We start from the raw sequence: 70970 nt of genomic DNA, 5'->3' as shown, positions 1-70970 counted from the left end.
CCCTGTCTGTTATCTGTGCGATTACGTATACCAAAAAGCGTGTCTTCTCCAGATGAATCGCCATGGTCGCAAGACTTAGCGGAGCTGCCTAGTTGTTCCAAATCGCCGATTAGAAGTGGTCGAGTTTCAATGTCGTTTATTTTTCTATGTAGACGTCCAGCATCCGGCATTGCACTTTGATGTTGTCACTCGTCACCTCCATTTTCACCCTGAATGTGCCATTCTGGAACAAAAAGAAAAAAGCGCGAAATTCAGTAAAATTGCTCCGTGCACGAGAGAAGGAAAAAACGGCCTTAAAGCTGCACTGAAGAGGAATCTGAACTCGACTCGGGAACTCAATCTACAGGTTCCGAGCATTCTTAGAAACATCGATTTATTTCCCTGTGTGGCCGATTTCCCTAATTAAATCGATTTAACGTCCGGCTCCCGCCTTTTTTATTTGAATTCTCCCCCGTACGGTGGGCGGAGTCGACCAACGCGCGGAGTGCCTTTCGCCCAGTCCCGTGGCGACTTGCCGTTCTGCCATCGGCGGAGTAATACGTAGTAATCCGTAGAAGCAAATAGTCCGCGCGTATTTTTATTTCTGCGGGCTTATTTTGCGGCTACATTATCTGCGAATGAAACTATTTCTTCACGGAAACAAAAACAAAACAAAATAAAGCGAAAGTAAAGCCTCCACGGAGCTGGCAAAGGGATATAGCAATCTATAAGTGTTTTGTAACGAAATAAAAGTGGAATAATTGCCTCACTCTCAGTGAACACCTGGACCAGACGCTGTAAGGGAAAGTATAAAGGAAGAGGTGGAAAGAGGGGAGAGATGAGCTTCGAACATGTCAGTATTTAAGTACGGGAGAGGGGGGGGGGAGCTCTCAAAAAGTGGGGACCCCCTATGGCTTTCATTGCCCATGAACACGGGAAAACGCCTCCAACTTTTTTAAGCCAGGAGCTTGCAATGGAATAACAAACTTGTATTTCACGTCCCGCTGGCTGTGTATGCGGCCAGGCGCTTGTCACCGATCCTAGTGCTATGAATGGACCGTTTGCGTTTGGAGACACCATGCGGAGCTTCTTTCCGACATTCGCATGCTCTTCTCGCTTGCGAAAATGTACACTCAGTAACAACTTAGCATAAAATGATCACTTGTGGAGTCAGTTCAACAAAAACTCTATTTATTGAGCTCATTTGTTAAAATGTCTCTACAGATATGAGCCAATAGGAAGGCAATTAACTGCCTGCAAACCAATTGAATCTCAGTTAATTTTGCCCGCCAGTAGATTCCCTAAAGCCTAAAACTCATGGAACGCTAAATAAAAAGCTGATCTTAGCGTTGAGGGTAGACCGTTTAGGCAATATTTATGGAACACTGACTTGAAGAGTTGGCGAGTGATTTGCGCACCGTGCCTTAAAGGTGCACTGAAGAGGAATCTGAACTCATCTTTTTGCCGTGGGAACTCAATCTACACGTTCTGAGCATTCTTAGAAACGTCGATTTATTGACCTGTGTGGCCGATTTCAGTAATTAAATCGAATTAATATCCGGCTCCCGCCTCTCTTTTTTCATTCTCCCTCGTACGGGGGGGCGGAGTCGGCCAACGCGTGGAGTGCCTTTCACCCAGTCCCGTGGCGGCTTGCCGCTCTGCCATCGGTGGAGTAATACGTAGTAATCTGCAGAAGCAAATAGTCCGCGCGTATATTTATTTCTGCGGGCTTATTTTGCGGCTATATTATCTGCGAATAAAACTATTTATTCACGGAAACCCAAAAAACAACATAAAGCGAAAGCAAAGCCTCCACGGAGCAGGCTGAAAGGCACTCCACGCGTTGGTCGACTCCGCCCACCGTACGAGGGAGAATTCAAAAATAAAGGCGGGAGCCGAACGTTAATTCGATTTAATTAGGGAAATCGGCCACACAGGGCAATAAGTCGAAGTTCATAAGAATGCTCGGAACGTGTAGATCGAGTTCTCGCGGCAAAAAGGCGAGTTCAGATTCCTCTTCAGTACACCTTTAAGTTACAGACGTCATGCAAAAAGGATTAAAGGTACGTGCGCAATTTACCTGCCCATAACCTACACATATTCAGTATGCATCCTAAAAAAGTCGTTATAAATGAATTGACTTCTCGAGCAAGCCTAAGGACCAGAGACGGCAAGAAGCAGATTCGCGCAGTATTCCGCTTCCTTTTTAATGCGATATTGCATTACAAGTACCATAAGGGCGAAAACTGCCCGCCGGTGTCGGTAGCGTCGGCGGCCTTAGTGTCTGTGTAAAGCCTCTACGTGTCACCATTGCACAAGCTGTTTATGGGTAGTTCTTTCTCTCTCCACCTTCAACCTGCCTCTCCCCCTCTTCAGTTGTTGTAGAGAGGGGGGAGACACCGGACGAAGAATGACTCAGCAAAAATTAAACAGACTCGGAGAGTTGCAGGCCTAAGTGCAAAATAAACAGCCTCCCAAAAAACTCATCATCATCATCAGCCTGACTACGCCCCCTGCAGGGCAAAGACCTCTCCCATGTCTCCTTAATTAACCCTGTCCTTTGCCAGTTGCGGCCACTGTATCCCCTCAAACTTCTCAATCTCCTCTGCCCACCGAACTTTCTTCCGCCCCCTGCTACTCTCGCCTTCTCTTGGAATCCACTCCGTTACCCTTAAGGACCAGCGGTTATCTTGCCTTCGCATTGCATGCCCCGCCCAAGCAGCCTACTTCTTCCCCTTGATTTCGACTAGGATGTCATCAACCCGTGTTTGTTCCCTCACCCACTCCACCCGCTTCGGATCTCTTAACGTTACACCTATCATTTTTCTTTCCATAGCTCGCTACATTGTCCCTAACTTAAGCTGCACCCTCTTTGTTAGCCTCTACTATCTCTCTATCTCTGCAAAAAATCGGGCCTGCGGGCGCTATTTCTTCTCACATTGTTCTGGAAGAGCAATCTGGGTCTCAAAATCCCCACCGGTGGCTACTTTTAAAGCAGACACCTGCCAGTGCAGTGGTTCATCGCTTAACTGCTGCGACACAGTGCCGGTGATGGTAGGAGGACTCCCCGTGATATAACAATGTGAGACATTTTGTGTAGTTGGTTAGTCGGAATTGGAATAGAATCAGAATTAGAATATATTGGCGAGTGAAAGAAAAATGCTATCACACCTTCCCATCTGTCCAATTCATCATCCCTAAATTTTTCACTCTTTGTTCTGGTTTTTGTAGTGCTGTTCCTTCCAGTCAAATTTCTTGTGCTTTCTTTTAACAGCTCATAAAGAAACTCTTGCACAGTAAAATACACCGCACAGCGCTCTACCCGTTCGTGTGAGATTTATATTCCTTCCTGCTCCAGTAACCAGAGTAGCGAGTTAAGGAAGTTGGGTGCGAAACACCTTTTAGGCCTCCTACTGCGTTCTCCTACCTTTGGAATACATTACCTCTGTTACCCCGACAGAAAATGTTACATCGGTCCCGCTCGGAAAATATGCTCGCTGTTCAGCACACTTACGCCAAGCACAGCTCGAACCGCGGGGTGCATGAAGAAGACCATCTTGGAGACGTAGGTGCCGGCCGGAATAGGGCACGTGTTGTTCCATGGCTCGCCGATGAATCTCTCCATGGGCGATTCGCCATCGCAGCCCTTGTAAGAACTGAAAATGTGCAATGGATATCAATGTGGATATTCGTGGGAACAGTTGCAGTAGGAGTACCCCAAATGCACAGATAGAAACGAACCAAGTTGTAAGCAACAGAGCGCCGAGAAAGATAAGAATGGCCGCGCATACGCCACCTTTCCATAAAATAACGCACCCTACTAGTATGCATATGCATATTAATGCACACAGAGCAAAATCAAGTTAGCCAATGACTGCTTGCAGAATGCTGTTGTGTGTTGCTACGCATATACATCTCCGGTTGATGCTCTGATCTCTTTTTGTCAGATATTAGCATACAAGTCTCTGTAATGTAATTAACCGATATTAGACACTGCCAAATTTTAGATAAAGCCCGTTCTGCTTTCTGTCAATTACCGGTGTTGTTTCTGACAAATTGCTTAGCCAAAGGTTCACTGCAGTTTGGAGCGCAGTCAAGAAGCAACCGCGGTTTTCTTTGCCTCTCTCCTTAACAATCTGGCTGACTCATGTCCAGCTTTCTCAGGCAAAAATTTTGAAAATTGTAAAATTGCAAGACACTTTTATGGAAATATTGAAGATAATGGTCCACTATTTTGATGTGCAGCAAAATCTTTCTTTTACATTGTTTCCATCGATCGCATCGAACAGTTAAGATTGCTACAGAAAACCAAATGGGGAACGTTTTTGACGACAGCAAAACGTGAATAGAAAAAAATAAATACAAGGCTTTCGTCGCCTGATCTACGAATATATATGTTCTTATAGTGAAATCTTACATTATATGAAAACAATTGCGTTCATACACGCCTTCCTGCTCAAAAATGCTTTTGTCTAGAATTGCTGCATATGAAATGGAATAAGTACCAGCCTATATAATTCCATATGATGATAGAAAGTAAGTGAAAGGGCAACTGCATAAGTTTAAGAAATCGACGAGCTTAAAAGGGTCTAATGTGCGAAACTTTCAGGTAAAGCATGCGAAGTCCTTTTGGGCTAGCATTTGAAATGGTGACGTAATAGCCTAATAAAATCGCGACGGCCTTCAAGCTTCTCCGCCGCGCACAACGCCAAGTGGGGGCTCATGATGACGTCATCAACGGTAACAGTACATTTCTAACCTGCTTTGAAGGAACCCCCCCACGTCACACTGAACTTCCCCGCACTGCTCTGGTGCTTTGAAAAGAAGACCAAAACTCAATCGTCGATTCCGTCACTATTTGAACAGCCAGTGCAAAAAATTTGGCATGTTTTACCTAGAGCTTCTATGGGTTTGAATCTATGAGTATCGCGAAATTCGCAAAAAGTAGTGCACTTGCCCGTTAAGAATCGTAGATAATTTGCACATACTAACATATAAAGATTTCTCAATTCCTTTCCATTCATTTAATACTGATACGAGGTGCTCGCTTTTCTTTCATTGGATTCAAAGACTGCTGACGTCTTTCGCATGTAACTTTGAAGGTGTTGTGAACAAAAGCACTCACCATGAGCCCATGTCTTGCACGCAGGGCATCTTCATCCCCATGGAGTTCCACATGGTGAACTTGGTGATGGGCGGTCGTCGTAACTCTTCCAGTAGTTCGCCCGAGTAGTGGATGGTCATATTGCGACCAACCTTTGCGTCATGGATGCTCAGGTTGTGCAGAACCACTAAGCTCGGTTCAGCTGCAGAAAGGAAACGTTGTGTTCAATTAAATCCGCATTGGCACAAAAAGTGGTAAGATTTTACGAAGTCAAACCCAGTAGACATGCGAAAGCATGTGTTTAGCCTGGTTCGCTCTTGGTTTTGCTTCGCTGGGTCGTCGGCACGTCTGGCGACGATATTAGTTCGATAGTAGTATTAGTTGATGAAGACGACGATGTGCAACGTAGAGCGCCAGAGCGGGTATATTACTAATGCTCTACACTAGTATTAGTTCATGAAGACGACAATGTGTAATGTAAAGCGCCAGAGTGGGTATATTAGTTCGATAGTAGTATTGGTTCATGAAGACGACAATGTGTAATGTAAAGCGCCAGAGTGGGTATATTAGTTCGATAGTAGTATTAGTTCATGAAGACGACAATGTGTAATGTAAAGCGCCAGAGAGGGTACATTAGTTCGACAGTAGTATTAATTAATGAAGACGATAATGTGAAATTTAAAGCCCCACAGTGGGTATATTAGTTCCATAGTACTATTAGTTGATGAAGACGACAATGTGCAATGCACAGCGCGAGAGTAGGTATATTAGTTCGATAGCAGTATTAGTTGATGAAGACGACAATTTGCAACGTAGAGCGCCAGAGAGGGTATATTAGTTATACATTAGTATTACGGACGACGATATGCAATCCAAAGCGCCAGAGTGGGTATATTAGTTCGATCGTAGTATTAGTTGATGACGACGAATATGTGCAATGCATATCGCGAGCGTGTGTTACGGTTTAACACGAGGCGTGATCGGCAGAGGCTGCAACATAGTGCTCTTGTGCAGTGGCCAGCAAAGCTGATGTGTTCGCACCGCCACGGGTTTGAATCGCAGCCGCGGCAGTATTTTGTATTTATGGTTTACCCAAGGTCACCTTCAAGGTCAAGCTTCACATAAACTCGTTGAGCCGATTAGTGCTCGTGAAGTAATGCTCTCGCACCAAAATATGCCGCCTTCTTGGCGTCTAAAAGAGGTTGTCAATTGCCTCTCGTCTCTTCTTCGGCTTTTTATTTCTCGCTGGTTCATTGAATTTGCGCCATTTGCATAATTCTATAAGAATGTAGTTCTTTTAGGCGCCTCAGCACGACAAGCTTCTGCTTTGTGACGGAACAGCGTAAAATACCGGGACAAAAGACAAGCGCTTCTGTTGCTTATGTGGCGTCAATGTAAATACCTTTGCAACGGGACTTAAAAGATGTCGCGACGACTATGCTGAAGAAGAGTGTCACGGCCTTTGTAAAACTTTTCCGCTCATAGCCAATTGGTGCTGATGTGCTGTTTAATAAGTGCGAAAACTGGATAATGATAAGCAGCATCCGGGAAACATTACTTACGGCTGCAGTTCTCATGCCGTAAACCATGCAAGGTTGCTTTCAGCAGTTTTTCAGTTTGACAAATAAATTCTCTTTTATGTTTAGGGAAAACATTGCTACATTCTTCAGATGGGAAAACCTCTGGCCCACTCAAGGTAACAGATATTGATCTATATCTTTCTATAACTAAGAAGACAGTAGTAGGGAGCACTTGTTCTGTTTTCCCACATTCGTCTGCATTCTGTGCGTTGCGCTTGCTTTGCTTTGGTAGCTATATTAATCAGTACTATCAAAATCTCCTATCAGATACGTACTTTTTGCATAGTTTGACCTATTAAACCAGTATTTATGGCTAACAACGATATTTACTTTCAGTAACATTGAGATCTTTGTTGTAGCAGTGTTGTTACAGGGCAATGCATCCTTAGGAAAGAATAAAAAATAAAGATAAAAGCAATGCGAAACAACTCCTCAACTTACTCTGGCACGAAGTTACTTTGGGGTACTGCACAGTCGCCCAGCAACAGGAGCACGCAATCAGCGTCAAAGCCGCCCCGCATAACACAGTTCTTCGGGACATCCCTGGGCTGCCTGACCGACACTGCCGCCGTCGTCTTGGATCACGAAATGAATCAGTAGAGTCCTCGTTTTATTCCAACCGGACGCCCCTGTCTCTAATGCCATTGTTCCCTCTTATTCTTCCAACTACGCAGTCCAACACGAATCATGTGCCACATTTTCTTACTTTGTGCATGTGCGTGCGTGTGTGTGTGTAGCGAGGTCAAGCCGGTTCTGCTCTCCCCAACAGAGGCCGGCTGGGGCCTTTGTTTAAACACGTGGCTTAAGCCGGACGGAGTGTGTACACCGCGAAGCCTACCCCGTGTAGTTGAAGGCTCCCCTTACAGAGATAGAAAGCGAGGCACTGAAGGAAATTGGAACGCGACGTCCTGTTTCCTCGCCCTCGAAAGGACGGGGCGAGCAGTGCAAGCACTCAATTTTTCACGTCGCAGTAGCCGTTAATCACCGTTCTGAAGCATCACTTTTTTGATGGTCCATTTTTTTTGTTCTTTGTCTCTGCGTCCTTTCGATCACGTTTCTACGAGAACTGATGACCTTAAGAAGTATTCTGGCGTCTGATACATACACGCTACGAACCAGCTAGGCGTGTGTTCATTGTGCAGGGTGAGGGAAGGCGTACAATGATACATTGGACGCATTAACAAGAAATGCAAAAGGAGAATCGCTCGCTTATTCTATACCGATTACACTCACGTAAGTATTAACAGCAAATGTCTAGTTATAAAATTTTTTGGAAAGTCATCATATTAACATTTTTTTTAGTTTTCTGGCTCTTTTTTCAGTGCGTACCCCTCTTATCATACTGAGATTTCCTCTCCCAATCCCACTCCGCAGAGCCAAGTGAAACGTCAGCGGCTTCAAACACGCCGAGAAAAGTTCGTCTTTTTAAACTACGATCTCTTTCTCTCTGAAAACCTGATTTTTGCGGGGTTTTTTTGAGGATCGCACTTACTTCGCCAACAACAAGTCCCGCGAATAATTTCGCCAGAACTTCTCCTTATCATTCATCTTTTCTCACTGTATTGAGAGGACATAGTAGTAGCGCTAAAAAACAAGGACGACAGGGTAGAGAAAGACAACACAGGCGCTAGGCATCAACTGACTTTATTCTCGAGAACAACAACAAATTTATAGGCGACAATCAGGAGCATAAAAAAATCAACAATTGAATCGCATGCGTGATGGCACTTCCCGATACAAGAACCTCAAATCTTTAGTGCACAGATAAACATTTGGTTTGCTCACGCACGTTTGCCTTTCCAAGTGTATGAGAAAGGCTTCCAATACTTCCCGCTCTTTCTGATCTGCACTGACATATATCACACGTGTCTGCTCAAACAAAGGGGTACAACTTTTTTTGTCATCATGCTTAAATCGTTTGCAATGTGCCGCCAAGTGTCCAGGGCCTGATATAGCAGCTGCCCAATTGTTATGCTCCATGAGGCGAACATTGATGCAACGGCCAGTTTGGCCGATGTAGCACTTTCCGCAAGATAGCGGAATCCGATAGACCATATTGGTCCTGCAGGCCATAAACGGCTTCCCATGCTTCATGGGGCATGGCAGTTTTCTGTTGCAGTCATCATTCACCACTCTGCAAAGTTTCCCGAGTTTGTTGGGTGCAGTAAGCACTACCCTGATATTGCCTTTCGAGGCCACCTTTTTAAGGCGGTGCGAAAACTGGTGAACGGGCAGTGCCACGCGTCTTGCCCGTTCGTGAGCTTGTCGCTCAGTCGTCAGCTTATGGTCCCCAGCTTTAATCTTGTGTATCAGACTCTCGGCGACCGATGCCACCAGTTCCACAGGAAAACCTGCCTTAGTCAAGCGACCCGCCTGCTTTTCAACGCCCTCAAGCATCTTGTGCGAGCAAGACTTTTCTAGAGCTACAAGAGCTGCAAGCTAGTTTTTTTGCAAGCTAGAGCTGCAAGCCAGTTTTTTAGCGCTACTACTATGTCCTCTCAATCCAAACACCAACTAGCCCAGCTTTCTGCCTTAAATTTCTTACTGTCATCGATTGTGATTGTTTCATTCCAAATATTCTTAAATTTCTATATTTGCCCCTTTTGTTTTTTCACCTTAATGGCGATCCTAAGTGTCTGACCCCTCTATGCATGTACTTATCACCTACGAATGTTACATACCGTTCTCTTTATGTAATGTTCCGCCCTATAAGGACAAATAAAGACGCATAAACTGTGACAATGGTGATGATGATGGCAATGACAATACGAGTCAGTATACTACAAAGACTGCCGCGTCTTTTTCCGTTTCTTCTACGTTCACCACGTGCGTTCGGGACAAGGACTCTCCCAGGAACTACCTTTCCAAATGGATACTGACCTGCTCTCCGTCAAAGTCCATCTACTCAAAGTAATCATTTAAAACGACCTCGCTGCGCGACCCCGTTCTTTTTGCACGGGTGAGTGCCTGATTTATGAAGAGTGAGAGTGATTGATCGCCACGGTGCTCCATCGCGCTCAGCTTAACACCAGGTTTTACCATGGAACCGAACTCTTTTTTTCCTCCACGAGAGGGAATACAAGCTGCGTACGTAAATGGTTTCAGTGCTCAACGGCTGCATTGATTTTAAAGTACAAAATTGTTGTGCGCGAAAGAAAACGTTTCATTAAACGAGCGTTAAAGTAAACATTGATTTAAACCGACAGATTTTATAACTACTGCTTCTGATGGGATGGATTTCAGTGCACTGAGAGTCGATGCTCACAACTCTCCACCTCAGCAAAGAACACCACAAGATGCATTAAAACAATCCTCCTACCGCCCTCAGTGTCGATAGAAATGAGATCTTAAATGTCTTTGTGCTTCATAATTTAATAAAAATAATTTTCGCCAAGCTAAGGTACAGTGACAACGCGAGTTTCGTACCCTTTAAAATGAAAAATACGGATTTGCGCACAATAAACGCGGCACAAAACTCCTACTTGTTCTGCGTGCAGCAGATACGTAGTGCTGAAACTTTTTGATAGTTATCGAAATAAGATTAAATAAATTTGTGGTAGATATTTCGGAATTTAATCATTTATTTTTTCTTCAAAAACTATATCTGAAGCGCGCAGCTAAACCATAATTACTTCCTAAACTAAAAGCCACTCCACATTCAGAGTTTCGCCTACACACTAAACCAACACCGTTCCCGCTTCGTGAAGTTCATCGATCGTCTACGTGATAAGCGTCCTGGTTATAGCTTGGTCAGCATCGCGACAATCGTGGAGATACGTTGGCCCCGTGTTCCAACTCTGGACCAGAACAAATTTTTCCTCAATTGCGACGATTTTGTGAAAGCTATGTCCTCTTCAGCTCAGAAATACCATTTCTGAGCTGACGCGAATGGTAGGGGGAAATTGTCCCATTGTTGCAGGGGAATCTTCCATGGTGTACTAGAGTTTAAATAAGGAAGTAATAATTACTCATCATCATCCACCCAAGCGTAACTATACCTCAAATATATCCACAAGTATACCTAAGGGTATGTATGCCAGAGACCGCTCATCACCTCAGGCCAGTATACGAGACAATTTATTTAACGGGATTTCGTCCTCTTGGAAAGCCAGGAAATTATGCCTGTAGCTTTACCAAAGCATGTGAACCCTAATCACCTCTCGTGTTGCAGCGATCAAAGCATGAAAACTCATCTACCCCTGGTCTGGAGTGGATTTGCATATCGAAGTTTTGTACGGCACTATCGGCCGTGTCAGGAAAACAGACAGAGTGGCCTTAAAGTTCCTACCCACTTTTGGATAAAGCTAGAGCGGCCTTGAAGCAGGATCTATATTGGCTTCGCTGGAACAGTGAAGGCAGCGGTTTTTCTTTTGTATTTGTTGTGTTTTCAAACAGGAAATAATGACTTCGCTAACTAAACGCAGAATGTATGTGTCATATGAACTGCCAGACTTGTTCATGTTAGGTAATGTGACCGTCTTCTAGACTCTCGAAATGCAAGCTTTCTTCGAGCAATGCAAGCCACTTATGAAGCAATGGAAGAGGTGAACGCGCTCAAGAAACAAAAGACGATAATTACTGCGCGTAAAGTGACATCCTAGTCGAACTCAAGAGGAAGAAGTGGGCTTGGGCAGGGCATGTAATGCGAAGGCAAGATAACCGCTGGTCCTTAAGGGTAACAGAGTAGATTCCAAGAGAAGGCAAGGGTAGCAGGGGGTGGCAGAAAGTTAGGTGGGCGAATGAGATTAAGAAGCTTGAGGGGATACGGTGGCCGCAACTGGCGAAGGACAGGGTTAATTGGAGAGACATGGGAGAGGCCTTTGCCCTGCAGTGGGTGTAGACAGGCTGATGATGATGATGATGAAAGTGTCTCGCAACATTGTTCGTCGCCCTTTCCCTCGGGGCCGACTTCTGCACAGCTTACCTGAAATATGGATGTTACAGGCAACTAGACTGTTCGCAAAGCTCGCGATCACATCCAGACTACTCTGTTTCCTTCAGCCATTTAAATCTCGACGAGCAGTAAGTGTCTATGTCGCGACCGCCGCTGCCAATGTTTTTCCTTTCGTTCAAAGAAGCAAGGTCGCTTAAACAAGCAGGCAGTTTCGTTAGGATGGCAAGTTGGGAAGTTGGATGACTTTCATTTTTAAGGAAAAAAAAATTACCGACGATTACGTTACTTCCTAATGCGAAATTTGAGCGCAGCAAATAAGCTGTTTCACCTTTTCGATAGTGAGTCAACCCCAGCTGCGGAGTTGGTTTCAGGGACAACGCCACCGATGCCGACACAAACAATATGATACCCTCGCTTCCGCAGCGCTAAGAACCAGGTCTAGCCGTGGGAAGGTGGTCACGTATTCGTCGACGTGCCGGGGCCTACGTGAAATAACCGGCGCGTCGGCAACTGAAGAGCACCCTATCCGCCACACAAGAACAGGGGGGGGGGGGGGGGGGGGACCCTTTCCTCCTCTTTCTGCATGGCGGCGACGGTGTTCTATGCAGTCACGTTATCTTGACTCTCTAGCGGCGTCAGCGGCATCCAGCGGTATCGTCGGTCGCTGCTAGCGCTGGGGGGATGAAAGGGGGGCGGAGCTGGTTACGAGGCCGACGACAACGCCGACGACGACGCGAAACCCAGGAACGGACGCCAAAGAGCTGCGCTCTAAAACGCAGCGCGAACAAGTACGCAGTACGAAGAATGAGAAGTACCCAACGCAGGCGGAGGTAGTTTCATCTAGCGTCCCTAGATCAGCTTTGTGACGCATTCCTGCCTGACTATCATTCTGTCTAACCTAACCTTACTCTTGTCCCTTCTATTCTATTGCTCTATTCCTGGAAGAGCTTGGCCGCTCGCACTTCTGTAGTACGCCCAATCACCTTCATGTTGTTTAACCATGCACCCTACCGGGACAAACTCTAAGCTAGCACACGCATCTGAACACGTGACTCGGACCTGAGATGCGTATTAAAATTTTCTCTCCTGCACCTGCATGGCTCATGCTGCCAACAGAGGAAGATTGCAGTTCCTCTTTTTTTCACATTCCTGTTCTATATTTTCCAGCTTTCCTGCACAAGCTAGCATTAATTCAGGGAAAGCCCTCCAAACATGTTTCCACGAGAACCTCGATTGAGTGATCACCGCGCACTGGCGCCTACCCGACAGTACCAGGCGCCCGAGATGCAGTCGAAGTCATCTGTGCATACACCACGGCCAGAAACAGCCATTAGGCACCCTGCGACCTCGAAGTTAAAAAAAAAAATTACAGAGAATGTGAGCGTACTTAAAACATTTTATGGCTTTTTATATTCTTTGAGCCCTGTGCCCTGTGTATGCTCGGCTTCAGAGGTCAGTACGCACTGGAGGCCATATGCATCATTCCTGAGCGCCATTTCATTTTATATGATTTGGTTTTGTGTTTAATGCGACATCTCTCACAAGCCTGAGTAAGTGACATGAACGAATGGTTGTATCTATTTCGATGCAACTGTAAATTAGAAATAATCAGCATTTATCGCGGAACTGGTCCACGCTTGATCGAGTGTGCTCGAGAGATAAACAAAAAAAAAACTAATTAGAAGGTTAAAGCTATTCAGGGGCTTGTTCTTATTCAAGCGCAAGAGTGAAGTGAAAAACGAATCAAAGTAGAACAAGTCCGTTACTGCGATGCTGCCGTATTCAGAACGCATGCTCATTCTTAGACCGTATGCGAGTGTTGCCCGCTTTAGTCGGATACAACTCAAGAAGGCAGCGGCGAATTCCTCTCAAAGGAGGCCCTGCACCCAATGGCGTCGACCAATTGTCATGACGTCGCGGTAATTCCATCGCACAAATTCGCAGGTGACGGGCAAGTGCCTCGCGACGTCATGACAATCGGTCGACGCCATTGGCTGGACGCCGGCCTTTGAGGAGTAACTGCCACTGCCTGCGCGAACAGATCGGCTTCGTTGGCCACCGCGCGAGAGCGCTAGGCTACCGCAGCAGCCGATAACGCCTGGTGTTAAACTGTTGTTGTTGTAGCCTTTGACAACAACAATAAGTTTAACACCAGGCGTTAAACTGCAACACACTCTCGCGCTGTGCACTGCACATCGTCTTCATCAACTAACACTACTATCAGACTAATATTCGCGCTTTGAGCTGAGAGACGGTAGTGACAGTGCGCTGCGTGCGTTGGCGTGGACAATATTACGGCAGAAACAATGTACCAGAGCAATACGCGTTGGCGTTGGCAACACTGCTATAGAAATGCGGCACTGAAGCATAGGCTACAGGCATACGTCCGCTAGACTGGCACTGACAATGAAAAAGTTGGACGCGCATAACTGGCTCCCTGGGTCAGCGGACACCTCAATCGCGCTTTTAGGTACGTGGCGGTGGTGTCCACTAGCAAAAAAACTGCTTTCGCACAATATTTCGAGTGTGGCAACACTAAACTGACAGACAATTTTTTATTAGTGTGAGTGGCATGCATGACCTATACAGACATGCTACTATATCTACCAGTCGTTTACCAGGAATGCAAAAGATACGATTGAAACGACTTAGGAATGAATCGGGAGTGACTGAGGAAGACGAGCTTTGCCTCCCAGGTTTGACGGCTCGCGGTGGTCGCAGACACAATAAGCAGTGAAGACATGGTAAACAAACATTTATTAACAACATTGCTCATTAAGTTTCTGTGCTTTGCGGTGGCCATAGCGAGGCCACAAAAAACAATGCAATAGAAAAATATCATCACATGGTGGAAGAATTAACAACGCTCACATCGCCATCAGATACATCCCATTCTCCCGCTTTTCGAAAGCCAACTCTGTGCCGGTAAGTCACAAGCCAGAAGAATGTGCGCTCAAATTCTTAAACTATGAGGGAAACTTAACATCGCGAACAACACATTGCCAACAAAATGTAACAAAGAAAATGGGTCAAAATCAAAGATAGAACTAGTAATAAGTTAACGCTGTGTCTGAGGCACTATGGCAGTCACTTATGTGCTAGGAGACGCATTGTAGATATTCACGAGTTGCCTGATGATACAATCACAGCTTCAAATGCACAGGTGTCAGTAACACAGCAGGACTAAGGGCCAGGCCCACTACGGAAGACATCTGATTACTTCAGTTTGTTCCGCAAAGTCAACTTTCACCCATTTTTTAACACTCATTTGGCACCATTAGTTCTGAAACAAACATGAATCACAACACCTCATCACATGGCTAAAAATTGAAATGCAAGGTTCCTATTCTGGTTAACATAAATTTGCATTTCCTACGGACCTGACCCTGTATATCATGATGCCTACGACATGTTTGTGAAGGTTGCAAAGAAATTAGAAACAAATACACAAAAACTGAATAAAAAATCACAACGACCAAAGCTTGTCAATATTACACCTGAGTTAGGTAAAAATGTGTACAAGTCACAGGGGCCACCCAGACAATCAACAAAAAAAAAATGAAGGAAACAATGCTTCAATGCAGTTATGTACAAAAAAGTATTTGGGAACCCAAACTCTACACTAGCTATCAAACAAAACAGGATGGGAAGGTTACATCTATGATGTAAAAACAGCACGCTAAAACAAAGGCCCAGAAATTTAAGCTGCACTTAAGAGGCTCGGTCACTGAGCTAGGCTTGATCTACGCTGCAGCAAGTGTGACTTCATGTACAAGGCCCAGCAAATAAGGGCAAAATTCCTGTCCTGACTAGTCGCACACATAACATCACCATTTCACAACGAAGAGGTGATCAAGATTCCCATTTATATCAGTTTTTACGGACATTTGAAAAGAGATCACAGGGTCATAGCAGCTTGAGAAACAACAATCAAAAGAAAGATGACTGAATTGACGCTCTGCCTGCAGGTTGCACACATGCAGTTTCTACATTTCTGCCCATGAAGTATTTCAGTCATGCAAAATTCCATAAGTCCAACTTAGCAGCAGACACCTCTGAAGTGATGCTATTCCCTGCTCACAGGTTCTCTGCTGGTAATATGTGCCTTGTGTTATATGGCAAGTTCCATCAGCACAAGAAAGCACCACATAAACACAATCATGCTCAACACAATCAGCTCCTTTGGTGTTCTGTAATCACAAAACAAAAACAAAATATGTTTATAGATACTCAATAGTAACTATGAGCTGACAAGGCAAGACAGGGGCCAAGTCAGTTATTCGCACAGAGATGCGTTGTATACCACCAAAAAAAAGGAAACATTAGCTAGGATTTTTATAACATATGTCATGGGACTAGAATTGCTAAGCATGCTGCAAAAGATCAACACATCCCATTCCAGCTAAACGATAACGAAACAAGATCATTCAGTTGCCTTCAATGACTTGTGTATGCAAAAGAAACTAATTACAGTGAATGGCCAATGACAAATTGCTAGTTTTCAATGGCACCACTGTGATGGCTTCAAGATCGTCTTCTTCAATTTGCATACATATGCAGCCTGTAAACAAAAGATTGACCACTAAGTAGAACTCATGGAAGGCACAGCAGACTGCCACAGTAAGAATATCTTGGGTACAAACATACCAATATATACTATCATGTAGCATGCTGCTACTGCGCATGCTACAGTTAATTTGAACAAGTGGCACAGTCACCATACTTGGCTATCTTCAAGGTGCAGAGTTGTACCTAAATCTACATGAACATATGCACATGTGCAAGGCCACAACAAGAAAAGAAGTAACTTCTCCTTGCCACAAAGTCCGTAGCTATCAACCAAAGTGTTTCACAACCTTTGAGGAAGCTATTATGATGAACACATATTACAGAGGTCAATGTGGTGATGGCAGCAGGCATTAAAACAGGCATCACTGGTGAATGTGTGCACTTGAAAACTAGTGCCATATAACAAATCTGTGATCACTCTATGAAAAATAAACACTGTACAGAAGAGAAGCACCAATGTTCATTAGAATAGCTTCAGAGAAGTCCAAGCAATGCCTCCAAGATACCTGTGAAAACGACCTTAAACTAGCAAAGCAGCTTGTCTCATAAAAAAACTTAAAAGTACATGATGGTATGTACGTGTGAACCTTACTATAAACTTTACAAATAAATAACAATGCAAGCCACAACTGTACAACCTCCCCTTTGGAAACACCTTGTCATACTCAGCATGCTTTTGTAGTAGCCAGAAAAAAGTGAGCCTTATTTTTGCACACTGTATCTGCTCCTCATTCCTTTCCTGTGATTTCCCAGCCACAATGATCTGTTGCTAGTAGAACATGTGGCAATATCAATGTTTTTCAACTCAGTTACTTGAATGTTTGATCCCTCAAAGCATGATACAATGTGTCGATGCAGATTTCACTGCAAAAAGGTATTGTGCATATTACTGAACATATAAACAATATTACCAATGTCACACATTCACAATGTAGACGGCTAAAAGATATCAACTGTCTAACAAGTCATTGACTAAGTCTGGATAGCTGGGTGATGAAGGGCAATTAAGGAACCTATTTACTGTCCAGATCATTATTGACTTCCACAAAATTTGTGCGTTAATGTTCAGATGCAAACGTGTACTGTTGCCACAAATAGTATCTGAATACAATACAAAAGGCTAAAAATTAGGACAGATCTTTAACAAAAGTAGGAAGAAGAATCCTTTGTTTAGTTCTGCCAAACAGCCCAAAAAGATTCAGCATGTGCTTGTATCTGAAACCAGGCACAGCTAAAAATGTATGGTTAATGATGGGGAGGTAAGCAATCTTCTTGGAGTGCCTCCGCATACTGAAATGTGTCTTTTGAAATAATTGGTGATGTATGAGATATTTGCGTTAGATCACCATTCAAATCACTGAAACTGCTGAGACTGCCTCTTTACCCAAACATTGCAGAGACCCAGAACGTGGTTTCTCACAGTTCCAAGAGTAATGCTAGAAAACCGTGAATTGGAGTCAAATCACTTGATCTTTAAGAGCCTTCGCTTGCAACCCCAAACAAGGAAAAGATTCCATTGTATCAGCTGGATGATTGCACTTGCTCAATGAGCTTGCTGAGCATAAGCTTTCTTACATGACAGTGTTACAATGACTCCAAAATGGTATGGCACTGCACCAGAAATTATTAGCTTAAATCACATGCACTTCATCACAACAATACAATCACCTTGAAGAACATATTCAAATTCTGAACATGATGCAACACATCTACTGTGGCAAGGAAAGCGAGCCATGTGCAGCGTCCCTAGTGACCTCATCAACTGGGCCACCAGAACCAGGCAACGTCTTGGGTGGCAGGAAGCCCTTCCAGAGCTTGTGCACCTCTGCCGGAAGATGGTGGTGCCAGCTCTTGAGGTAGTAGCGCGTGTACTTGCGAAGCTGACGGAACTTGCAAAAAGTGGCATCACCATCTGACACTTGCTTGGTCTTGACGAGGAAGCCATTCTGCTTGAAAGTGTCTTCCAGCTTTTGTTTTATCAGCGACCTCTGACTCGGTTTTCGAAGACCTCGCGGCGCTTCTGAAGGCGATGGGCTTGCGGATGCACCGGCGTGGACACCGGCCCTGGGATCTCGACAGTTCTGCAGTACGGCCATCAACGCCGACCTACTGCCACTACCTGAACACTCTGTATAGGCCTGTGGCTGAAGAGGGTGCGAAGACCTCACACCAGCGGCGGCGGACGTAGGCGTCGAGTAAAGCGCATAGCCAAATGGAAGCTGTGTAGTCGGTGCCGAAGGTGCAGACACTACCGACTGATGATGCCCCAGCGCGGCTAAGGGGTTTGGCTGCGAGAAAGTGCTGAAGAGTCGCCGGCTGGGCGGAGTCGGCAAGGGTGCTTCTAGCGCCACCTGGAGTGGAGATTTCTCAAAGCAGCTGGATGCCGGGGCCCTCAATTCTGAGTACGGAAAATGATAGTGTTCCGAAGGCACACTTGGCAGATACGGCTGAGAACAGGCTGGCAAACAACAGGGGGCGAACGAAGACGCGTTACAGACTGCGGTAGGAAAGCAGCAACCACTTGCACTGCCACCACTCTCGTGTTCCGTAGCACGGACTCTCGACTTCATGGATAAGTCCAATGGATGCGAACCACCTGAGGCATCATCGCTCTCCAGGAGAGACAGGTACTTGCGGTAGGGAACGACCCTGCGGGTCTGAGAGGGCTTCCTCCTGTTGCGTTTAGACAAGCACTCAAAGAGGATCTCCGACTGCTTAGCAGAGGCGTCAGCAGTTGCGTCCGCGATACCACGCAGCGGGGACGCGGACGCAGCATCACTCCTGTTTGGCACCTCATCTGAACCACACGATGAGGACGCAAGTTCGCTGAAGAGGTCACTGCTTCTAACAGGGAGAAAACTCCCGGGCGCCGGTCTGAGGATCTCGTCCTCTAAGGATGCAGGCGGGCTGCCAGTGACGGCGTTGACCAAGAGTCCCTGGTTAGGTACGGGTTGATGTTGAGGACGGATCTCGTCCACGCCCGGTTCGGAGACGTCCCCGCACCTGTCGGGACAAGTGGCGGATGGAACACATGCCGCCGCTGCTGGCTGCCGACGCGACACCTCCGCACGCAGCCTGGAGGCCAGCTGAGTCGACGAAGGCTTCTCAACTTCGGCCGAACACTCGTTGACCGCTGCGTGCCTTGAAGACTCTGCAGCGGCAGCAGCTTGCGCTGCGGGGACCGCGGCCGAAGGCGGGGCGTCCGACGAGGACACCGACCACTGCGACACCATGATCTGCTTGGTGCCATGCTCTTCCTGGAGTTTGCACTCAGCGTGCACCTTCCAGACGTCGTCATGCGAGCCATCGTCCTTCTCCGAGGTGATGCTCTCGGACGGGATGAAGTTGTGGAACTTGAGGCAGCGGTTGCCGCCGCCCCGGCGGCCGCTGCGGCTACGCGTGGTGCGGTGGCCCTGCTGCGGCTGCTGCCGGCAGAGGAATGCGGGCTTCATGGAGCCGCCCCGGCCGCGCTGAAGCGGAGACAGCACGCTGAACAGGTTCCCATTGGGCGCGTGGTAGAGCTGCTGGAAGTAGCCGCTCAGCTGCTGCTGTCCCTCAGACCCCCTGCTGGCCACGGCAGCAGCATCGGTTCTGCGCGAAGCAGAAAGAGAAAAAGGGAACGTGACAGTGAATAAAGTGATCGGAATACGGTATGTTCACCACACAAACGCAGAAATAATATTTAAATAGCTGCAGTTACTAACTGCGAATTGGTGGAGCCTTGGAGTGATGCTATACGATGCCAAGTAAAGGGAAACGTAGTCCGACATTTTCCTAACACGGCACTGATTCTGGTTGATGGTAACAAAATCCGATGAGCTACAATAGGATCCCCAGGTGGTCGAAATTATTCCGGAGACCTCCACTACGGCACCTCTTTCTCTCTTTCTTCTTTCACTCTTACCTCCCTCCTTTCCCTTACGGCGCGGTTCAGGTGTCCACCGAGCTATGTGAGACAGATACTGCGCCATTTTTCCTCAAAAACCAATTTACAATAGGGGAACACCAGGCCTTGACACCAGTCTCTTCCGCCAAACTCATGGCTGTAAGGCAACCGCATATCCACTGCTCCTAAGCTCCATGCGTCATTGGCTACGTGGGACTTAACTGGGCAAATGCAGAGGTACTTACTTAACATGACGCGCAAATATAGAGGCAGAAAGCAATATAAACGTCAGTTTGTCAGTAGTGCCCTCATTGCATGATTAAATAAGCACATACGGCACTCTCCTCTAACACCCCCCCCCCCCCCCTCACCTCACCTCTTCACGAAAAGGCACTGAAAAGTCACCGCCAAACGAAAAAATTACGCCTCAAGACGTGCGACGCTTCTCGAACGTCCTTCACGACCATGAGGCTGCCAATGATCCGAGTCAATGCGTCGCATATCATGTGGCACTTAACTGCGCGATATAGGCCACAAAATAGAAAGCGGTCATTGAATGAATACGCACTAATCCAGACTGCGAGCCGTAGTTACTATAGTCATCAATATAAAAAAAAAAATTGGCGTACGGGCTGCCCCCAGCCACGTGTTAGTTTGTCTAACCCTCTCCGAAGCTGAGTATTTTTAGCGGCGCGCCAAGCACGTGGCCTCTTCCTGGTAGACAGTTTCTGGGTGACGCAACAGCAGCCGCAGCTCGAAGCATTGACGGGCCAATTCCTGCAGTGGCGCGTTTCCGGCAGTGAAGCCCGGAAACCGGATTCAAGCAGTCGACAGCGACGGAAGAGAAAATATACGCAAGGAGCGACTAACTGCGGAAACACAGGTGCTTTACCACACTTCTTCAGAACAGGGCGCGAATCTGTGCCAATCACAGCCAAACAACTGCAACCAGCAGAAAGCTTAGTGGCTGTTCAGATGCAGTCTCAGTGCTCCCGCCAGCGCGAAACTGTGGACGCGGACACGGCATGGACGGACATGTTCATTTTTTTACTACGGGTATGGGCCGTTGCTCAGAAACATATGCCGGCAACAAGCCTGTGCTCTTTTGTGACTGCAGAAGAAGCATGTAGATCGCTGCGGTAGTCGCTAATCAGCGCATACCACATCACTAGACTAACAGGAAAGCACAACAGAACAGACGATGAAATAACGCTCTGCTAAGTCAATGCGATTGTTCGGGTAAGTTCCAGGCAATACTAATGACTGCCTAGACATGACACGCGCCTCCACATTCATCATCATCAGCCTGACTACGCACACTGCAGGACAAAGGCCTCTCCCATGTCTCTCCAATTAACCCTGTCCTTAGCCAGCTGTCGCCACCCTATCCCCGCAAACTTCTTAATCTCATCCGCCCACCTAACTTTCTGCTGCCCCCTGCTACGCTTCCCTTCTCGTGGGATCCTCTCCGCTACCCTTAAAGGACCATCGGTTATCTTACCTCCGCATTATACCTACCTTATTCTGCCTAACTCAAATATAAAAAGTAATGTCGTCTAGTTCGTGCGAGATAATGTTTATAAGTGCCTTCTAATATAAAAAAAAAACATTCATCGCAATAGTAAAAACATACCGCCATTAGTCAACCAGTTCACCTACACACAGAATACTTCAAGGCTTCGAAAAAGGACGGTAAAATACCGATTTTTTTTTTAAGTTCCTCAACTAGAAATTGAGCTGCCTTGCATAATTCCGCATATACTGCGCACAGAAAAATTAAAGAGCTAAAAACGGGTCACTGGAAGACCAGACGTCGCAGAAATATTTATCTCCGACATATTAAAGCGCATATGTTTAGAGCGACCTGCTACAACTTACCGAAACCCTGAATATTGACAAATAACAAATGGCAAGCCTCTACAACAGGCCATAATCCACACGCACACACAATCTCCCAGACTGCGGTAAATATTTCAAGAAACATATTACAGAACGGCTACTACATTCACCTAATTTGGCACAAAGGATAGGATAACAGAGAGGAAGATGAACACAGGCGCCTGTCCAATCCTTCCCGCTAAACAAGATGAATATGATATCAGACTACCGACTACAGCCCAACAGTTAACCCTTTTACAGAACGGCACTCAACTAAAGAAACCAACATTCTAAACTAACTCCACTTTTTCTATGTGACCTTCGCAATATTTCTATTACTTTCATACCATTTCGTTCTAGTCCATACAACTTTCGTGTCAGATTCAGTGAAACCAGAAAATCGTCTGTTAGAACTTCCGAGCGCAAGCCGTCTGTATGTTCCGCATCTCAAAATACAAACGTCGCAAAAACTTACCACACACACACAAAAAAAATCACACACGGTCACTGACGAGAAACGACCGATCTCGCGATAAATAATCCACCGAATATGGGATTACAGCCGCTGAGCGATTACCGCGCCACAGCGTTACGAAACGAGAAAAAAAAAAGCACGAGAGAAGTGAGGCCGACCCCCTGCATGCGCACGATTCGGCGCCAACGACGCCATCCTGCGCACCGCATCGTTTACTTTGACGTCATATGACCATGTAGGGCCCCGGCGGTGGCAGCAACAAGAACAAAAACCGCTGATCACGCTGGCCCCGGGTCTCGCCTTAGTCACCCGCGGGTACGACGGACGCGCTCTAAATGTGGCCCGAAATAGCGGCAGCCCGAAAGACACAGAAAGACGAGCCAGCCAAGGCGCCGTATAAACGCAGAAAGAAAAAAAAAAAACATAACCGAAACGCACGGTAAGGTAAAACATGGCCGCATTTGTAAATCGGAGCGTGCGTAGTCTCAAGCACCCCACAGGTTTTGGGTACCTGAGAAACTGCAAGCACCGCTCGACCAGCTCAACGGATTTGATATTCTATACAGATCATAGGCGACAATCAAACCTAACTTCAGGTTTTACCAAACATAGGCGAAACGAAATAAATATTAAAACAATGTCATTAATAACTGCGACGAGTGAGGCAGGATGGTGAAGGAGGTAGACGAAACTCAGAAAGATTGATCGCACTCCCTACAGCACCTATCCAGGAAGCGACAAAAACCATGACACCAGAGAACGAGGCCATGTCACACGTAACAACGCATCTTCGACAAAAGCTGAGCGTCAGCGAACAATATGCACTTAGGCAGCTCGTGAACCTTTCAGGTACACGCCACAATAAAACAAAAGCCATTCCGCGTCACCATTTCCAAGTTACGCGACAGTATCCAAGTGCGACACAGAAAGGAAAAACAAGACCAGAAGTTACGGTCCCGACGACGAAGATTGAACGAAGAGTTGTCGGAAGCCGTGTCACGCAGTTGCAGAAACTGCAAGCAGGAAATCAAAGTGCGTCATGCGACAGACAGGACCAAATATAGACAGGCCTTGGCCCAATGTCTCGGAACACGAGACAGCACCGCGATCAAAGCAAGCCAGCAAGAACTTGCGAAGTACTGGTCCACCACGAGTAACAACAAAGTACCAAAATACCAAACTACTACTGAAATACCGAAATCGAAGAACAAGGCTTTGATTAAGCTGTGAGTATGACTGCAAAACATGACTGCAAAGCACCGGCCATGGTACGATAAGATCGTTCCTTTCCCGGGCAAGTTAGGCCGCACGCTGTACATAAACTGCACAGTGGTCTTTTTCCATCTACTTAAGCAATGAGGCACTATGAACACGGACGCGTGAATTCAGTAACAAGCACCTGGAAGAAGCGCCACGACCGAGTGCTGACACCAGGACGAAAAAAAAAAAAACTGCTACGAAACTAAAACATGCAGAACGACTTACATTTTCGTGTATCCAATCTTCGAGAACTTTGCCGAACCACCATGTGTCGAAAAAGAAACTGCGCGTGAGCGCAGCTCACTGGCACCACCGCGACAATAAGGAGGTTACAACATGCCGCAGCAGTGCCCGCAGAAGGGAATTACGCAGTTACTGAACCACCATCACCAGGCGCGCTCCGTTCCCGAAAGCTACCCCACCAGCTGGAAAATGAGAACCCTCCCAACAACCACCAACCCCACAAGTTCCTCGTGAATCTGCTTGATTTCGGCACCGAATTTACCTAAATCGACCAAAAACTAACAAATTACTCGCGCCAAAACAGACTCCGCATTGACAACCTGCTGCGGTACACAACACGACGGAGTGGATCCAGCGCCGAGGAACGCGATTGCGACAGCACAGTTCCGCGGCTACGAAGAAAGCACACTCACTGCAAAGCGTGGGGAGTCAGTCTTCAGATACTTCAGGCCACCGTTCTCGTGCTAACTTTTCCGTAAACTGCGTAGGGTGTCCATCACATCCGGCAACGAAACGAGGACAGTTCATCAACGTTCTTCCCGCCGACACTGAAGGCCGCGGTCTTCTGGAGGCCACCCTTCTAGAGAGCCCCCGTTTCCGCGAAGCGCCCAAATGGCGCAGTCATCCAGGCACCTGAGCAGATCTGGACCGACATGTAGGGACAAGATGAGGCGAAGGGAGATGGGCGCCAAGAAGGAAGAAGGGCCACGCGGAGGGGGAGGGGAGGACGTGTGACGCAAGGCGTTTCGAGGAGCCATCCATCGCCTCTCTCCTCCTACCCTCCTTTTCCGTCCCCCCCCCCCCCCCCCCCCCCCCCCCGCTTTCCCCGACAACGAAACGGCCACCAAGCACCACCGCCGAAAACTCCAAACTGGGGCCAAATTTAGCTGCCCCCATCGCCACCGCAGCCTGCCTGCCTGCCTGCCCCAGGAACGCCAGCCAAGGAACGGCGCTCGAGCCTCCTACAGGTCGCCGGGGCAAGAGATCTCTCTCCCTCACCTCTTCGCGCCGGCCCTCTCTCGCGAGACCTCGAGAAAAACACGCGAGAGAGAAAGGACACACCAACCGCGGCCCAAATGGAAGAAGAGAAAGACGAGCGGCAGCGGAGGGCCATCAGTGGGTGACTGGGAGGATGAGAAAGTGGAGGAGGGAAGAGGAACGAGGCGGGGTCCAGGCCTTGCGCCCCGAGCTCATGTCTCTCTCTCCCTCCGAGGTCTTCTTCGCAGTCTCGCGCAGGCATTCTTTCCCCATACAAGTCACTTCGCGGTTCCCTCTCCCGTCGGCCCTCTGGAAAAAGGCAACGGCGCAGCGCGCGGTGCAGGCCCGCGGCTTGTCGGTTCGCAAGCACCTCCTATATATAGCACGTCGTCATTCGCGGTGCTTCGCCTAAGACAGGAAAAAAAAACGAGGGTAGGCTTGCGCGGCTTCTACACGATATAGGCCCATATACGACTGTGGTGCCCTGCAACAGCCAACACAAATAAGCGTTGTGGCATGTGGTCGTCAGGCTGACACAGTAAACAGAGTGAGGTACCGGACAAGAGCTGCTGCCAACCTCCCGTAAGAGCCTCAAGTGCCCGAAAACGTCCTCACAGACTTAGCTTGCGAAGCACATCAAGAAGCACATTCCAGGTACGCCTAACCAGGAACCCCGAAGACCCTTTGCGCAAAGCATAGATGTAACTCCCTGCCAAGTGCATGGAACAGAGTGCCACGTTAAGCAAACCACATTAAGAGTTCCGCCTAAGCTGTGCAGTTGAAAACTGAAACACTGTAGCAGGCATTCATCCAAGGGGCAACTATAGAGTCGGATACAACAACTCAAGAACGAAGAGGCTTTTCCCCGACAAAAGACCCCCTTCCAGCCACTGGCGTCGGCCGAATCTCATGAACCTGATGGCGTGATGATACAGCGAGGGGACTATCACCGACTATGGTAGGAGGGGACTGCCCCCTTTCATCTGCCACTCTCTGCAATGTCACACTAGTAGGTTCATGAGAATCGGCCGACGCCAGTGGCTTGAACGGGGTCCTTTGACGGGGAAAAGCAGCTTCGTTTTTGAGTTGCATCCGACTATAGGTGTAAACAGAAAACAATGTCAGGAATGCCACAGCGTCCTGTCAACTTTCTTTCTTGTTAGCCACATCTTGTACCAGCTCGATGGTCTATCCCTCACAATAACGTGAAGTGTCAAACGCAAAGTTGCAAAACGGAGTAGAACGGAAACGCATTGTACAGGATTGGTGTGCCAACAACAGCTGTCTCGCACTAGCCAAGTCCTGAGTCAGCCCAGTGCACGAGGTCTGAATATTCACTATGTGCCCCGACTGATACTCCATCCATGACCAACGAATCAATATAAACGTTGCGTGGAGAAAACTGCACCACCCCAAGAAACAAAACCGCGCGTAAGGGACCTTATGGAATACAAAGTTTCACGGAGGTCTTCAGTGCATACACCGCAGCACGAGCAAGAAAACTTATTAGCGGATACCCCTTCGAGCTGTTATACCGGGTGCTTCAGGGAAGACGCCCACTAATTTTTAACAATAGGCTTTCTTCAGGTATGACGGCGGTTTCTGCGGTCATGAAGACGCACCTACCTCTACATACGGCGCAAATACCTATCAACATCAGCGTATAACATGAAATACAGCTACTCAAGAGGAACACTGCGCAATGAATATCCAGCTGCAGTTTTTTTCACTTTTTTTTAGACTCGAGGCATACCACAAAAACACTTCAATGAGAAAGCAGAAACGAACCGGATCGAGAGTGACAACCTTATTACACAAGCACAGCAAGAAATTTCACCTTTTTGTTTCACAGCGCTCCTTCTCAGCCTCGTCTCGAGCTCTGCTGGTTGAAAAGTAGTTAAAACAAACCACCACAATCTATACGGCGCATAAGCAGTGCCTGCTGACGACACGCGTAAGCGCCAGCTGCAAACATGCACCATGGCACTTCGCATGCCTAGTTGGATCGCGCCTGCGTGCGCACGTGCCTCTGCTTTGAACGAGTTTTCGAGGCAGCGGAACAATTTTAGCGCACTTCCCGGAGGAAGCCAAACCTGGTGGAAAAAATAGTCGAATTAAATTATTTAGCCCGGCCTGCTCAAGCTCCCAGCCTTATACGAACGGATTGCTGCAGGAGAAGGTTTCATCTTTCAAACCTGCACTCGGAGGCAGGGCAAATGAGCAAGCTTCTAATTCGCCACGAAAAGCCTAGATAGACGCCACACTCCTTCAGTAAAACGTCATATAACATCGATAAATAAAACAAAAAAAAACGGCGATTACACGCGTGGCAATGGGGTTGATGAGCGCTAGCTTTGGAGACACAACCCGTTTCAGTCCCATTTACTCATCGTCGATATTATTCATGCCGGCTAGTCCACAGCCTTCCCTCAAGTTTCCCATCCTCGGTGCGTCCGAATTCCGCGAAAGCCAGCGCGCGGGGACTGACCGGAGAAAGAGCTATTAGGCACTTAGCATACCGTGCACCGCGTTAACGTTACCGGAGTACCGAAAACTCGCCCACTGCCAGTGCGCACGTGCCGATTGGTCTCTATGCGGCAGGCGAACACGCAGCTGCCGGGTACCTGGCGCCATCTCGCGTCCTCCGGGAAATCTGCGCATGCGCACTGACGGTGCGCGTGATCCCGGTACTGCGGTAACGGTAATACGGTATGCTAAAGTTGTCTATCGTCTGGAGAGGTTGCGAACATATTTTTTCGACGCTTCCCCCACCCCCTCACCCCCCTCTGCTCAAGCCCTCGCACGGGTGTCCGGCCAAGTGTACTGTTACACTTTCGGACCGTGCAACGTGGTCGACACGGACTCTCACTCACAACTGCACAACGGACAGCTTCGAAGAGCAGGACGCCCACTGTCGAAACCCGCGGCTCCCTTGCTGGGTCGCTGGTCATTCAGAGGGTCGTGGTTTTCGTAGTAGTTCCAGGGCTAACAGCGTAGGGACTGTTTTATGACTTCCAGGCCCGGTTCTTCGCCGTTTCTTTCCGCTTTTCCTTTGCCTTCAAAGCCCGGCTGTGGCGTCTGTGTGCCTTTACTTTATAACTGTTTTCCCTACAATACGGGCACCGCGGGGGAAGGAGCGCTCGGGCCACCGACTTTCCTGTTCGCCGCGGACACTTCCTGGCTAACCAAAACTACTACGTCTTTCTTGGGAACCGCTCTTCCTAAGAGCTGGCGCTCCCATAGACAATAAAGCCGGGAGGAGAGGGTCACGTGCACTTCTGCAGACTCCCTCGTTCCTTTTCCCATAATGCGCTTAATCTAAATAACGAACGACCACCGACTACCTGCACGCAATCACAAGTTCTTACAAAGTACAACCGGGACTGGAGTGACCGCTCGCTTCAATAACCTACTTTGAGGAGCTCCCAAACCCGCCAGGATCGTTCGCATGACCAGAGGTCACATATTTTCGAGAAGGCGCCATCCTAGGCCCACACGTGCTTACCATCCCTTCTGGATAACATTTTGACCAGGTGGTCAAGGCCAGTTAGGACAAGATACGAAGGCGTCGATGCCGAACCCGATGTCGATGCCATTTACACCAAGGACCGCTGAATGCATGACTACATTCGCTGCCAGAGGTTTGAAGCCAACTGAGAGCTGGTGCTACGATTATCCTTCGGTTTACAAGTTTTCGGAAGAGTAAGTGATAATTTTTAATTATTCATCGCTTGGTGTCGCACACGTCGATTAAACGTTACGACACCGACGCCAGCTAGTCCGACTAATGTCTCCCATACGGCTGCCGTTGCGTAAGAGAACAAAATGAGAAAGAGCAACTTTAATTCAGCCAGTCGCCAACACTTAGGTCCCAAAAACATGAAACAAAAAAGAAGGCTACATCATTTTTCAAAGCGAGGATAACAAAGTAAGGCGACACCACACAAACACACACACACGGTTGTATAGACGCGACAACGGCACACGCAGTATGAACGGCCAAAGTAGCGGAGAAAAAAAAAGAACAACGAACCGAAGAGAAAGAAAGGCGGAGGAAAAAAGAAGCAACCGGCGTTAATGGCCGCTGAAGATCTGGCACAAATCCCGGGGCCCGCACGCAGGCGTACCACCCGAGGCCGAAACAGCAGCGCAAGCCTCGGGCATACATACACAAAGAGCAGGAGGCAAGTTTCTGCGGCGCTGGTGCCGTGGGTTCCCTGCTGACGCAGTTGCAAGGAGCGCGTGCGCGTCTTTCCGTTCCCGTTTAGGGCTAATTCTGGAACTGGGTTTCGCGCGCGCGCGGAGACGCATTTACGCGCGCTCGGCGAGCACGCGGGACCCGGGCCCTATTCTGCACCGCGCACGCGGCCAAGGCGGAGCCTGCGCGCCATCACCGGTGTATGAGAGAGAGAGAAAGGTGGGGAAGGGAGAGAGCACCGCCCACGGCGGGAAAACTCGCGCGCGAAAAAGACGAATTTGTTTTCCTGCCATAATCTCAGGCGCGCGATTGTTCTGAATTGCCTGCCAGACACGTGTGCATACGACCTATCTTCGAGTAGGATATAACTCAAGAATGAACCGTCTTTTCACTAACAAAGGACCCGCCCCCTTTCCAGACAATAGCGTCGGCCGTTTGTGATGAACCTGCTACAGCCGGATACAATTCAAGAGCAAAGCGGCTTTTCCCTGTCAAAGGAACCCCCTTGGGGCCAAAGGTGTCAGCCGATTCTCATGAGTCGGCTAACGTAACAATGCAGGGAGTGGCAGATGAAAGGGGATAGTCCCCTCCCTGCATTGTTGAAATATTCCCTCCCCCTCCCACCTCCATTGTCACGCCGCTCCCTGCATTGTTATGGTAGCAGGTTCATGAGAATCGGCCGACGCCATTGACTGGAAGGGGGTCATTTGACAGAGAAAAAGCCGCTTCGTTCTTCAGTTGTACCTGCCATATAGATAGACTAATGGGAAGGGAAAGCGAGGGCGCTGAAGGGTTCCAGAAGTATAGTGTTCCTATATAATATAGTGTATAGTGTTCCTGTATATGCTCCCTGCGGGAGCATATACAGGAACACTTGAGCTCGAGGCGAAAGTTAGCGACTCGAGCGAGAACGTTATAGGCGCCTATAGCAAATCATTCTACTTTAAATATGAGCGCTTGTATTGGTAATGCGTCTGCCGGTATCTTGTGCTCGCCCTTCCTTAGCTGTAGGGCGGTTAGGCCTTGGCTTACCAAGCCGCAGAGTACCGCTTCTAGCTCGCCCTGTTCAAATTTCTAAATTGTGAGTAAATGAATTAATCTCGCCACCGGGTGCATGCTATGATAACCCTCGAAATCCCTTCAACTGATACGCCGCCTTGCCGCAGAGATGTGGTCGGAACAGACAAGGCTGCTCGATCTCCCGTAGCGGCCGTGGCACCTACCGATCATGCCGATATCTGTGTAAGCACGTAGCCGTTGCAGTCGTAGTGGCTGTACGCCCCTATGAGAGCTACGTAGAAGAGGTAGAGATTTAAAGCAGTTAAACCGAGTAGACGTGCGAAAGAATGTGCTTAGCCTGGTTGACTCGTGGTTTTGCTTTTCTGGGTCGTCGCCACGTCTGGCGCCGATATTAGTTCGATAGTAACATTAGTCGATGAAGACGGTCTTCAACGCATAGCGCGAATGTGTTGCAGTTTAACACAAGGCGTGATCGGTTGCTGCGATAGCACAGTGATATCGTGCAGTGGCCAGCGAAGCTGATCCGTTAGCGCCGCCGGGGGCTTCGGATCCCAGTCACGGCATTATTTATTTGTGTTTTGGCCAAGGTCACCCTCAATGCCAAGCTTCACACAAACTCGGTGAGCCGGTTAGACCTCGAGAAGTAAAGCTTCGCACTAAAAAAGAAAGCTAACGCCTAGCCATCCTAGATGACGTGATGATCTTCTAACTCTTGATAACACGCCCCTAGCTATACGCCAACCAGATGGCCTTAAGAATAAGACTTTCCCGGCCGTCCTACCTAGGTGTGCAGTCTATGCGCCCGGGATGCGGGATAGATATTTTTACTCTGTGCCACTGAAGATAACAAACAGGGCATTCCAAGATACCTTTCCCGGTTAACAAAAAAAAAAACCCACGGGTAGAACATATCGCTCGAAGCTCGAACGCCCCACAGCTAACGGCCTGCATCTGAATAATGCAACGGCACTGTTCTACCATCGCTCCATCTGCATTTTTACGGCACCATGCGATAAAACGTTGTCGGGATAGCTGATGCATGCTACTACTCGACGGTCATTCGATGTAGTGCTGTAAATCAATTCAGTACTATAGTGCTTGTTCTATCAGGTGACCGATACTCTAGTCAGACGCGTGCGTAGCAAGACTCCTTTCTTTCTAGGATTTCCTGAAAGAAAAACTTGCAGTACAGCGTCTGTCCCGTCTACTGCAAGTGTTCCGGAGTGTATCTCCAGTAAGAACCGTTATACAATACAACCCGCGCTTGTATGAACCTTCGGCTCATCGCGCAGCTATGCAACGCGCAAAGATTCGAGAAACAATCACAGACGTTGATCACGACCACTGACCCGAGACGTCGACCGTGTATGTCCCCCTCTACTGGCTAGAGGCCAATTCTTGAAATCGCAGTGTGCCCTCCTCCCGGATCACAGCGGATGACTCCCAGAGCATGAGCAGCCCAGGGCGCGCTGTTGTCTCGAAATCGTGACCCGGAGGCCACGCGCCACGTTGCCAAATCTCGAGTGTGCCCGGGGCGCATACTGACACTGCCGTTGTTTTCTACGGTCCTCCAAGCGTTTCCAAGGAGGAGTGTCTATGACACGCGTACCCTCGCTCGCCCTCCAAGTTCACTCCGCGCTGATGACGCGCGTAGCGCATGCGCAATCGTACCACAGGACGACGAACTCGAGGGAGCAGCCACATCAAATCTAAGGGGCGCATTGTCTTCGAACTGTAAACATTGCGTGTGGCGGCAGTAGTCCTTTAACACGATGCAGAATGAACCAGTATGACGTAACTCCCGAGCATGCGGTCCTTTACGAGTGCAGAAAAGTGGACAGGTAGGAGCAACGTCCGCAGATCAAAATGGTAGTACAAAACAAAGGTGACCCAGGAGAGAAAGAGAGAAACAGATTATTTGAAGTCAAACTATGTATCCTGCCTTGGTCACTGAGGTGTAGATGCTTGGTCATGGAGGAATTACCCCGGAGTCAGCTGGCTCGTCAGCTTGCTCGCGAAATTAGTAGCCGGAAATCATCATCATCATCAACCTGACTACGCCCACTGCAGGGCAAAGGCCCCTCCCATGTCTCTCTAATTAACCCTGTCCTTCGCCAGTTGCGGCCACCGTATTCCCGCAAATTTCTTAATCTCATCCGCCCACCCAACATTCTGCCGCCCCCTGCTACGTTTGCCTTCTCTTGGAATCCACTCCATTACCCTCAAGGACCACCGGTTATCTTGCCTTCGCATTACATGCCCTGCCCAAGCCCATTTCTTCCTCTTAATTTTGACTAGGATGTCATTAACCGCATTTGTTCCCTCACCTATTCAGCCCGCTTACAATCTCTTAATGTTACACCTACCATTTTTCTTTCCATAGCTCGCTGCGTTGTCCTTAACTTAAGCTGAACCTCTTTGTTAGCCTCCACGTTTCTGCTGCATAGGTGAGTACAGCTGTTGTAGACTTTTCTCGTGAAGGATATTGGCAAACTGCCATTCATGATCTGAGAGAACTTGTCATATGCGCTCCACCCCATTCATCTTCTAGTTATTTCCCCCTCATGATCCGGATCAGCGGTCACTACCTGCCCTAAGTAGACATATTCTCTTTCTACTTCCAGCACCTCGCAACCAACTGCGAACTGCTGTTCCCCTGCTAAGCTGTTGAACATTACTTTGGCTTTCTGCATATTAATTTTTAGCCCCACCGTTCTGCTCTGCCTGTCTAACTGATTGATCATGCTTTGCAGTTCATGTCCAGAGTGACTTAGCAAGGCAACGCCATCAGCGAATCGCAAATTACTTAGGTATTCTCTATTAACTCTTATCCCCAACAGTTCCCATTTCAGGCCCTGGAATACTTTCTGTAAACAGGCGGTGAATAGCATTGGCAAGATCATGTCTACCTGCCTGACACCTTTCCTTATTGGAATTTTATTGCTGACTTTATGGAGCACTATGGTAGCTGTGCAATCGTAATAAATATCTTCCTATATTTTCAAATAACACTCTTCCACCCCCTGATTCGGCAATGCCTGCGTGACAGCTGAGGTTTCCACTGAGTCAAATGCTTTCTCGTAATCAATAGAGGCTATATATAGGGGTTGGTTATATTCTTCGCATTTTTCTATCACCTGATTGATAGCGTGAATATGGTAGATTGTCTAGCATCCTTTACGAAAAAGTGCCTGATCATTTGGTGGATTGAAGTCAAGGGTTGTCCTCACTCTATTAGCGATTACCTTAGTAAATACCTTATAGGCAACGGACAGTAAGCTAATCGGTCTGCAATTCTTCAAGTTCTTGACGTCTTCTTTCTTATGAATTAAGATAATGTTAGCGTTTTTCCAAGCTCATGATACGCTCAAGGTCACAAGGCATTGCGTATACAGGGTGGCAAGTTTTTCTACCACAATCTCTCCTCTGTCCTTCAACAAATCTGCTGTTATCTGATCCTCACCAGCTGCTTTCCCCCTTTTCATTCCTCCTAAGGCTTTCTCTACTTCGTCCTTCGTTACTGGCGGGATGTCTCACCGCTGTGCTCGACTGCCTCTCTTAGTAACTTTCTGATTACTACATTCGCTACTGTATAGATTGGTGTAAAACTCTTTGGCTACTTTAACTATCTTATCCATATTTCTAATGACACTGCCCTCTTTGTCTTTCAGCGCATACACACGGTTTTTGCAGTTACCTAGTTTACTCTTTACTGCTTTTTGGCTACCTCCGTTCTTTAGAGAATGCTCAATTTTCTCCATGCTAAACTTCCTTAGGAGCCGAACGCCGCTCCTTTAAGATATTACTGTTGATAATTACTATTCACTGAATTACTCTTGCAGCTGTGCCTTACAGCAAAAAAGCGAGGAAGTCAGGTTACTGAGCAATCCACAAACATAACTATAAATGCTCGTCATAATGGGAGTAGGTTCGGACTCTGCACACAAACTTTTTACGGAACAAAATTACTGTCATGTGCATTACAGTTCTTGTTAAATTAACTTGGTTTTTGATTATTGACTTTGCTCCTTCACGCTTTTGAAACAAAGATGATGGTCAATGTTGTACTACATTACTTTCATTGTATTTTTGCATTATGCATTTCTAGATCCCCTCTAGCCATTCCACATATCTACTGGACTCTCTTTGATTGCTGCTGCTAATTAATTGCAATGATGTGTACACACAGCTTTAAGGGGTCACACAACCATCAAGCCATTTGTCAGCGCTGTTACACACTACCGTCAAGCCATTTGTCAGTGCTGTCAAAATCACGTATGGATGCTAAATACATTTCGATTCAATCTGATGATCCCCTGGTCTCTCCGTGCCCATGGCTAACCAAGCCTATCTCTACAAGAAGACCTTCACACAACACTGTCAAGCACAGCTTACCATGCTCTGACAAGCCCAGACTGCACATTCGCAAGTACAGTCTGTCTAGGCAGCCACACCATTGGTGAACAGGTAATTTAACCGGTGGTCAACAGGTAACTTCAGATTTCTAATTTCTCCAGACTCCACTGACTTTCTCTCAATACTACAATTTATACAGATTTTCGTAATATCCGAGATTGTTGCATACTTTGAAGAGCTAAATTTTCAGCGCTTTCAAATTAGTTTCTCAATGCTGAGAACTTAATGTATTGGATCACGTATTGAAGCATGGAAGGATGGGACTATTCCCTTTCATTAGCCACTCTCTACGTTGTTGTACTAGCAAGTTCATGAGAATTGGCCAACGCCAATGGCTGGAACGCGGGCCCATTGAGGGGGGAAGGCCGCTTCATTTTTGAGTTGTATCCAACCATCTCTGAGGCAGAAAACAGCAGACGGGATGCCACATAAAAGCGCTTTCTGACTCGTCACAAGATAACGAGCCCGATAAAGGCAGGGCCCTGGAAAATGTGCCTTGGTAGAGAAAACCAGTTCAATTCCAATTCCAGCCGTTCGCTGACAGAAACGACTAGTCTTGTGGCATTCCTCCTCCCGTAAGTATATTTTCCAAGATGTATGCCCATGAGTGTGTTTACTGTGCCAGCAGATAAGATAAACATATATTGTCTCCCAATATAAGAAATTGTGAAATTGTGTCCCAATATCAGAACCTGTGCATGTACTACTGGAAGCCCCCACTGAAGACCGAACTTGGAAAGATATTCGAGGTGGTAACTTTGATTTTATACTAGCTCGCAACCTGCAAACCACCGCTGTCCCATATCCAGATTTCTTAAAATTAGGAACTGAGTGGTAGTATGTGAAATCCACCTCTCCACAGAGGTTATGCAGCCAGGGGACACTAAGTGAAGTGTTAACTATTAGCAACAGGTATCCAATTAATTAACTTATATTACTGTACAGGCGCGGCCATAAGTAAACGGAGCACGCTACTGCGTTCTAAGTGCAATCATGCCTTCTCCATTGGTAATGAAGTAGCGTTGTTTCTCTACAAGAAAGCCCACCAACCTCTGCTACCAGCATGCGGGCACCACTTCTGGAAATTTCAATTAGGTGACGCGTGAAAAATATTCGAAGACAGTTGCGTGTTCCGTTTACTTTTGTCCGCGCCTGTACTTTCTAGCTACTGCATTTAGCATCAATGTTTACATGGGAAACATAGAGGTTGTCACATTTCTAGACTACTACATTTTGTACAATTCTACAGAACGCATGTTCAGAGACATTCTGAGGAAGCACACATGCTAGAATTCTAAAATGGAACTGTGTAGGGATACGACTGCCACTTGGTTAATTGGAAGCCTCATGGTGACAATTCTGATGTAACTTTGTGTCCCTCTTGAAGCATAACTTATGTGCAAAAATGGATGTCATGCACATCTTAGCATCTAATTTTAAGACTCTGTAATACCCCTGTCACACAAGCAAATTTATTGTCATTCTAGTCGAATGACATTAGCACCTAATGTCATTAATCGACTGCTACACGGGAACATGTAATGTCATTAGGTTCGAATGACATTCGCCATCGAATGAGTTAGGGGAACTCATTCGCATTCGATCTCAAACCGGATGCATACTCTGGACACCTGATACGCAGCAGAAACAAGCGATGTGAAAAAATAATGTGCACACTGCCAAACTTAGAAAGTGTATTTATTTAGTTCAGCTAAAAAATGTTAACGTTGGTGTGAATCTGTTCACACTAGAGGCTGTCGTGGATAGCTACTACTCTCGGTTTCAGCAGCAGCCAACAGCAATGGCCAAGCATGAAGCAGCGTCTTTCCCACGACCGTCAGTCATTTTGGGTTGCATATTTCTTGCTGGTTGGCGTGCCATGTTCATTAAGCTCGAAAGTACTTAAAGACGCAACTGAGCAGTTCATTTTTTGGAAGTCATTCCCATGCTCCGCGTGTGTCCGTGCGATGCCATGTCAGCCATTTTGTTTGTTTACATTTATCGGATTTGTGGTTGACTTTGTACTTGGTTTGGCTTTTGATGGCTGAAGTGTGCAGAATGGCTGGAAATAATATTTTAAGCTTATAATACGGCACACAAATGTTCTCACCCGCTTTTGAAACACTGCACAACAATTTCAAACACCTTTTATGCGCGCTGGTGTCTTTCAGTTGTACTATTCTTTTTTTAACTGATCGTCAATGCTATCATTTTCGAATGACATATTTTTCAGCGTAGCACCGAAAGAGACCAAATGACATCCAAAGGATTGAATGCCATTAGGTTCGAATTACATAAAATTTGCTAGTGTGACAGGGGTATAAAGCTTAATTTTGATCACCCTGTTAAGGACAAGATGCAAGTTTAGGTGCTGATGGGGCTGCCAGCTAATGTTTCACTGCAAAAAAATTTAGTAGCTGTAAGGATAAAACTGCAGTGGTAAGGAAATACATGAATCTTCACTACGCAAAAACAATAATAAAAGAGGTGAAGTATTGCCTGCAAAGCCTGTGCAGAGAGCCTATTCTAATTAAAAAATGAGCCACATCCAGATGTTGTACTGAATAACAAACTAAATCCGGATATTTTATAAGAAAGTGCTTGGAAAGCCGGCATGGCGACCATCTTGAGTTCATGCCTCATAGCTCAGACTGTTTCAAGTATGGTTTCACTTCTTCCGGCTCCAGCACTTCTTATGGATTGCAAACAATGTGCTAGACATCTGCGAAATATCTGAACCCAAAAAGTGGCAACGAAATGATAAGAAGCCGCATTGCCGAAAAAGCAAGGATAGACCATTGCTGCACTGAACCAGAATTCATTCCAGTTATCAAAGATGCTGTATAGTAGGATAGGATAAAACTTAAAAAAAAATGGCTGACGGTTCAGCATTGATAAGCACGAAATAGTGTGCGAAAGCAAGTTTTTTCAGGTTGACACGTTGCAGACTGACACGACGTAGCTGAAAGCGTGATTGAGGTGTTCACTGACCAAGGGAACCAGCTATGTGTGTCTTCAACTTTTTTGTCAATGCCAATTTACCCAATGTGTTCTTGCCATGTTTCTGCTACAGCAGTGTACACGCCAATGCTTGCAGTGCACATCTCTCTGTCACTACCATAACACAGCTCAAAGTGCAAATATTAGTTTCATAGTAGTATTAGTTGATGAAGAAGACGATGCGCAATGCAAAAATCAATAGAGTGTATACCAGTTTAACACGAGACGTGTTTGGCAGTGGCGATGGCTTAGCGCTCTTGTGCAGTGGCCAGTGAAGCTAATTTGTTAGTGCCACCATGGGTTCGAATCCCGGTCACGGATATTCATTTGATTTATTTTTATTTGTTTATTTCACTTGGCACAAACCCACAAACATCGCAAGATCTTGTTCAGGGTTTACCCATCAGAATAGTGCTTTTGCACTAAAACAACAGCTTATAACAATGAGCCATGGTTCGTGGCACACGGTCTTAGTCCACTAACCAATCACAACAGTACACGAAATCAACTTATTAATGTTTGATGATCTAAAACAAGTCAGATATATCAAAACTGTTTAGCTTCCAATTTCGTCTCGTGGTTAGCTTGTTTATTAGGTAACAAGAAAGCTATAACTAAGGAACACTTTTTTCTGTCGTGGAGAAATTCTGTGCGGCAGTCCTGAAAGTCGGCACAGCTTGACTGCAGACTTAAGTTTTATCTGATTATAGTTAACTTTACTGCTGCCAAAGTGTTAAGGTGAAAAAAAGCCGACCCTGATGTGAGTGCTAGTCATAGAACCCTGCTTTCCATGTTGTTTGTGTTAGTGGAGCTTAGGCCGGATAGCATTAGTAGGCCTGACTGCACACACTGAATGTTCTAATTGCTTTTCTGCCGAATTTGCAACAGAACTAGTTTTAAGCGCTGTTTTTATTAACACAGCTGGAATACACTACTACGCAAATAAAGGGTGTTATCTAGTGTTTCACTTCTACACAAGCCAAATGGTAAGTTTACATTATAATATCGGACAAATTAAATGCATAATTTATCATTACCTGCTGGTGCTGAGTTTCTCTATTGTGCATGGAAAGAATATCGCACAACCGCTTTCACACTGCTACATTTTTTGAGAACAGCAAGCCATCTTTTCGAAACTCAGTTTCTGTCCAGGTGGATTTGGCTGATTTCAAAAAAAAATATCTCAAGTAACCGTAACTTACACACTAGATGGCTGATCTTTTTTTGTCAGGGCACTGCACGGAGCATCCAGCACTGTCATCTTTGCTCCAGGTCTTGTTCCCTTTAAACAGCGAAACGTCCTCTGCATGCGTTAGGGCATGGCGGTCGAGCTTGAGGATTGATGCCAAACAGCTCAGCTCACAGGTTTCTGCAAAATAAACAAAAAACACGAGCTGATGTAATGTCAAGAAGCTAACGCCACAAAATGCATGAACCACAAAACAAACTAAGGTACGTACATCAAGACTGCTCGAATAGGACGAGAATGAGAGGCAAAGAAACAGCCGCTGTGATGGCATCATGGCTGAATGGCTAGGGTGCTCGGCTACTGACCCAAAACATGAGGGTTCCATCCCAGCCACGGCAGTAGCATTTCAATAGAGACAAAATGCTAGAGAACCATGTACGGTGTGATGCCATGGCACGTTAAAAAACCCCAGGTGGTCGAAATTATTTGGCGCCCGTCACCACACTGTCCCTCCTAGTCTGAGTTGCTTCGGGACATTACGAATATAACACCACTGGCGCAGACTCCTACTAATTAATGATATCGCAATCACAAGCTATATATGCAAGAAACCAAAACTCCCAACCACCTTTGTCATTCACACATGAACAGGTAATCAGTGACACACCGCTTTCTCAAAAATATTACACAAGGGCAAACAAATCTGCAATAAAATTATGTAACACTGCTGGAGGCCAGGTGAATCAACAAGGGAATCCAGATATCAGACCACTAAGCATTTCATGTAAAAAACAGGAAGAAAGATATGTAGACGGCAAAATGTTAATTAACAGACAACCTGAATAAAAATGAAAGACGAGGCAAAATGTGCAACGGTAACATAGATGGCCGAATGGATAACAACCATCATCAACAGTAAAGTCGATGCCGCGTTAATAAAATGTGATTGAGGCAGCTGCGACTCTAAATTTTCGCCAATGCCCACTGGTGGCGCTGCCTGTTCACTGCGAGTGCTGCCCCCTGGGTTCCTGCACAGTGCGTATACTAGTCCCATCAAAGGCTAATTCAGAGGTTTTTTTTTAATATTTAAGCATGTAGTTATAATCACATTCGTTATAAAATCCCCCTTGCTACAAACACCACATGAAATTACATATTACAGCAAAAACAGGAAGACAGAACTAACACTGTGTTCATGGCCAGCAACAGCACTGCACTTGAAACAGCAATCACGTCATAAACATTAGAAAAAACATGGATACGCGTGCTGAATGGATGAAATAGTAACTGAAAACGATGATTCCGTTCACAAAATACCTGAGATGACGAAATACAAGCATCAAAATATTGTTCAGCATGCAAGAGGCAGGCAAGGTTGAAGTGAATAATGTACAATGAATAATGTGCGATTAATGTTTGTAACGTCTCAAAGTCAGTGCTGTCGTAGAAATCACCTGCACCGAGGCCACAGAAAAGGGAAACTTTTAAGAGCAATTTGCACAGAAACAAAAACATCACACGGCAGCCATATGAAGTTTCATTTCATTTCAAAATTTCGCAGAAGTGTCGAAAAACAAAAAAAGCTGTAGTAAAAGTTTTGTTAGAATATAAGAAGCTCGGAAGATGCCCATATGTTCCCTTTAAATAGCTAAACACAAGATCACGTGAAGAGAAAACGGAAACAGAAGGCATGAAAGATTGTTTGGTGCTGAAATCAATACCTTCGGCATTGATCAGAGTGCATAGGCCTCACGAGGAAATGGACAGCATCAACAATGCCTATTTATGCATGCACTGCACATAGGCCGGGAAAACTTTTACTACACCACTGCTATAACTATGAGAGGGGCTCAAGAAAACTCACGGTGCATAACAGGTACTGTAAAGTTTGAAGTTAAAGAAAATCAATAAATAAAGTAAAATAAATCATAACATAAGGTTTGAAAGCAAAGAAAAGAGAACAATACAAATGAAAAAATTCTTTAAGTATTTCAAACCATAAATACGGGCTACTGAGGGACAGACTGGAAAAGCCATGGCTGCAGCAACGGCTTACCGTGTCCTAAAATCTAGTAAGCAATAAGTGCTTTCTATAATCCACTACTACCAATAAGTGGATGCATTTGCCACGAGTATGACCTGTGAAGCTGTCGTGCTGGCCTGAGCAGCAGAACGATTTCACTGCTAAGCCACTATGACACACAACTTTAGCAAGTGCATAAAGGCATAAAGCGAAATTCTCAGCAGTCAGGCATAGGCTCCTTAAACAGTGCAAATTTTGAGCACGACAAGTGGCAGAATGAAAGATATTATTCTGCAAACTTCGGTTATGCACAACATGACGGTATGCGCGAGTTCACACTCAAAGCAAGTGTTTTGTGGGTATGATGGCCCCGTTCTCGGAAAACCTTTGGTGACCTTCCTGTAGTGGAAAAGCAATGCCTACAGCAGGGTCTAGTCAAGCATTCAACCAGAAAAATAGGGACAGAACTGCTGTTCACTTGCATCTTTTGGAAGTGTATGTGCAAGAATACTCGATTCATATGTATGACTTACAACACAAATGCAGTTACAAAAAGAACAGCATCCAAACCTGATGAAGTCGACGCTGATTTGAGTAAAAAGCGCTCCAGTGATCTTCTCTTGCTGAAAATGACCAATTAACGGCGATATCTTTGCTGAATGGGATGGAAGTTTGAAACAAAGTTGAAGTTTCGCTTCTTTTTTCCTTCCCTCATAAATAACAAACGTGACACAGTTTCTAATGCGAGTAAGTCAAAGCGACCACACACCACACAGCGCTCACACAACTAAGGCAACAGTGCAGGCTTGGTACTAATCGCGAGAACGTTTGTTGCACCCTACACCGATAACCGAAACACAGACGACTAAACAACACGGACGACTCAACACAAAGGCTCGCAGTCGGTTTTCGTTTCGCGAACAAAGCAAGTGCAAGGCAGCTGTCTACAAACATACAAGTACAGAACGCACTAAAAGCAACTCTTTACATCCTGTACTGCGCGCGGCAAAAAAAAAAAAAAAAAAAAAGATCGGTCGTGTGGATAAACAGCGCGGGTGCAAAAGTCCGAAGGCGCCGCAGTTCAAACATGGACCATGTGAAACAAGAAAAAGCACCCACTCGAAATTGCAAAGGAAAGCACGATACATATGTGATACACTCATAGCACAACACATCTCACCTGTTCACGGCAGCAGCGACGCAGTAGAAATGTTGTCACTGTCTTTCAAGTCACGCCAAGTCACTCTGGTGCAAGTACCTTCGCCGCACCGCGCCCGACGAACAAGCCACTGCGCGCATCACGGCACACCGTCGCAAACAGCGGAGCTGGTGGTCGTAGACCGTCGACCGACTTCGGGCGCGGAAAGCCTCAACACGCTGCCGTCGCCCTGAAAACGCGGCGGCGACCGCTGTGGCTCCATTACGATCCGGTGCATATTAGGCAAGCCGGGGTCGCCGACTCGAATTTCAACCAAATTTGGCAATCCCGTTGACTGGTGCTGCGCGCTTTCCTCGGACGTCACGAGCGCGCTGCAGCCCAAAATAACACGCACACCTCGATTCCAGTTCGCCGTAGATGCAGCGATACGCAAGCGGGCGAATCGCTAGGAATCGACTAGAAGGAAGCACGTTACACTGCGGACACGATGCGACGCATTAATAATAAAATACGCAGCATCAACACGGTATTGCCGAGCACCCACGCACAGTCAACGCGAGGAGGGCACAGGGCGCAGCCATGTTTGTTTGTATAAAAAGTTCAGGTGAATTGAAGTGCTGTAGTACATTGCTACGAGTTGCATAAACCTACCGCAGTGCTATAAGTGTGTATAGGCTATGAAATAGCAAACTCATACAAACAGAACTATTATTTATTGTTTGCTTACGTTCATAATGCTCCTTGACAACCGAGTCTCTCCATCTAGCAGAGTGGCGCAGTGGAAGCGTGCTGGGCCCATAACCCAGAGGTCCGTGGATCGAAACCACGCTCTGCTACAACTTTTTTTTTTCGCGTTTATGCTTTTTTTTGTTTGGCGACCGTCATCATGCCTTCAGCCAGTACAAGGCCAGCGTGGAATCTGACGTCGAACAAGTTGAAACCTTCCTTTCATTTAGCATGCATTTATTTGCATGGACTCATTTTGTGTTCGCTGGAGAAAACAGGGTAGCGCATGTCACCCAAGGGCAAAGTGATCATCTGTAGGCTTATAAACTGGGTCCATAGCATTTCACCTCGGTGATCTGCAGGAATGATATACCGGGAGACGTTTGAAAGGGTTTGTAGCTTTAATGTTGGCACATATGGCACTTCCCACCTGGAGCATCTGTTTCCGTGGTGTAGCGGTTATCACGTGCGCCTCACACGCGCAAGGTCCCCGGTTCGATCCCGGGCGGAAACAACTTCTTTTTTTCTTTTTTGCCGCAGGCTTCTTATCTGCATCTAGATTTTGCACCTAAATACTTAAATATATATCTATGTTGTTACACCCACTGGCATGGGCTGGGACACTCTTCCAATCCTTTTTACAGTCCTACTAACTCTTAATAAGCTATGTTCAACTCCTTTACGCCATTACGCGCTAAATATACATTACGACTTTGAAGATAAACGATGAAAAAGTTAAACAATTAATCTTAACTAATCGATCCATAGCTTTAATTTTAAACTAACTGGAGGCGAAAGTATTTAACAGCGTATTCGGAAGTGACTGGAGGCGATTATTTTCAAAGGCAACCGTTGCAAAATTTACAATTACAGATATATTGAATGCTGAAAAATAAAACATGAAAAACCGATTCTTTTCTTTTCTTCTGGGATTGTATTGGAAACATTGGGGCGGTGCTAAAAATACGAATATTATAATAATATCCACATGCGCCCTAGTTTGTACGTCGGTCTTTTTGATAGAAAGGCTGCCACTTGCTGGCGTGTGGTACACGAGCACTTTTGTATGCTGATGGTGCGCCACAGAGGACTTCTGTTTAGTCTCTTCTACACAATGGTGTTTCAAGGATCCCGTTTGGTTGCAGCACTAGGTGACGGACTGCACCATACTGTATTCCGACGGTACCCAATCACAACAGTAAACGAAATCAACTTTTTAATGTATGACTATATGAAACAACCCAAACATCAAAATTCTAAAGCTTAGATTTTTTTCGTGTGCTTAGCTTTTTGTTTAGGTAGCAAGAAAAGTTTTAACAACGGCCCACTTTTTTATCATGGTGAAATTCTGTGCGCCGGTCCTGATTGAGTGCTGGAGAACCTTCACTGCTAACTTGGTTGCATTCGACAGCAATAAAGGTTTCAGAGTTGTGAGTTCCGGGAGAATATGGCCGCAAAAGCTGTCTACGCCAACAACAAAATATTCGAAACTAATTTCGCGCTGCAAACACAGGCCATAAAGTTGTCTGACGCAAAGAAAAACGGGTCTTTAGCGCTAGCCTTCAAAGTTAAGCGAAAGGCACTCTTCAGCATGTTTCGCTCGAAGGAAAACGTAGTCAAGAACATTTATAATAAACCCTAGTGCATAAAAACCACTCGCGTAGCAACGCACAATTGCGGCGAAAGAGAGCACCACAATAGTTCGGTTTAGCGCAGCTCAGAGAATTTTCTGCGAAGCCTGACCTCAGCAATTTGGTCAAATCCTCACTATGGCGGACTGAACAGAGAAACATATGATGGCCATTCGTTGTTTCCATTCGCTCTGAGATTCCGCTAGAAGCATTCTTCTTGGCGAATCATCCCCGTACTTTTCGAAACTGAACTCGGTACAAAAAACTAGGTTGACACTATATTTGACTGCATTTGGTTGACATTATATTTGCAAGAATTAATTAGCCAATAAACCATATATTCCTATCCGTTTCCGATACACTCAGTCCAACTGTGCTGAAATGTTTCCAAAATTCTTTTCACGAACGAGCTGACTTCCTTACGTATGTTGAAACCATGTGATCTCCGACACCACAAAAAAAAAGGAATGCGCTGAACTCGCCCTCTCAGACTCTGGCTGTTACAGTTGCCAACTTGGACCCCACTTCTACTGAAGACGGGGCCCCCTCTCCTTCCCGCCCTGGTTGAGTCTGTAAGAGGTCCACCTCAAACCGCTAAAGGCTTCACTTCGCACGGCATGCGCCGTTGATCTTGACAAAGGTAATCAAACTCGTTGTCAGGCAAAGTCACGGCCATGATGAAGTTAATGGATGTAACCATTACACGTGGGTCCAGCCGCTGATTCCCTCTCGGTCGAACCTATGCTAAAGGTCTGTTCAGTAGACAGGCACGGAGAAAACTCCTGCCAACCGCCACTGCACAGACGTTGCACAAGCCTGGCATTCAGGAACCGCATAGCCAGACCGGGTCCAGCCCTTGCCGTCAGGCAAACCTGGGCCACCACGCAATCCCATCGGCCCATGCTCGAACAGGGTGTGTGCTAATGACTTCTCGACTGAACACTGTCGTGCTAGCGAATGCCATGTGAACACCACACCCAGGTTGGAACACACCACCTGCCATCCCAGACAGAAGCGTCTCTCAACGCACTCCATCGTGGGATGGTGTCTACTCTAGGTTTCATGAGCCTTAAATGCTTGCAAGGTTCATGGGATTCAGCGTGATTCGACGCCGTTTTAAGAACTCAACCATTAGCGCTGCCGCCGTGGAGGCGCACGAGACAAGGGTGTAGATGTTGGAATATGTGAAATTTTAACTCGTGACCGTTAGTACCCCCCTGTCGGAAAAAAAAATGTCCGGCGTCGGCGTTGCTACCGTTTGAAGCCTCGCAGCCGGAGCGGCTGGAGCAAACGGGTGCTCCGGCTACCCTGGTGTGCCAACTGGGTCATGTGACCTTGTGACGTCATCAAAGCCTGCCCAACAGATATGAGTAAAGGCAACGCTGTTGCAAGTGGCAGATAAATTATTTATTGTTCGCGGGAGGTTGTGCGGGAAGGGCAACCTGGGTCTGACGAGTCCCGGCGGTGGCAACACCCGCCTTCGCAGGGCAGTGGCGCATCGCCTAACCGCTGCATAACTGCGCCAGGAGTATTGTGGGGACTCCCAGGGATACAATAATGTAAAGTCGAGAGTTTTAAGGAATTTTTATTTGATACGAAATTTTTAATGACCGCATCATTGACTGAATATCCTTTCAAGAAACACTGAGAAGTAGGATGTATATATATGGAATACTTAAGGTAGTTGTGACCGTATGTGCTTCTAGCTTGCCGTTTGGTGTGCTGGAGGATTTTTGTCCTTGATGTGCTTGGATGTTTGCTGACGCCCGGTGACGCTCCTGCGCATTATTCGTGACGTGCTGCACACTTTCATGACAGATATTTTCCAGGAAAGTGGATAGGATGCTCTGGCACCACTGCCCGGCCGGCGCGATCGCATGGTTGAACACTATGTCATTTTATTTTGTAGAGTTATGTGAAAAGTGAAGTCTGCATAACCAAAACAATCTGCGCAGAAGATCTTCAGCGCAGAACTGTTGCCTCTTCTGCCGGCATTCAACCTGGAGTGATAAAACAGGTAGGTAGTGTTGTGCTTGATCTAATCATGACGCGTGAGGCTATGGGTGGACAGAGCTTTGAACACATTTTGTAGCTCTTGTTGTGGGGCCATTTTTTTTCTTTAAACTACTAAAACTGGCGAATATCTGCGTGCTGAAGAGGCAATCCAAATTTTTTTCACAAACTATGTTCCTCGAGGTATCAAATTCAGTTTCTTTTACACATACGTGCTCCCGGGGACGGGAAGCTGCTCCTGTGACAATGTTTTCTGAAAATAGAAGGCTGCTCTCAATTCGCGATGCTGTTTAGGCGTGCGCCTTCTTCTGGCGAGGTACAGTACAAGTGCTTCTGCTATTCGCACTTTTCAGCGTTCAACCATATGGTTCAACCGCTGCGTCCAGAGGAAAGCACTCCGGTTTATTTATCACGCTTATGGTCGGCAGGTCTCTGTATCTGATTTGCTCAACAGATTTGGGCTTCCCACGCTTGAATCCCGTCGTAAGCAGCACCGACTAAAAATGTTGTTCAATATCATACATAACAAAACAAAACTGAATTTTCAGAGTTACATGCAATACAACACAACACGCCCCACCCGTAACAAACACGAAAGGACTATCTTGATGCCACGATGCCGAACAAAAGCATATTCTTGTTCCTTCTTTCCACGCACCATTTCCGAATGGAACCGACTGCCAAGCGATATCACCAACCTGGTATCTTCAGAATCTTTCCTGTCTGCTGTTTCGGCTCATGTATCGCAGTAGCGCGTCTAGTACACAGTGTATTTCGGTTTCCTTGTTTTTATTCTGTTCACTTAGTCTGTTTGACGTCGGATGATTTGCCTGTACTTTTTTTGCTTCCCGTTGGTCTTATTGAATTTTGTTCTCGTACTGTAATCGCCCTTTGTTGCTGTTATTTTGTTGTTACTACTTTGTAATTTTTTTCCTTTTTTTTCTTTGTGCACTCCTGCCTTGACCGCCAAAGGGCAGTCGGCAGTATTTAATAAATAAATAAATAAATAAATAAATAAATAAATAAATAAATTTGTACAGACTCTCTTTTCTTGTTTCCTCAGAATTGTTTCAACAAATTACTTCTGTTAGATCCAAAATTATCATAAGTCGTAACGCACACAGACGAGAGAAATACTTTCCTGGCCATACGCACGGCAACTGAGCTGCAGAAGATTGTTAACAAGTACAGGGAGTCACATTCCGCCTTGCTTCGCACGAATAGATTACAACTGAATACTGAGTAGACCGAATACATTATGTTCGCAAGAATTAATTAGCCAATCAACCATATATTCATATTTCTTTCCGAGACATTCAGTGCAACTCAGGTAAAATGTTTCAAAAATTGTTTTCACGAACTAGCTGACTTCCTTACATATGTTGAAACCATGTGATCTTCGACACCACGAAAAAAAAGAAAGAGGAATGCGCTGACCTCGCCCTCTCAGACTCTGGCTGGTACAGTTGCCAACTTCGACCCCACTTCTACTGAAGACGGGGCCCCCTCTCCTTCCCGCCCTGGTTGAGTCTGTAAGAGGTCCACCTCAAACCGCTAAAGGCTTCACTTCGCACGGCATGCGCCGTTGATCTTGACAAAGGTAATCAAACTCGTTGTCAAGCAAAGTCGCGGCCATGATGAAGTTAATGGATGCAACCATTACTGGCGGGCCCAGCCGCTGATTCCCTCTTGGTCGAACCTATGCTAAAGGTCTGTTCAGTAGACAGGCACGGAGAAAACTCCTTCTAACCCTCACTGCACAGACGTTGCACAAGCCTGCAGCCATTCAGGAACCGCATACCAGACCGGGTCCGGCCCTTGCCGTCAGGCAAACCTGGGCCACTACGCAATTCCATCGGCCCATGCTCGAACAGGGTGGGTGCTAATGACTTCTCGACTGAACACTGTCGTGCTAGCGAATGCCATGTGAACACCACACCCAGGTTGGAACACACCACCTGCCATCCCGAGACAGAAGCGTCTCTCAACGCACTCCATCATGGGATGGTGTCTACTCTAGGTTTTATGGGCCTTAAATGTTTGCAAGGTTCATGGGATTAAGCGTCATTCGACGCCGTTTTAAGAAGTCAAGTCTAGCGCTGGCGCCGTGGTGGTACCGTGGAGCTGGACGAGACAAGGCATGGATGTTCGAATATGTGTTTTAACCCGCCACCCTTAGTATCCCCCTGTCGGATAAAAAAATTGTCCGGAGTCGGCGTTTTCTGCCGTTTGAAGCCTCGGAGCCGGAGTGGCCGGAGCAAACGGGCGCACCGGATGCCCAGGTGGGCCACCTGGGTCACGTAACCTTGTGACGTCATCACAACCTGCCCAACAGATTTCAGTAAACTCATCACTGTTGCAGGTATCAGATAAATTAATGATTGGTTGCCAGGGGTTGCTCAGTATGTGTAACCTTGGTCTCACAAGTCCCAATAATGGCAATGTAAAGTCGTGAATTTTTGAGGAATTTTTATTCGATAATCACTGGCTCAACATTCTTTGAAGCAACACTGACATATAGGATCTATACATCTTTATTTATTTACTTACATACGGCTTGCCGTTTGTTGTGCTGGAGAATTGTTGTCCTTGATGTGCTTTGATGTTTGGAGAAGCACGTTGACCCTTCTGCGCAATACTCGTCACGTGCTGCACAATTTCATGTGCACAGTTTTCCAAGGAAGTGGATAGGATGCTCTGGCACCACTGCCTGGCCGCCGCAATCTCATGACTGCACTCCAATTCATTTTCTTTTGTAGGGATATGTCAAAAATGAAGTCTGCACAACGAAGTCCACCAGCGTTGAAGACATTAAGTGAAGAACTGTTGCCGCTTCTGCCTCTGTTCTCCCTGTGGGATGATAAATCGGGAAGGAAGTTTTGTGCGTGATCGACTCGTGATGTGAGATGCTATGAGTGGACAGCGCTTTAAACACATTTTGTAGCAGCTGTTTTGGGGCCGTCCTTGTTTCTTTTAAGTAATAAATCACCCGAATGTATGCATGCTGAAGTGATATTCCAGAATATATTTGCGCGCTGAGTTTCTCGAGGTATGAAATTCAGTTACTTTTACACTTATATGCCCCGGTGAAGGGCAGGTAGTACGTTGCTTCTGTGGCGATATTTTTTTTTAAATCAAAGGCAACTGTCAATCCGCAAAAAAATGTGAGACATCGGTGGTACTTGGTGCGTGTGTTCATGATGCCAGAATGTTTCTAAGATGCATGGCACCACACATTCGGCATCATGTTGAGGTCTCTGTTGATGCCCTTCCCGTTCCCCCTTAATTTGTTTTAGTGCATGCAGTTGCACCATATAAATCCCTTCTTATAGGCCAAAATTGCCCAAAGCCTCTGCCTGTTGCTTACGGTTTTGTTTTTTGTCAGCGGAGCCTAAATTTGCAGGTAAATTTTATAGTACAGGAGTAGTTACCTCGTAGTATTTGTGCTACAGTTAATTTAATGGTTACAGCAGCGAACACAAATCACAGCTGCTGAGACTTGCTGAGACGGAAAGCTTGCCGAGATGGCAAGCCTCTACCTAAACTGCTGTTTTGAGCAGGCACGGGGTCGTCTTAAATGACCATTTACCTAGCATTTCCGTAGTAGCGAAATTCTGTTGACAGGTCTAATCTATTCATTGGTCTAAATTAGCGGAGCCCTCTACTACAGCGTCCCTCATAGCCTGAGTCGCTTTGGGAAGCCGAACCCCATAAACTCAACTTTACTGGTACAGCAAAACCGTGAAAGAAGTGAGGGAAAACGCAAAAGGATAACTACTGTGGCTACGGCCAAGTTGACACAATCAACGATATCCGTTATTGGTTGTGTAATGTGGAAACTCGCACAGTGAGTGTGGACGGCCACAGTCCTTGTCCCAGCAGTGCTGCTCAGCAGGCCGGCGTTCGCAAGCGCGCACCCGAGCTTCGTCAGCTTCGTCTTCTGTCTTCTTCCTCTCCTTCGGCAGCGCTCGCCGCTGAGGCAGCAAACCTCAACTCTCTTTCTTACAGTTGTTGTTTCCTTGACTGCCTAATTGTACTCCTCAACACCGACGTTGAGCTTCTCTATCAGTGGAAAGTACTCCTGAGTCTTCACGCTGACGATGGTGCTCGCAAGCCTGAGCATAACAGTATCTTCCGCCTAAGCCAATGTACAGTCGGAGACAAAAGTCTCCGGACCACGTGTTCCTCTAGCGAAGCCGATAGCTCTGCTATTGGTCGGCGGCTGGAGACCACACTTGTGGAGGTAAAAGTTAAATTTTTGTTCTTTCACCTCCGCAAGTGCGGTCTCCAGCCGCTGTCTGATAGTAGGGCTATAAGCTTCGTTTGAGGAACACGTGGTCCGGAGACTTTTGTCCCCGAATGTACAGCCGCTGCTGCCGCACCCCGATAGTTCGTAGCTCAGCACACCTAGCGGTTTACTCTGCCTTGCGGTGGTTTAGCGCCGACGCCACCAAGCTTCCACCTCGGCGGAGACGGTTTCCTCGGACTTTGCCAGTGTCCCTTGTTTCTGGCTCACTGTCTTTTACTCCTTTTTGCCCGGCTTCAGTTTCAGTTACCTTCTTTCTTATCTTTGTTTCATTTCTCTCTCCGCGATGCAGTCGCTCCATTTACTGCCCCTTCTTCTTCTCTTCTTTCTTTCTTCGCCGCTTAGATCGGCGACAGAAAACTGCAGTCATTTTCAGTTACACGACTACGCATGGTGGGCTTCTCAATAACGACTACAGCCAGAGAACGGTATTCCGCCGAATGCGTTTGTTTCAAGCTGTGACGTAGGCGCATCGTCCTAGACGCTTTGTTCGTACATTCGCGAACTAAGGACGTAACCGCATATTGCAGCGAACTCTAAAGAAAGAATTGCCACTAGACCCGTATGGAATCCGGTTCTTACCCGTAGAAAATAAGGATGGGGTACCGTTTGACTTAATAATGCTGATAGGCCTCCGCTGTATATGACGCTCCAGAATGGCAGGCTACCATTGTGACAAAGACGCAAGAACTCCCTGAACTTACTTTCGGGAAAACATGGAATGGTTTCTAGCCATGCAGAAAGCCGCTGCAGAGCCTCCGGAGTGGCTTTCGAGACTAGAGCCTCTGCGCAATTTGCGTGAATTTTAATCTGACGAAGCCAGATTCATGCTGGCTGACCACGACAGTGCCGTGTGTATGTACTAGCGTTTAGTGTGTTTTGTTGATTGTTTGTTTTGTTGAATGGTATGTGTCAAATCAAGGCAATAAAGAAAAAAAGAGCGCTTGCCAACCTGGCAGCTGTTCCCGTGGTGTATTTCAATGTACTTATGTATGCACTTCCGAAACTTGCTCCTGAAGCTCCCGAGTGGCTCGCAAGAGTGAAGCTTTTGGTAGCGCTTAAAGAGTTTTAAAGAGACGAAGCCACATCCCACCAGGCGGATAGTGTTGTTAAATGCTGCTCGTTGTGCTCTGTAAGTGTATTTGTGTATTGTGGTTCTTGCCGAAGTCAGGCAATAAAGAAAAAAAAAATTCCGTGGTGTAGTGGTTATCACGTGCGCCTCACACGCGCTAGGTCCTCGGCTCGATCCCGGGCGGAAACAATGTTTCTTTTTTCTCCCCTTGGCGGAAGCTCGTTACTAGCACCTGAATTTTAATGCTCTTTTACGCCGGGATCATTTTCGCGGCGCAAGTAGCACACCGTATGCAAATGTCAAAGTATACCTGAGCGCGACGCTATTATTTTTACCCGTTTACATTCATTTAGGCACAATGCAGCCGAACTACATCCTTCTCCCCCTTCCTCCCTCCTTCAAACAACACGCATGAAATGCGCTTCTTCGCCTATTCGTGCGAGCTGGGACACTTTACTTTCCAGTCCCTTTTACAGTCCCACCATGCATACTCTTTTATATTTATGGTGGGCTCCTTTACTCCAATACGCTCGAAATACAATATGACCTTGAAGATAAAGGATGAAGAAGTTAAACAATTTTTCTTAATTGATTCATAGCTTTCGGGAATTTTAAATTGCACTGAAGGCGATAGTATCTGAACAGCGGATTCGGAAAGACCACCGTCGCAAAATTTACAGGGGTATGGAGTGCTGAAAAAAAAAACGAAAAAAAAGTTAGGAAAATTGTATTGGAAACATTGGAAAGACGCTAAAAACATGAATATTCTGTTAATTTATATCTACGTATACGCCCGAAGTTCGACACCGAAGTCTTTTTCATAGAAACTGCCACTTGCTGCCTTGTGGTATTGGTGAAAACTATTAACAGTGATCAGCTCGCAAGGATACCTGACGAGATCGGCCCCTGATAATCATGTACCTCTTTTGTTCGTATTCTCCCCGTCTTCGGCATGAAAGCGACTTTGATCACTTCGATATCTTGAGGCGGAGACATTCTTGGACAAAAATTTTGAATATTGGAAACCTGTAAGGTACCGCTACGGTAACATTGAAGTTAATGGTCCATTCTTCCAATGTGCGTCAAAATCTTTCTTTTAAGGAGTTTCCACCGCTCGCATCGAGCAGTTACGACTGCTATAGAAATCCAATGGGGAAAGTTTTTGACAATAGGAAACACGTTATTATCAAAAAAATGCAAGCCTGCCGACGGGAGATCTCCGGATATATTGATCGTTATAGTGAAATCTTACAATGTATAAAAAAAAGATTCCGTTCAAAAACTCTTTCCTTCAAAAATGCTTTGGTCCATAATATTGAGGTATGACCCAGGCAGTCAGTTGTTATGGAAAGAAAAAAAAATTGGCTGTTGTTTGACCAATGGCCATCCCGACTAGAGTTGCGGAAGCAACGGCGCGGCAATCGCAGCGGCGGCGGCATCTCAGGGGCACTTTGTCTAAAGTGCGTAGAGGCGAAAGCGTTTCCCGCACCACTTTGACTGCCTCTGTGGCACTGGTGACGTCACCGCTGAATGACGTCACAACTGATTACTGGCTAATTAATAGCTTATTATTGATCAGTGACAAAATACTAATGAACTGCTAATTAATGACGCTCATGCTTCGCCTTTAGGAGTGGAACGCGACAGCGTGTTGTAGCGCTGCCAGGGAGTCCACGGAACGCCACCACCCCTATCGGCGCGATGCCTTGCCCTTTGAACGCAACGCTTTTTGAGGAAAGAAAATGGAGCAGTAATTCTCTGTCATCTCGGAGGACACCTGAACCGCACCGTACAGGAAGGGAGGAAGTCGGAGTGAAAGAAGAAAGAGAAAGTAGGGCCGTAATGAAGAAAATGAAAATTGTGTTTGAGGAAAGGAAATTACGCATTAACTTTCTCACATATCTCGGTGAACATCCGTCATCCGTTTTTAGAGGAAGGGAGGAAGTGGGAGTGAAAGAAGATAAAAAGGGGCCGTAATGAAGGTAATGAAAATTTTATTTGAGGAAAGGAAATTAAGCAGTAACTGTCTCGCACTCGCTCCTCGCGGATGCGCAGTTAGGGCTCTTCGGGGCTCCGTGAAATCGCTCACACCTAGCGTAGTGTTGCTTCCGCAACAAAACACTTCCTTTAACCCGCCAAAGTTTTCTTCTTAGCTGTCTTTGAACCCATGTGATCTCCTTTTCCCTCGAAACACGGCGTCAGTCTTCAGAAGCCCTGCTTTCCCACGCGGTGAAGATGTTTCTAGACGCGGCGTACGTACGTATTGCGTGTTGGGATGACTGAAGCAGAAGCTACTTCCGAGCCAAATACCCGTGCCACGCACGCAAATTTAATGTCCTGAAGTGCTTACTGCCTTTCGCTTTAATGGCATTCGCGTGGTGCCACACGCACAAATTTAGTGACATTAGCTTTACTGCCATTCGCAATGTACTGAGTTCGCCACAACTCCTTCACCCGAGCAAAGCATACCCTCATCCCCGTTCCCCACGCAGAAGAGCATGCAAATTTGCCAGTAACAATTTTCTAACCAGTAGCAAATGATTAATTCATACTATTTGAGTCAGATGAAGCATCTCTACTGTAAGATGTCCCCCTGGCGCCGATCACCGACTATTTAAAGACCGTCAACTTCGTGGACCGTTGCAGTCAGCGGCAAACCTTTGTCCCGGTCTAAACGTTTGCTTCGCTTTTGGCAGGTGAGCTCTGCAAGCCAGGGGACAGTATCAGCCGGAAAGCGGCTCGTATCTTCAACGGCTATCACCTTCGCAACTGCTTCGGGTGACTGATCTGCGCATGCGGCTCAAGAAAGCTGTTGTTTCGACATCGCAAGCCATCCTTGCCTTCATTCGCTCTGGACCTGCCAAAGATGTCCCCCTGGCGCCGATCACCGACTATTTAAAGACCGTCAACTTCGTGGACCGTTGCAGTCAGCGGCAAACCTTTGTCCCGGTCTAAACGTTTGCTTCGCTTTTGGCAGGTGAGTGTTGGTTACACCTGTTGTAATTCATCACTTTTCGTGTTTTGCCGCTGACTGCACCATGTCTTCTTTGTGTACTTCTTGCTCAAAAGCCATACCGAAAGATGGGAAATTTATGACTTGCTGTGCCTGTGAGGGCGAATTTCACTTGGGGAAAAACTGCTCGTCAGTTACTGATAACGCCTACAAGAAGATGAGTACGGTAACACGTGAAACATGGAAGTGTCCTTCATGCAAGGATGATTCGGTGGCGCAACCTGACGTAGCATCCAACCCCGATGGTGGTTCGTTCTCGCAGCAACTGTCTGCTCTGAATGTGAAGCTGGATACTTTGACTACCACTGTATCAGCACTGATGGTGAAAATGGAAGAACTGTTGTTGGTCAAGGAAGCTAGTGAAAAGGTTGCTTCAGCAGTCGAGGACATACAGTCAGCTATTGACTTCCTTTCGTCACGGTATGACTCTGTGCTTGCTGGAGTGACCACTAATCAGGCTGAGCTTGCAGATCTTCGGTCACAAGTTCAATCACTGTCTTCAACAGTAGTTTCCCAGAAAGAAGTGATTGACAGGATGAGTGGAGAGATAAATGATCTCGAACAATACAGCAGACGATGTAACTTCGAGATTCACGGCCTTCCGGTCAAATCTGATGAAAACTTGCACACTTTCTTAAGTACCTTAGCAGGCAAACTAAACATTACCGATTTTCAACCAGCAGATATCTCAGCAGTCCATCGGCTACCGTCCAGAGGCGACTATATCCCACCGATCCTAGTACAGACTCAGTCGGTTTCTGTTAAGCAGAAATGGCTCGGAGCTCGGAAGGGCCTTCCTGATTTGGTGCAAGACGACCAGTCTCCTCGGCTGTTTTTTAACGATAACCTGTCTCGGGTTAATCGCGAGCTGTTCCGACTAGCAAGGTCTCAGGGCAAACAAAAGGGTTTTGAGTTCGTCTGGACCAAAAATGGGAAGGTCCTTGCAAAGCGGTCCGAAGGCGCACCTCTCATTCGCATCAACAAGTTTTCGGATCTTGAGAAACTAACATAACCATGTCTGATACAGGTTTCGTGAAGTGTTCCGATTTTTCTGAAGTTCGGAAGTTCTTTCAGTATCAAACAGGCAATTCATTTCAGTTTACTCATGTTAATATTCGCAGTATACGGAAACACTGGGACCATTTTTGTGCGTTAATTCACCCTTTTCACTTAAGTTTTGACGTCATTGCTCTCAGTGAAGTGAACGCTTCGTCAGACGTGTTACTACAGTTCTCGCTGCCAGGCTACCAGTTATATTCTTACACTCGTTTACAAAGAATGGGAGGAGGAATCGCAGTTTTTGTTAAGGATTCTTGGTCCGTTTCTGAAATTAGTGTTCCTTTCACTCAAGCAGAAGTAGTTGCGCTCCGCCTAAGTACACCTTGGTTGTCGCTGGTTCTTCTCACAATTTACCGCCCTCCGTGTTGTAACGGTCGAATCTTTTTAGCTGAGCTAGATTTTGCATTATCATCGTTCTCCCGCGAAGAACACGTGTGCATTATCGGTGATATGAATATCGATATTTTACGCCCCACTGTGTCAACGGTCGCAGATTATCTGGACACTTTATCAAAGTGGGGGCTAGCGACTACAATCCACAGCCCTACACGTGAGGAATACTTAGCTGGGCAGCTGGTCGCGTCTTGCATCGACCACATCAACGTGCGTTCTCAAAACCTGTCGGTGCGGTCTGCTGTGGTTGAGGTCAAGCTTGCAGACCACTATTTCATTTGTTGCTCGTTAACAGATAGTTCCAGCCATCCTGCATCTATGCACAGCAAGCAAAAGGTCTCAGTACTTGATTATAAGCGTCTTGACGAAAGAATAGCAAAGCATGATTGGGATTCTTTTATACACAGTGTGTCCCCTGCGGACCTATATGATCGGTTCGTCGATGTTTTTCGTTCACACAAAGCAGAATCTTCCCGCATGGTGAATGTTAAACAACGAAATTTAGACAATAAGTGGATGTCTCCCGCAATATTGGCAGCCATTAAAGAGAAGGATCTGCTCTGGGCTCGATCAAGACGTGCCCCAAACTGTTCTCAGCTACGACTGCAGTTTAAACATGAACGAAACCGTGTCAACGCCATGATCCGTCTGGCCAAGCGCAACCACTTTAGGTCTCAGTTTAGTGACGCACGTTTTAACAGCAAGAAAACATGGTCATTGGTGAATAGTCTGAAAGGAGGGAGCGCTGCTATCTACAATGATACATATTTCATCTCGCATTTTCATAAAGATGGACAGAGCATTGCGAATGACTTCAACAATTTTTTTTCTCTGGTCTCTGGTGCATCTCGAACCCCTCCTACCGACTGTCCTATGCCTCTCAGTGTGATGGAATCTGCTTTCCTTCCTGATATTACTGAAAGTGATTTAAGGTGTATACTTTTCAGTCTTAAACGTAGCAAATCTCCTGGTCATGACGGCCTCACGATTTCTGAATTGTGCAGAAATTTTGAAGTGATTAAAGGTGTTCTACTAGTTATCCTTAACACTATCATTTCTACTGGTATAATACCTGCTTCAATGAAAACTGCTAAAGTTATACCTTTGTACAAGGGTGGCTCCAGAAACATTATGAGTAATTACCGACCTATCTCTATTCTACCATGCATTGGCCAAATTTTTGAGAAGCATCTATTACTCACCATGACGAATTTTTTGAATACGCACAGTGTTCTATCACCTTGTCAGTACGGCTTTATAGCAGGAAAAGGAACAACGGTTCTTCTTGAAGAATTCTCTGACGTGCTAAATTCAGCTTTTGATAAGAATCAAGTCGCATGTTCTCTTTTTCTGGACGTAAGCAAGGCTTTTGATAGCATCTGCCACGTTCTTTTGCTTGATAAACTTTCTGCGCTGGGATTTCGAGGTTCGTTTTTGGAACTGCTTACTAACTTTTTACAAGATAGGCGCCAATATGTGTCGATTTCAAGATTCCATAGCGATTTCACGGCAATTGCCTCTGGAGTCCCGCAAGGTTCTATATTAAGTCCTTTATTATTCAATCTATACGTTAACGACCTTGCTAACAGTGTGCCATCTTTGCTGTTTCAGTATGCTGATGACACTGTTATTGTTGCATGTGCAAAGAAATACACTGATGCTGTTACAGCATTACAGATAGCTGCTATTAAAGCCATGGACTGGTTTAAGTTTAATCTTATTAATGTTAATACTTCTAAAACAAAACTGATCTGTTTTCATAACCCATTAAAACAAGTTGAATTAACTGACCTTGTTTATTTGCATACTTCCTCCTGTCTTAATTGCAACTGTGTACCAGTTGAATATGCGCATTCGGTCAAATATCTTGGCCTGACCTTCGACAGTGATCTCTCTTGGAAATCGCACCTTTCTTTTGTTTGCCAAAGGCTTCGTGCTGTATCGTGTGTCCTGTATAACATTAGATATTTTATGCCTTTTTCTGTCCGTAAATGTGTTGTACATGCTCTAGCCTATAGTGTACTTAGGTACGGAATTACTGTTTATGGTCACTGCACGGTTCGCTGGCAACATAGGGTGAATTCGCTTTTGCGTTTGCTTCTAAAGAATATTGCTTACGACCTGTCCATTGGTAATGACATTGATATTTTTAGAAGACTAAAGCTTCCAAGTTTTAACTCTTTATTAACCCTTTACTGCACGTTGTTGCATATATGCAACATTAGCATAAATGGCTCCAAAAACAAAAGGAAATCTGAGTTGGAGCTTCCTGTGCTCGTTGTTGCATTTCTGCAACATAGGTTTGAAAAGCGCGCCATCGTGTGTGCTGCCATCTGTCCTGCTTCAGTGGAATCACAGCCATAACAAACATGGTGGATGCTTCGCGCGCTCACGTGCTGTAACAACGGTAAGTTTTGCCGTTTTTTATGCCTTTCTGAACTGGATAATGTGCAGTGAAATTGTTTAGTCTTTACTACGCATCATTGTTAATGTGTGTAAGGCAGAAAACGTTCTTATAATGCAATATTTTGTTTCTGGCGCGTTAAAGTTGGTATGTTGCACATATGCAACAATGTGCACCTTGGTTGTTTTTCTTGACAGAACAGGCTACATCACTCTGCAAGGCGGGAAAAAAGCAGCTGAAGAAAAGGGGCAGACCAAGCAGCGAATCTATTGAACAAGCCATTGAGGTGAAGAAGAAGAGGGGCCCAACTGCACCCACTCCTACACAGGATGTTCGGCTAGATGAGGTATAATTTCTAAACAATCATGAGTTGTTTCAAAGGTTATAATCACATATATTCTTTCAGGTTGGCCACTGGGTTCTTTGGAGCCAAAAGAGGCAGCGCTGCAAGTTTCCCAAGTGCACCGGAATCTGCATGAGCTACTGTTCTAAGTGTGGCATTCATCTCTGCTCTACAAACAAGAGCAATTGCTTCTACGTGTATCACACAATGAAATGAGCGTTTTACTGTGGTTGATTCAGTGGTCATTATTTGTATTTCATTCTCACCAAGAACGGTGTTCAGCTTTGCAAGGTGTTTTCATTGTGCACATTGTTGCAAATATGCAACATACCATTTTTCAGCCAATAAAAAATGTTGATAACCAGCGAATCAAATTTCCATGTGCATATAGTGATTTTTATGACTGCCTGCATGTCCTGAAATAATCTTATCATAAAATAAAAAATCGTGCAGTAAAGGGTTAACAGAAACTATTGTGCTAAAACACTTCTGGTACAGTCAGTTCACCGTTCCATATGTCCCTGCTCGGGATTTAAGACCAAAATACCGCTACTGCATTCCTCGCTCCTCAACCCGGTACGGTAAGCGCACACGTCATTACTATGTACCTGCTTGTTTCAATAGCTTGCCTCCTACTGTACTCCGCATGAAAACTAAATACACCCTGAAAAAAACTTTGCGGTATGTCTCCGTGTTGCTTCCTGCCCCGTAGTTATTTCAGCTATTTACTGTATTAATTTCAAATCACTGTAATCTTTCTTGATGTTGTAATAGTTATATATTTGTTTCATTCTGTTTGGTGACCATTTTCTTTTTTGCAAAGTTTATTGCAACGTCTCTATTTTCCTTTGTTTTGCCAATGTTAGCTGTCTGCCAGGCGCTGCCACTCAAGCCCTTTGAGGCTTTGGTAGGCCTGATTTATGTTGTCTGGCAATTGACGTGAATAAAAGTTCTATCTATCTATCTATCTATCTATTTATGCGAAGGGCGCCATTTACAGGGTCTGTTCTGAAAGTAGTAGGACTCATTTTTTTTCATCAAATTTATTCAAGAGAATAGTACAAACGATTAGAATTTGGCAAAGTAGCACCCTTCCGCACCTACACGCTGCTGCCAATAAGTTTTCCAGTTTTCGTACGCCTCCAGGAACGCCTGGACCGGAATGCTGTTTAGCTCCCTCGTCACGGCCTGTTGAAACGCCTCTACCTATCCGTGATGTTTCCCCTTGAGCGTCGATTTCATTCTCAGGAATAGAAAAAAGTCTGGCGGGGCCAAGTCGGGGCTGTAGGGGGCCTGAGGCAGCGTTGCCGCCATGTGCTGGGCAAAAAATCGGGGTCCTCATTCACATGATCAAGAAGATCCTGGAAGATCGCTTTCTTGTTGGCCTTTTGCTCCTCTGACAACACTCCCGGCACAAACTTCGCGCACACTTTCCTCATGGCTACGTTTTCTGTCACCATCTCAAAAACTTGGGTTTGAGGAATGCTCAAGTCATCAGCAATCATTTTGATACTCATCCTACGGTCACTGTTCAGTAAATGTTTCACTTGCTACACATTTTCTTTGGTCTTGCTGGTCGAAGGGCGTCCGGAGCGGTCGTCGTCTTCCACTCTTTCCTGACCTTCTCGGAACAGCTTGTGCCACTCAAAAAAACATCTGATCTACCCATGGCAGCGTCACCGTAGGCCTCCTTAATCATGCCGTGAGTCTCTTTGCCCGTTTTACCAAGATTTGCACAAAATATGATCGCGTATCGCTGATTCAGTAAACGCTCTATGATTCTGCGTGACGAGACGTCTCGACAGGGGTTCACTGTACAAGCGACCTGCTGTCTTCAACGACCGAGAGCCGACTGCCGATTTTCCCTAGCATTCCCAATATCCTCCTTCAACGATCCTGCACGCGCAGACCGCCTCTCGTCCGCCCGTTCGCCCAGGAAAAAATCAGTCCTACTACTTTCAGAACAGACCCTGTATACCAGAGAGCGAGAGAGCTCTTTAATGAAGAACAGAGATTTTAGCCGCCGTCAGTATTCGCTGACATGCTACTCTGCGTAGGGGAGGGATAAGGGGAGTAAAGATGGAAGAAGGGTGCTAGAAAAGAGTACGGTCATTGAAGAGGGTCATTGAACTGCATGATGGCATCTTTGGATGAGACGCAAGTCAAGTTCTGCGCATGTACAGCGGGGTGTTCAAGTGTTCGGGTAATTTAAAGTTTGTCTAAAACACCAATGGCATTTAAATAGGCAAATAAGAATATCAGTGCCCGTCGCTGCTGTCTGTAGCAGCGTAAAGAACCCAATATAAATTGCACTGTGAGTGGCATTTAGGTGGCGGACTGCATGCATTGTTCATAAGCGCAAGTTAGTTGGCATACGGTGGACATTCGAAGAGAATATGAAGTATAGTCTCAATTGAGCCGCAGTTTTCACAATACGGACTGTCTGCTTGCTTGAAACGGTATCGTAGACTGTTCGTAAATGCGACATTAAGACGGAGGTGATGTATCTAGATTACGCGGAAGCCCGAGCTGTAGTCTTGATTAGAGCTGTGGGTCGAAGGAAGAGAGAAATGGGTAATGATGACTTGGCGAGTTTCAGAGGCGGTTCTTTTCATCCTGGGTATATCGTTCGGCAAGGTGGGACGCATCTGATTTTGTGAATAAGATGCGCTTGTAGTTACGGTTCTGTAGACCTTGACGGGCCGCTTCGTCCGCTCTCTCGCTGGCCAGGATGCCGCAGTGAGCTGGAATCCATAAAAAAAAATTATACAGTGGCCTTCAGCAACAGCCAAAGTAAGTAGTGCGGGTATCTAATGTCGTAAGAAATTGGCTGAGGATTTGTTATCTTCAGTAGGCTGAACAATGTTTGTAGCACTCCTTGAGAGTCCGTGAAGATTACTCAGCGTCCTGGGTTATGGTGCAGGGTATAGGAGACAGCTTCTTTTATTCTGTATAGCTAAGCTGTGGTGGAGGATGTCCTACGCTGTAGTCGCCATGAAATCATTTGGCGTGATGAGGGCACATAAAGGCCGCATGATGAGGAGTCGTGAGAAGTTGAACCATAAGTGAAGATATGTGTGTCTTGCGAATACTGCTAAGCTAAGTAGTTCAGAGCAGCTTGTATCAACGCAGCCTGCGGCATGCCGTTCTTCGCAGTGACACCCAGTCTGGACTGTTTGATTACAAGAGGTGAGAGAGTCCAAGGAGGAAAAGTTGGAGCCAGTAGTTTACGTGGCTGACTGATGGCGGGAAGGTGCAATAGCAGCACACCTTGACCAAAGCCAGATTGCTGTGGATTATATGGACTCGGTGCAGTAAGTTTTATTCCCTTGAAGTACATGACGTAGATGGGTTAGAATCGTTACCTTTGCGGCGATGACTTCGAGCGGTAGACATCCTGCTTCCCCAACTGTTCCCGAGGAGGAGGAACTGCACTTCTGACAGATACTCACTACTTGTGTGCCGACATGCGAGTTTATGGCTACTTTTTCGACTTGTCAAGCGAGAACAACGGTATTTTCTGCAAAATAATTTGTATATTAAAACAACATTCCCTAGAAAGGGTGTTCGCATTAGTGCTGTCAAAATTCTGTTCTCTCCTTGAAGCCTGGAAAGCGCACACCTACGAAATATCGACCTTCAGTCTTACCTTCTCACATTACCTTGCCTCTGCCGCATGAGAACTGACGGGGAAACTCGCACAACAAGCCACCTAAAACGCGCTCTGAGATGTTCAGAGTGAAGTTTAATGCTGCGGAAAAAGCCAATAATCGAAATATTGAACCCTATATTATGCACCGTCATTGCCATGATGACTAATAAATATGTGCGACGCGACCGCATAATATGCCGCTCAAAAGAGTCAGGCAGCGTGAGTGGTAACCCTCGCAATAAGGAGGCTGTGCTGACTGCAAATCAGCCTAGTATCAAACTGGAATCGCCCGTGGAGACACGCAAGTTTTTGGCCAGGAGATGCTTGAAGGCCTGTCAAGAGGACGGCCAACTTCTCGTATTGTAGCGCCACAGCTAAGCAAAGGGAACTATAACAATTTAAATAGAAGCGTCCATACGAAATAAAGCTCCCCTGTGTTCCACTCGACTTCGCTGATTTTGATATCCGATCAATACCCTTCAGAACAAGTTTAAAGTGCTATCCGCATCTACAGGGGCAGGATTAGAATTACAGCCGTACACAGAAGAAGTTCTGACAGTTATTAAATCGCACGTGTTCACTGTATGTAAGAAGGGAATTTCATAACCACAATCGCCAAACTAAGCCGATATTTATTTTTCTTTGCATCCAGATGACATCCAGTGTATTCAACTGATTTTTTTTTTGGGTATACGGGCCTAGATTACAAGATGGTCTGATCCCTGCTGCAAGTCCAGGTCCATCTCAAGATTTTGTTGGCTTAAGTAATTGTAAAAATATGTGCAATCACGACATAGTGAACCGCTTCGGATTAACTTTGTCCACCTGTGCTTACATGACGTGCGCTTACATAATACAGCTTATGGGCATTCGACACAGTGACCTTTGAGTCACCAGTCTAAGCAATCTAGGCACCGCGACGGATCTTACGTTTTGCTCCAGTAGCCGAATAAGAGAGCATTTGTGGTAAAGCTTTATATTTTCGTTTTTTTTATCAATTCACAAATTAAATTAATGTTTTTACGCGTAGGGAACTGTCAAGGAACAGCATTTCAGAAAAAAGATACTCAGAAACCAGGAATTCCGAAACAAATGATGTAGTTGAAGCCTAGGAAGCAATACTTACTATCTATGATCCTGTAGAGACTATAATGGTTTATCACTGCGCACTTCGGAGAAAAAAAAATGCCTTACTTTTTTGATACAGGTACAGAGACAAATTTCAACGGTACGCTGCCGGGTAGCTTTAGAGCTAAAACACACATACGGTCATCAACATCGAGCATGAATCTTGCCTCGGTCTTAGGCCGTTGCCTAGCAACAGAGACGCCATGTTTAGTTAAAAATAAATCCCACAAATATCCACCACTGGGAGCTGAACCCATGGCGGCGCTAAGAGATCAGCTTCGCTGGCCACTGCGTGAGAGGACTTGGGTAATGGCGCTTTTTTTAAACATTGCATTTATTACAGTGATTAAATGTTCTATATACATAAACTATGTAGCCGAACACGCCTCGTGTTAAACTGCAACATACTGTCGCGCTGTGCATTGCAGGTCGTCGTCTTCATCAACTTGCACGTGCGGCGCCAAGAGATCAGATCAGCTTCACGTCGATGAGATCTTAACCAGAGTCTAATATCGTCGCCAGACGTGCCAACAACTCAGCAAATCAAAACCATGAGCCAACCAGGCTAAACACATGCTTTCGCACGTCTACTCGGTTTAACTATGTTAAAACCCTGCCAATTTTTGTTCTCAATGGTTTAAAGGGGTATGAAAAAAGTTGGCAGTGCCTTAGCTCGGCTATGCCAGGATATACGTAGCAAAAGCGAGCGCAACGACGAGGCAACCGCTGTGACGTCATACCAAACGGCAGCGGCGGCTCCGCGGCGAGGCGCTTGGTGTGATGTCATGCCAGATGGCGCGGCGAGTGGCGTCGTCCGCCAGCTGCGGTGGTTGCTAGGCAACGGAGCACCGCGACGGAAAATCGCAAGTTCGTGGCCAATGTAGCATTCGCTACAAAATTAAAGGCACCGGCGAGATTCGAACTCACGATCTCCTGTTTACTAGACAGGCGCTTTAACCAACTAAGCCACGGCGCCGACGGACGTACCACGGAAATCCGCCCATTGAAAGGACGCCCCAGCGCAACTCCGGCTTTTAAAACAGTACCGTTAGATGTACACTGCAAAAAGAGAATGAGGCACCGGCGAGATTCGAACTCACGATCTCCTGTTTACTAGACAGGCGCTTTAACCAACTAAGCCACGGCGCCGACGGATTCAGCACGGAAATGCGCTCATTGAAAGGACGTCCCAGTGCAACTCCGGCTTGTAAAAGAGTACCGTTAGGTGTTCACTGCAAAAACGAACCCACGGCGCCGGCTAAAGCACCCGAACGCTGGCTGACTGCCACCTCTAGCGGTGAATAAAGAGAGCACACATCCTTTTCGCATTTATGAGCAGAAAGTGAGAAGACACGAAGGCCAGTGCTTTGTGGATATTGCGGTACTCCGATATTCGCGTGAACGCGCCAGTGGTGGTCTCCTGCGCATACAAATTATTCTTCGTATCGGCAGTCATTGCGTAAACGGGTGCGGATAAAACGGGTAGTCAAACTGTTTCGATCCCTTTCCACGAATGCTGCGAGAAGAGCACCAGCTTCAGATCCGTTAGCGCTAACGGAGGCAATGTATGTTTCTTTGGCAATGGAGGAAAGCTGGCTTTTGAGAGACAGGGAAGGTCGCGTTCCTCCTCACACTCGCTTGCTCTGAGGGAGAGGTGTAGGTTTTCTGCATGGCGCGCCAAAACTAAACAAAAAATGAAACACTGAGTACGTTTCACGTCTTCTATTCTTCTAAATGCGCATTTCCGTACTGAAATGCAGTACTACAATGGCAGTCTGTTGTCCCCTTGCCCTTATGCTTGCGCGCTTCTTAGATTTCAAGATTGGCCTTTTAAATGGATATTGAGGACCAATTGAAGTGGACCTGCGTTACTTGGGCACCGCGTCATAATCACTGAGAGACCGCTTTCACCGTAAACGGAACTTAATTGTACGAGCTAGAAAAGACCAAGAAATGAAACACAGCTGTGGTTGATTTCGCGAGGAAAATACCTGCATCGGCACCCAGAAGCGAATTAATGTTCACTATCTTACTGCTTTGTCAGATGTCGAAGAAGATACGTGGCGGCAAGCCAAGGAACCGAACGACATGATGACCGATGAAATATGATTTTTAATGGCTGCGGGCCTAGCGCGAGAGCTCCGTCCCGCGCCACAGCCCGCTTCTTCGTCATCTACTTCGCAACAATATTTTAGAGAGACAGAGAGACTTTAATGAATAAAGGAGAGGTCTTGACATGTTACAACTGTACTACACAGGCTATGGAAAACTCGCATGATGGACCGGCTTTGCGAATGTTGTTCCTGCAAATCCCATTTCAGACGAATGATATATTCTTCACACATCACGTATTATATGACTAAATGGACAGCGAGCCAGTGTGCCATTCCCTGTTTGTTGCATGCACCTCCGTGCCCTCCTTCTAGTGATCTGTTGCCTAGAAGTGTTTGGTTTCGGGATGATTTTAAAACCGCTTGCTGAAACCTTGTAAAGTAGTAGTAGTATCAGTAGACCTTTATTCGGCCATAATTGACAGGCCGAGCATGTCAACCGCCTGGGTGACCAGAAGTCGCTGTTCTTCCTCCCCTTCAGCGCCAAGCCAATCGAGCCAGGTGGTGATGGATAGAGAAGGTAAGGGGTAGGAACCCGGCTGCTGAGCAGCCGGGCAATAGAAGAGGCAATGGGCCAGGTCCGCATAGATACAGGGGCAGTTGGGACAGTAAGGGTTCAATCGATAGCGATAGAGAAAAAGGCAGGACGGGGTGATGAAACCTTGTAAATACTTCATATATCTGCATATATCTTCATATCTCTGCATCAGATAACATTTTTAAAAGAAAAACAAATCCAACTGCACTTAATACTGAATTCCGAGAGTTCCGAGTGAATTTCGAGAGCTTTGTTAGTACTTGCTACGAACTTGTTCATAATGAAATTAGGGCGAAACCGCACAAAATGGAGGCGTCGAGTATCGACGAGAATACCTCTATAGCCTGCTAAGCGAGCTCCTTAGCGAACCCCTTGCGGAGAAGCCGTGCGCAGGAGATCTTCAAGGCGAGGGAAATGTTTTCCACCAGCACTTTAAAAATAGAGAGGAAGAACTACAAGAGCTGCGGAGTACCTGCTTCAGTCGCGCCTTCATCCTGCGCATTAATCAGATTCGCTCTTGGAGTGTGCACACCAGCGTGAAAAGAGCCACCTGCCTCCGTAGACCCAGCTGCACGTTTTTTTTCGCCATTAAAAATTATGCAACCTCGGTGAATGCGCCAAACGTCTTTGTCTGCTAAGAGATGACGTGGAATGACTGTTTTGAGAAACACTATGGGCTGTGTTTTCGTCCCATACTTTTAGTCTTGATGTGGAAACAATGCTTCTTTAATGTTTAGGGCCAGACTTATAGTTTGCAGAACTTGCGGTTGGAGTGAAAACAGGAGGACCTTTGTCTACGGTTCCTAGTGCATTGCAAGTCTCGTAACTTTTAAAAGCAATGTACGCGTGAAACGTCCACATCGGCAAATTTTCTGCCGCTCCTCGAAAACTGTATCCGCACGTGAGTGATGCGCCCGCCCACTGTTGGTTACTTCGCCATTGTTTTCTTTATAAGCAACTTCTTTTATTCGTACACGTCACACAATACACAGACATGAAATATATCACTCAAGAACGCAAAAGATCAGAAATCGGTAGCTAAGGTTGCATAACGATACATTAACACCAGCTCACGCAAGATCATTTTACGTACAGCCTATACGACGTAAGGACAGGAAGAGTAGCTGTGTGAATTCGAGACGAAAGGGGTACCGCCAGCCAAAACTTTTGGCAACACAGGTACGCCGTCATACACTGTTACCTAAATATGAAATTTGGGCAAGTTGATACATATTCATTGTGCGTCGACAGCGCATCAAAGACGGTACGGAACGGAGACAGCGCAGTTGTATGCGTGTCCGTTCCGTCCCGATTTTGATTCGTTGTCGGCAAGGAGTTAATTAATTATGTCATTCCCTTCGTAGTTAACTTCGACCATGCACTGCGCAATGCTGCGCCAAAAGCAACAATCGCTAGATTACATTGGTGCTGTTGGCGCAATTTCCACATTAGCTGGTCATGTGACCCTACTGACAATCTAACGAACCCTGGATCCCTGTGATATTACCGGGCGTGTCATTATGTTGTTCGTAAACTTTGCAATTATTAGTAAAGCTTCATATAGCGTGTTTTGCCTTTCGTGCTGTCGGGCCCGCCTGGGTGGTACATAAAGCAACCTTGAAGAAGAGTTCGTGTCCTTGTCCGATTGCATACAATAACATATATTCTAACAAGGGCACCATTTTAGCGCAGATGGAAGGTAGCAATGCTCGTGTGCTGTAGTGTCGATGCCAGCCCCATAATGGCGTGTGCTCCAAATTAATGCGGAACTTTCTCCTACATCGATATCTTACAATGAACGAGCAGATTTCAGAACAACGCTCCACAGAGTCCCTTCTTTGGTTCTCACATTGCCTCTAAATACTCATAGTTCACCTTATACCTTGCTCTGCAGATATAACTTCATGAAAACTACTGGAAATATTGATCTGTTTGAATATTATACAAAAGCGTCAAGTTTCTCTAGAGGAGGAAAGGCCAGAGACGAAGTACACTCAAGTTAGAGCGCACGGAATTTCCGCAACGCAACAGCAGGATTTTCTTTTCTTCAAAATTTAAACAGCGCTAAATTTTCAGACAAATACACAGATAGACATGACAGGACGGGCGCTGACTCCAACTATGTTTATTGACACGTATTTTCGTTGAACAATATAAGAAAGACGACAGTGGGCGCATGCACATCTACGACTGACCACAGAAGGAAAGGTCAAGAAAACGGGAGGAGGGGGGTGGGGAAAGAGTAAAGAGAGGTCGCTTATTTCTTTTTTTTTATTTTTCAAAGATGACAGCAATTAAATCATAGTAGTAGGAAGGGATAGGGTGTGAAGGATTTCCTGGAATAGATAAATAAAGGAGCGTTCAGCCTTAGTTAACCACAAGCCAGAAAATCGGCGCTACATTTGTTTCGTTCATCAACGCCGTCAAAATGTGGGTTCGTCCTTGCGGTGGTGAGCCATAAAACCAGTCGATACACGTGTGAGCCCAACAAATACTAACCTTTGTCCCCTTCAGGAAAGCATCGCGAAAAATCTCGTATCCTAGTGCTGTTTTAGTGGCGACAAACTTTCTCCGGATACCAGCAATGCGTACCAAGAACCTTGGCGCGTCCTTTATAGGTCATGGCAGGTGATCTAAGTGCCTGACTTGCATCGACAATCACCTTAAGGACCTTATGAAATCTCTTCTTTGTAATTTCCTCCTATTCGCATCCAGAACTCTGTATGCGCTACAGTGTGCAGCATAGGCGCATACCATGAATCCGAATGGAACCAAAGTGTTTTTATAATTTGCTAAAAAGACAAATGGTTTTGGAGCAGCGCGCTTCGAATACTGGAGAAGTATCACCGCCCTCCCGTCGGCGCCGTGGCTTAGTTGGTTAAAGCGCCTGTCTAGTAAACAGGAGATCGTGAGTTCGAATCTCGCCGGTGCCTTTGTTTTTACTTGGAGTTTTGTTCTCATGGTTCGCAGCTGACGTTTATTGAAGGCGCGTTCGTTGCAACCCTATAAACAGCCTTCACGACATGCGGCGGTATTGTATGCTCTCATCTCTGCTGCTTTTTACGTCAGCATTGAGACTCTGCGCCGCTCATGTAAGGATCTCACATCGACCGCGCCGATGGCAACGCAGATATATTTTTGTATATTCGTGAGTGCGTGCGTGCGTGCGTGCGTGCGTGTGTGTGTTTGTGTCAGCGTGCTCATCCAGAAGTCTGTTAGAAAAAAAATCAGGCAATCTTTACGCTATCTTGCGCCATCCGCGAGGCTCAACGCTAGCTGGGTGCTTACCAAACACAGTCACTCGCCTCTCATTGGCTGAATTGATCGCGGCACCAGCGTCATCTCTTCCAAGATTGTCTAAACTCGTCTTTCCCAACCACTTCAATACACTCTCCATTCCTACATGTTACTAGAAACGCGAAACGCGCAGACTTTGCGATTTCCCTTGCCACAAATTCGCACAGCGCTTCCCTTGCAACGAAACGAGTTAAACTGCGCGCCGACACGCGTAGACATCTCTCCGCCAGTGAAGCGAGCGCCATCCACTGAACGCGGCGTTCAGCAAGGCGAGATGTTCACGTGATTGTTCGAAGGGACGAGCTTGGATTCCGAGCGGGATGTGGCAGATACAGATAACGCTGAAATAAGAGCGCTCCAAGCTCTATTGATTGAATGGGGCTTAACGTCCCAAAGCGACTCAGCCTGTGAGGGATGACGTAGTGAAGGGCTCCGGAAATTTCGACCACCTGGGGTTCTTTAATGCGCACTGACATCGCACAGTACACGGGCCTCCAGAATTTCGCCTCCATCGAAATTCAGCCGCCGCGGCCGGGATCAAACCTGCGTCTTTCGGGTCAGCAGTCGAGCACCGTCACCACTGAGCCAACGCGGCGGGTTCGCCGAGCTCTATGAATACTTGTTTCCAGTTTAGTGTTTCCAAGGGATCCACATTTACTAAAGTGTTGTGCTGCTGACTGATTGCTAATTGGTTGAGAAAGAAAAGAAAGCTTTTCGAACTTTTAACTATTAAAAATTTGAACCGATAGCATTGCGTTTATAAGAAACCCAGGGGACGAAATGCAAACCATGAATAAGAACCTAGACAGGGAACGAAGGAGGGTAGGTCCAAAAACAAATATTCAGAAACCTAAAGTAATGTTCAGCGCTCTCGAAACGACACCACAGGGCCCGTTAGGCAGCGAAGTGGTGGGAGTGGTGAGGAAATACATCCATTTAGAACTGGTAGGGACCGCCGATTCGAAACATGAAAATGATGCAGGTAGGAAAATAAGAAAGGGGTGGAGTGCATTTCGTTGGTAGTGGTCATCACTTTTTTTATGTGTTGTCTACAACGGCCCTGCCGTCTACGAATTCCTCTGGGCTTTACAAGCAAGCACTATTTTTAAAAATGCATCAGCTGGAATCTAATTCACAAACTTTGGGTTGATAGAGTCCGTTGGAACTCCCAAACTGTGTAGCTCCCCATGATGATTTCGTTTCCAGGCAGGCACTGCAAATGAATCACGCCTGAATATCATTCCGGAACCCTTACCTTATTTTTATAGGTGCGCGCCGAGCTCATCAAGCAGGTGGTCGGCCTTGTGCGCTCATTATGCAGGAGCCTTGCATAATAAGGAAGCAGACCTTCCTATTCATCAACAAATGCCTTGTACGTCTCGTTTCAAGCGGAGGCCGTATCAATCACTGAATGCAGCCAGCGGACAGAATTT

General features: G+C 46.2%; 3 protein-coding genes and 4 non-coding genes across 9 annotated transcripts; 3 read left to right on the top strand and 4 right to left on the bottom strand.

The window, feature by feature from the left end:
- Positions 1 to 119: 119 nt before the first annotated feature.
- Positions 120 to 7299, bottom strand: LOC149330164 (uncharacterized). The gene is made up of 4 exons (XM_089559753.1): positions 7105 to 7299; positions 5105 to 5285; positions 3494 to 3635; positions 120 to 223 (listed from the first exon to the last, which is right to left on the bottom strand). The coding sequence occupies exons 1-4, from the start codon at positions 7202 to 7204 to the stop codon at positions 137 to 139; spliced, it is 510 nt and encodes a 169-aa protein (XP_089415879.1). The 5' UTR covers positions 7205 to 7299; the 3' UTR covers positions 120 to 136.
- A 6996-nt stretch (positions 7300 to 14295) lies between these two features.
- Positions 14296 to 42422, bottom strand: LOC149330163 (uncharacterized). 3 transcript variants are annotated; one of them, XM_089560793.1, is made up of 3 exons: positions 41873 to 42422; positions 38683 to 38849; positions 14296 to 19717 (listed from the first exon to the last, which is right to left on the bottom strand). In XM_089560793.1, exons 2-3 carry the CDS (start codon positions 38787 to 38789, stop codon positions 17836 to 17838), a joined length of 1989 nt encoding a protein of 662 aa, XP_089416919.1. In that variant the 5' UTR covers positions 38790 to 38849; positions 41873 to 42422; the 3' UTR covers positions 14296 to 17835. The 3 variants fall into 3 exon arrangements, with proteins under 3 accessions (XP_089416919.1, XP_089416920.1, XP_089416921.1); XM_089560794.1 differs by lacking the exons at positions 38683 to 38849; positions 41873 to 42422 and adding an exon at positions 24282 to 24912; XM_089560795.1 differs by lacking the exons at positions 38683 to 38849; positions 41873 to 42422 and adding an exon at positions 23851 to 24275.
- A 596-nt stretch (positions 42423 to 43018) lies between these two features.
- TRNAV-CAC (transfer RNA valine (anticodon CAC)) lies at positions 43019 to 43091 on the top strand. Its single transcript has one exon. It is a non-coding gene; the product is annotated as a tRNA-Val (tRNA).
- Positions 43092 to 58253: 15162 nt separating this feature from the next.
- On the top strand, positions 58254 to 59038 carry LOC149330161 (uncharacterized). The gene is made up of 3 exons (XM_089559752.1): positions 58254 to 58471; positions 58666 to 58814; positions 58875 to 59038. Exons 1-3 carry the CDS (start codon positions 58441 to 58443, stop codon positions 59025 to 59027), a joined length of 333 nt encoding a protein of 110 aa, XP_089415878.1. The 5' UTR covers positions 58254 to 58440; the 3' UTR covers positions 59028 to 59038.
- A 5455-nt stretch (positions 59039 to 64493) lies between these two features.
- Positions 64494 to 64567, bottom strand: TRNAT-AGU (transfer RNA threonine (anticodon AGU)). Its single transcript has one exon. It is a non-coding gene; the product is annotated as a tRNA-Thr (tRNA).
- A 99-nt stretch (positions 64568 to 64666) lies between these two features.
- Positions 64667 to 64740, bottom strand: TRNAT-AGU (transfer RNA threonine (anticodon AGU)). Its single transcript has one exon. It is a non-coding gene; the product is annotated as a tRNA-Thr (tRNA).
- A 4359-nt stretch (positions 64741 to 69099) lies between these two features.
- TRNAT-AGU (transfer RNA threonine (anticodon AGU)) lies at positions 69100 to 69173 on the top strand. Its single transcript has one exon. It is a non-coding gene; the product is annotated as a tRNA-Thr (tRNA).
- The last annotated feature ends 1797 nt before the right edge of the window (positions 69174 to 70970 follow it).

The sequence above is a fragment of the Amblyomma mixtum genome, chromosome 9 (genome assembly GCF_055824585.1).
Source record: "Amblyomma mixtum isolate Tamu chromosome 9, ASM5582458v1, whole genome shotgun sequence".
Taxonomy (NCBI): domain Eukaryota; kingdom Metazoa; phylum Arthropoda; class Arachnida; order Ixodida; family Ixodidae; genus Amblyomma; species Amblyomma mixtum.
This window is presented reverse-complemented; position numbering and strand designations above follow the sequence as displayed.

What these genes read in the sequence shown, in the direction of transcription:
- LOC149330164 (XM_089559753.1), bottom strand. Translation starts at nt 7,204, where the DNA reads ATGTCCCGAAGAACTGTGTTATGCGGGGCGGCTTTGACGCTGATTGCG. An exon ending in GTGCAAGACATGGGCTCATG is followed by an intron (nt 3,636 to 5,104) that starts GTGAGTGCTTTT and finishes GCACATTTTCAG; the next exon opens with TTCTTACAAGGGCTGCGATG. An exon ending in CGGTTCGAGCTGTGCTTGGC is followed by an intron (nt 224 to 3,493) that starts GTAAGTGTGCTG and finishes TTTTTGTTCCAG; the next exon opens with AATGGCACATTCAGGGTGAA.
- LOC149330163 (XM_089560793.1), bottom strand. Translation starts at nt 38,789, where the DNA reads ATGCAGAGGACGTTTCGCTGTTTAAAGGGAACAAGACCTGGAGCAAAG. An exon ending in AAAGATCAGCCATCTAGTGT is followed by an intron (nt 19,718 to 38,682) that starts GTAAGTTACGGT and finishes TGCTTCGCGCAG; the next exon opens with AACCGATGCTGCTGCCGTGG.
- LOC149330161 (XM_089559752.1), top strand. Translation starts at nt 58,441, where the DNA reads ATGCTTCGCGCGCTCACGTGCTGTAACAACG. An exon ending in GCTCACGTGCTGTAACAACG is followed by an intron (nt 58,472 to 58,665) that starts GTAAGTTTTGCC and finishes TTTTCTTGACAG; the next exon opens with AACAGGCTACATCACTCTGC. An exon ending in AGGATGTTCGGCTAGATGAG is followed by an intron (nt 58,815 to 58,874) that starts GTATAATTTCTA and finishes ATATTCTTTCAG; the next exon opens with GTTGGCCACTGGGTTCTTTG.